This window comes from Elaeis guineensis, chromosome 1, assembly GCF_000442705.2.
Source record: "Elaeis guineensis isolate ETL-2024a chromosome 1, EG11, whole genome shotgun sequence".
In the NCBI taxonomy this organism is placed as follows: Eukaryota; Viridiplantae; Streptophyta; class Magnoliopsida; order Arecales; family Arecaceae; genus Elaeis; species Elaeis guineensis.
The window spans coordinates 156,360,450-156,414,406 of NC_025993.2; the positions used below are offsets into that span (position 1 = coordinate 156,360,450).

The 53,957-nt window shown below is 36.7% G+C and overlaps 3 protein-coding genes and 2 non-coding genes across 13 annotated transcripts; 3 read left to right on the forward strand and 2 right to left on the reverse strand.

Moving 5' to 3' along the window:
* Window positions 1-3,562: 3,562 nt before the first annotated feature.
* LOC105039206 (RNA-binding motif protein 25) lies at window positions 3,563-16,567 on the reverse strand. 9 transcript variants are annotated; one of them, XR_012135113.1, is made up of 9 exons: window positions 15,884-16,567; window positions 14,373-14,629; window positions 14,121-14,273; window positions 6,416-6,842; window positions 5,639-6,322; window positions 4,975-5,555; window positions 4,331-4,589; window positions 3,980-4,087; window positions 3,563-3,870 (listed from the first exon to the last, which is right to left on the reverse strand). XR_012135113.1 is itself a non-coding variant. In XM_073245102.1 (8 exons), the coding sequence occupies exons 1-7, from the start codon at window positions 16,443-16,445 to the stop codon at window positions 4,338-4,340; spliced, it is 2,916 nt and encodes a 971-aa protein (XP_073101203.1). In that variant the 5' UTR covers window positions 16,446-16,566; the 3' UTR covers window positions 3,563-4,087; window positions 4,331-4,337. The 9 variants fall into 9 exon arrangements, 3 of the variants coding, with proteins under 3 accessions (XP_073101203.1, XP_073101198.1, XP_010913584.1); XR_012135112.1 differs by having other exon boundaries at window positions 3,563-3,858; window positions 15,884-16,566; XR_012135109.1 differs by having other exon boundaries at window positions 3,563-3,887; window positions 15,884-16,566.
* A 19,396-nt stretch (window positions 16,568-35,963) lies between these two features.
* LOC140855104 (small nucleolar RNA SNORD14) lies at window positions 35,964-36,085 on the forward strand. Its single transcript, XR_012138135.1, has one exon. It is a non-coding gene; the product is annotated as a small nucleolar RNA SNORD14 (small nucleolar RNA).
* A 116-nt stretch (window positions 36,086-36,201) lies between these two features.
* LOC114913935 (small nucleolar RNA SNORD14) lies at window positions 36,202-36,328 on the forward strand. Its single transcript, XR_003800063.1, has one exon. It is a non-coding gene; the product is annotated as a small nucleolar RNA SNORD14 (small nucleolar RNA).
* Window positions 36,329-39,733: 3,405 nt separating this feature from the next.
* LOC105039207 (F-box protein At3g07870-like) lies at window positions 39,734-41,014 on the forward strand. Its single transcript, XM_010915283.4, has one exon. The coding sequence runs from the start codon at window positions 39,749-39,751 to the stop codon at window positions 40,874-40,876; it is 1,128 nt and encodes a 375-aa protein (XP_010913585.1). The 5' UTR covers window positions 39,734-39,748; the 3' UTR covers window positions 40,877-41,014.
* Window positions 41,015-41,773: 759 nt separating this feature from the next.
* Window positions 41,774-45,175, reverse strand: LOC105039208 (calcium sensing receptor, chloroplastic). Its single transcript, XM_010915284.3, has 6 exons — window positions 44,925-45,175; window positions 44,576-44,821; window positions 44,071-44,263; window positions 42,481-42,622; window positions 42,266-42,397; window positions 41,774-42,158 (listed from the first exon to the last, which is right to left on the reverse strand). Exons 1-6 carry the CDS (start codon window positions 45,132-45,134, stop codon window positions 41,900-41,902), a joined length of 1,182 nt encoding a protein of 393 aa, XP_010913586.1. The 5' UTR covers window positions 45,135-45,175; the 3' UTR covers window positions 41,774-41,899.
* Window positions 45,176-53,957: the final 8,782 nt, after the last annotated feature.

Below are 53,957 nucleotides of genomic sequence, written 5' to 3' on the forward strand. Positions count from 1 at the left end.
GCTGCTTGATGGATAGAATGATATTTCGCAGATAAGCTTCTTTCGGCACTCAAAGACGGTTGAATATCAATGTCAATTTCAGACCGTCCACATCCTTGCACAAGGTAGCGATTACCTCTTCACATCCTCGATCGAATGGCAAGGTGATCGGTTTTCAAGACCCACAAATCTCCGACGAGGTCACCATCGATGCTTTTGTACTTGAAATCCTTCGATATGTATCCCCCTTAAGGAGGCGGCAAGGAGGAGCAGATCACCATCGCCGTACCACCCACTCTTCTAAATCGAAGGGCTCCGGTAAACGGAGGGGAGAGAGGGAGAGAAGACTACCCTCATTTCTTTGACAGTTTTCAAATACAGCATGAAATACATATACTGACGTTTAGTGTTACCAATAATTGTTGCAACATTTCTCAAGACAAGTCTCGTGAAGTAGTTGTGTAAATTTTATTATCAGGGTGTTTTTTTTTTTTTCAATTAGAGCCTTCAAATGATAATATATGTATGTGTGCGTGTGTGTGTGTGTGAGAATCCAGCTCTCAACTATTTCATGAGAATGATTGGTAATGTGATTCATCTAGTGATGTTCATCTTTACTTGGATGGAAATGACTAGTTAGTTTTCGATATTATCTTGTTATAGCATGGATTTCAATTAAACTTTGAATTAATGAACATTCACCACTTGCATGGAAAGTTCCAAATAGTGACTAGCGACGGTGGCGACCTTTCTGAAGAAGAAACAAGTGAAGGTTATGAACCCTCTACTGAGGAAGTGGTCAAAGTAGTTTGGGATCGGGATTGGGATTAGAATCCCTAGGTGCATTGAGTGGCAGTCGACGACAAAAAGTGTTGATTCACTGCAAAGTAACCACCCAAGGTTCCCCATATTCCAATCTGATAGATGTCAAGGAAAGCGAGGGAGGGGGAGCTCGATTGGAATCGACTAACAAAGTGGAGAAGCTAAGGAGGTGAAAGACCATCACGATCATAAGTGTAGCCAAACACCTCCTCAATCAACAAAGGAGAAAGGATTGAGGTCATTGAAGCAGAATGGAACAAAGAGGATGAAAGTTGGAGTAGAGAATGGTCTTTGGGATGGAGGTTGGAGCCTGGAAGACCTATAGCCATAGATGCTAGAGACTTTGGTTTGACCAAGTCCAACCAAGATTGGCGAGGGGCTCAAAGGTTGATTGCCATCGATGGTGGGCTTCAATTCTGAAAGGCACTCAGAGGGAATAAAGAAATGGGGATATCAGAATCCCTAGGATCCATCTCTAATGAATGATAAAAAGAAAAGGATTTTAGAACGGGATTGAATTTAGGGCATATATGGAGACACTTTTTGGATTTAGAGATCTGGTTTGGAGGACTGGAAGACTTTTAATTCCATTTTATTTTGTTTTTTGGAGTACTAAGGCAGTCACAAGATCCATGTTGGCAAAAGCCAAGGTGAGGTCTGCACCAGAGGTGAAAGGTGGAAGAGAAATATGCTGGAGTAATAGAACAAACATCACAAGAAGTTTGGCTCTAATACCAAATTGGATGCAAACAAGCTGCACAAGTTTATATAACCCCAAGGAAGCAAATCACGCCAATTCGTTGAAAGTCTTCGACCTCATACCTCCAATCTAGTCATCAGGGAAAGCTCAAAGTTTCCAGCCTTGTTCTGGTCACCTCTCACATAATCATGATCTCGAGCCACAACATGTAAGGAATCACTCCAAGCAACAAATTAAAAGACATCAAAAACTTTATTAATTACTACTTAATGTTAAAATAGTACAACTAGAATCTATTTATAGGTTATAAGTCAACCTTCAGGAATTCTAATAAAAGAAGAACAGTTCTAAAGTAATTATAACAATGCCCTTCTTTTATAAGGTATAAGTCAGCCATTAACACTAATTCTAATCAGAAAAGAAAAAACAACCTTGAAAGAAAAAAGAGTCATTAAGAAGGCCAGTTTATAAGTTTCCAGTTCAATTTGGATTCTTTCTTCTTCTAATTTCATGCTTCATCAGATAAAAACCTCACATATCATGAAAAGTAGAACAACAAAAATAACAATAATTCTTGTTAAATGATTGGGAAGAAGATTAAATAATTTGTAACTATTGATTTTCCACATTCCCAACTCTTTTACCCAATTGGATTTTCATGATGAAAACGAACTACAAGAAAATTGTTTGATTGATAGCATGCAACGTGTTACTTTGAGCATAATCATGGGCATGATTATTTAAATCGCACATTGGAATTGTTGAAAGAAATGTCACATTTTATTCAAAACTACATAAACATATAACTAAAAACAATTGGTATGATGCGAAATTTTCTCTCTAACTATGTTCACGTATTCTCAGGATCTATTTCCTTTCGGCATTAGCTAAGAGGGTGACCATCAGTTCATGCTGATTGATAGCATGTTTTGTATTCAAAAATCCTGCGAGTAAAGATCAAAGCTTTTTCCTTTTTTTTTTTTTTTTTTGGTACGAAAAGATCAAAGCATATTGCTGGATATACTGAAGCTAATTTTCTAGCCAACCTTTTTGCGGACGTGCTCGTTCCTTGGCGCACCTCAAGTCAACGTGGTTTGAGTAGATTTGCCTCTACATACTGTTCGATTCCATTTGCGGTGCATCAATAATTACTCTTTCGGACCTGAAAGACTTCAGCACCAATTTGCACCAGATAATTTCAAGTATTTAGCTAGTTCACAGATACAGAAATCATGCAAACCGCTCGAGAATAGGCTGCATGATAATGACAACCACTCATAACACCAATGAAAAACCATTATAAGCTTCCAGCATTAACTGCCATTCAGCCTATGCTAAATCTTTCTTTCCTTCTTTCCGTTCCCTTCCAGGTCAGTAGCTTTTCGCGTTATGTTACGTTGAATTTCGTTCTCCTTAATAGTTCCAAGACATTTGCATGCTGTAAGTTCTGATGCAACAATAAACAGTGAAACCAAGTTTGATGAATTTGTAAATATGCACAATTTTGAAGGACTAAATGTGTTCACAGGTGGAGAAGCAGCAGAACATGTCTTTATTGGTGTACTATCCACACGCATCGTCTTTCCATGCCAGCAAGGATAGCAAATTACCAATAAACGAGAAATACAAGCGCAGTGCATGATACACGAAAGATTGATTCTCAACGACCAAAAAAATCTCACATTGAGGTCAACATTTTAACAACTGAATTGTGAAAATAAAGCTGCTGATCCCTTTTTTTCCTTCTAAATTGTTGCTCATATACCACAAACATAAAAAAGAAATGACATCGGGGGAAAACAATGGAATGACCTTATCTTGTTTAGCTTACAGCAAGTGGTGATGTCTTTCTACTCAACTAATAACAATGGAGCAACGAGAATGAAAAATCATCTACAACTTGGATGTGCTGAATTGTGTTTTCTCATGATCAACTGTATATTTTTGCATCAAGTAATGAATGAAACGGTTGGACTTGCAAATATCCATGCAATAACTGATGGACTAGCAAGTGCTCAAACTGCAATTACAAATAGGCATACATAGAATATAATACCAGAGTTGATCAGCAAGTCCTCTACGTGCAAGGAATATGTCCATATAACACTGTTTGATCATTTGAGCAAAACAATAAATTACAACAGAAACAATCTAGTTCTATTTAGGAAACAGATCAGAAGCATTATGATTCATCTCCCCCCAAGATTACCTAGATATGGGCAGCTGTACAATCTGTAATATTATCTGTGTGACTGTGAATAAGGCTTCTCACTCCATATCACAGAATAGATAATACACAATTTGGTCAATATGACCCTAAACAAACCTATTGGATTCGGACTTCAGAAGTTTGCCATCTGCATGACAACCTTGAAATAAATAAGGCCTGGATAACATACCGTCAAACTGTTTGATGGTGCTACTGAGTACATAATATATTGGAAGAATTGAATGAAGCAAGCGCAGTTGATGGAATACCTATCAGTATCGCTTAGATTTGTCCTGTCACAAGAGAGCGCTCTTCTTATTCACAAACACCGCAAAAATTGAACTTCAAATGTACTAAAAGTCCCTCCATGATCATCTCTGAGGCAATAAGGAGAATTGCAGGTCAAAGGAACTAGAGAACCAATGCGAATCCTTCACCAATCAGGCAAAAATGCTGGGATACGATAGCTAGAGATTGATCAGTACCACATACACAAGCACTTGGTAAAAAAAATGGCTGTTTACAGTTCCTGTTCTCTCCAATACTATAACAGTAACTTCGACAAAGTAAAACAATGCATCAAACAGATAAGGACTTAAAGACAAGAAAGGAAATGTAACCTTGCAGTCAGGCCCTTGGTTTCACCTGTAGACCTGTCTCAACTTTCTTGATCTCAAAAATTAACATCCTCCACATCTTGAGGACAAACATTTCAGCCTCGTCATCCAAGATAGATGAAAGCAGTTCTAGCAATTTTGAAGCCCGCATGTGATCTTTGGTACAGGATACAATGTAGTCCACCAATGTTGCTTCCTCCTCTCCAAGAAATTCAGTTATTTTCTTTGAAATCCATGGTCTCATTCTCTCATGCAACTCGTGCTGTTAAAATTAACACATGATACAACAAGACAAACATAAATGAACGCAAGATAAATAAATAAACAGTAAGCAGCTGAACCGAAATGTATAAATTGTATGATAGGAATTTCCAGCTTAGATATTTGATGAATTATTTTTCATGAAGCTACCATTCTGCACCTCTAAGTTTTTGAAGATAATAGTGGATGGAACCTACAAAATACGAACAATAGCAAACTAGACAAACAAATTAGCATTGTTTATTTATAATCATGCAAGAAGGTACCTCAAGCACATAAAATATCCAATAACATGCACTATCTGTTCTGATTTCATATGTAGCATATGCTAATAGAAGGAAAAGGAAGATAATCACACAGCTAAAAAAGGAAAAAAATTTCCTCACCTTGTCATATATATCCCAATTAATTTCATAAATAAAGAGTTCTTCTTTAGTCTTTGGGATCATGTCAATCAATTGTTTTGCATCCAAAAGCTTCTTGTTTTCTGTTCTCAACTTATCATCTCGATCCCTTTCCTGATCATGCATCTTCTTGCTCTCATCCCTGCCACGGATACTCTCCTCGTCATTTCTATCTCGCTCTCTCTGACTAAATCTGTCATTAGATTTTCTACTTCTATCCTTTTCCATCTCAGCTCTCTCTTCTTTAGGATTAGTGGTAGAGATGCGCTTGGCAAATTCAGCAGCAGCCACCAGATTTGCTGGTGCCCCAGAAGCATTATTCTGGACAGCCTGCAGTTCCTCCGTAGAATAATCGATAGGCACAAGTGGTCTCATCTTTTTATCATCCACATCTTCATCATCCTCTTCATGAAAAACAGAAGGTACAGTTGTTCGTTTTCCTGAACCTATAAGACCAAACCCTAGCTTCCTAGTTGGAGCATTGTTATTCTGCTTCACTTCAGCTGTTGCAGCCGGTCCCATGGTAAGTTCATCACTACTGCCATTTCTGCAGATTCCATCACCTGTAATAATGAAAATCCATATGACGTAAGAAAAGAAGCCAGGCAGAGCAATCTATGTCATAATAAATGCCCAGTAAACTTACCAGGGGTGTCACCATTACCAGAAACACTTTCATAAGCCAGCTCTGGAGCAATTTGTGTACCTTCAACAGTTTTTCCTTCTTCTTGCATTACATGTTTTTCACTCTCAATAATCATATCACTAGGGGACTTTGAGTCATTTTTAGATGGCTGCTCTTCAATTGCCCTCCTCTTTGCTTCAGCGATTTCTTCTTCTTCTTTTAATCTATCAGCCAAGTCATCCTCCTTCTCCCTCTGTCTCTTTCTCCTCTTCTCCTCAAGCGCACTACTCCTACGCCTTCTTTTCCTTAAATCATCATCATCGCTGTCATCTTCCTGCTTCAGGATCTCTCTGCGGCGTTCCCGTTCTTTATCTTTCTCCCTTTCCTTCTCATGCTGCCGCTGGTACTCTTTCTCTCTTTCTCTACCTTCCCACTCCTTAAGACGTTCTTTATACAACCGCTCAGCCTCTCTCAATTTCAACTCTCTTTCCCTCTCCCTCCTAACTCTCTCGCGCTCTCGTTCACGCTCATATCTCTCCAGTTCCCTTTCCTTCTCCCGTTTCAAATCACGCTCCCTTTCTCGATCTTTGCTCTTACTGTCATGCTTCCTGCTCTTATCAGGTGAGCCAGCCTCGGGCTTTTCATGATCAGTTGCTGGCTTATTTTCACTACTTGTCTCATCATCATTCTTATCTTCAGCAGCATCTGCAACAATAGCATAAAATGTCATAAAAGGACAGATGCAATCAAAGTAGCATGCCAAATTATTTTTTAAAAAAATAATGGAAACTGACTTACCGCTTTTCATAATATCCACATCTGAATCCCCATCCCTAGATTTTGAATGAACTTCAGAGTTTGATTTAGCGGAACCATCAGCAGGGGTCTGTGCTGGTGGTGGTGGAGGAGGCAGAGGTTTAGTTTTTAATCTTTCCTCTATCATATTTGTCAGTTTCTCCAGAGCATCCCTATCAGCCTCACGATCTTCATCTGTAACAATACCAAATTTTTCAGTGTTCTCTTGATTTTCTTTGTCCATGGAATCTTCTGAATCCTTTTCCTTTTCTTCTACAACTGGCTTTGGAGGCTCTTGCTTTTCAACACCTCCTGCACTTTCACTGTCTTTATCAACAGCTCCATTTTCAGTTTCTTTGAGCTTTTCTCTTTCAGTTTTCTTTTCAACATAAAGTTCAAGGTATTTCCTGGTTGCTTCCGTAACTTTTAGCTGAAAGTGCATCAAATTTTATTCCTTGATCAAGCCATGATAAATGACAAACAGTATGAGCTGAATAACAAATATAGAGAGCAAGTCTAATCCGTCAATTTTGATGCACAAAAATTGCAAATTAAATGGAAAGTAGCAAGTCCAAATGTAACAAAGTTATAAATTCCTAGCCTTATATTTTGATCTTGTATGAGAATTACCGCACTAACTGGCCAACAATGCTTTTGTATGAGAAATTAAGCACTGTTCAACCACCCAATCACTTGTCCTTCATTGAATAGGAATTAATTGTGAACAATCACCCAAATGTGGAAAATATGTATATAACTTTTGTTAATGCATCAAAATGAAATTTCAATTAAAGATTTGCTCATCAAGGTACTAATCAAAGTAGCTCTTTCCAAATCATGAACTGTTGAAAGCTGTTTTGAAGGTGAGACAATGAGCTCAAGTTAATTCAAGCTATCAGAAGATTTATTCAACACTATAAGATCACAGCCAAGCACAATTGGAGGAAAAAAAGGAGATTCCAACACAAGGTGCCCACTGCCGAGCCTCAACTAAGCAATTTGACAACTTTGTAGGGAGATGTTAATAATTACATGTAGATGCATAAGTTTTAAGTCGTTCCATTCAATACTAATTTAATAGAATAGGATCTGGGAATGGTGAATGGTTGAGAATTTGATTCTATATTCCAAGTTTATTTCAAACTAGTCAATGGATTCTACTAATTATCTCCTTTCTTTTTCCTCTCCACTATAGGCTGGGCTATCTTCCTCTTGCAAGTTGAGCTTATGAAGAGGAGGCATAAAATATATAAAACACATTGAAAAAGACAAATCAACTAACCTTTTCACTGAACATTGTAAGTGCTTATTAAGTTATGATCTTATAACAAAGACCAAGTCCTACAATATATGACAGCAGGCAGAGATCATCCAATTACTCACTAATCGAATTTTTGAAAAAAAATAGAATTTTCTCATTGCTGGATATGGGTTCCATGCAGACCACTATAATTCAATTCAGCTTATATTTTTACACACTAAACACAAAAATAAAAAATAAATTATAGAAAATTAAATATATAATAAGTTTCAATATTGCTTATATTTTTACAAAACAAATACAAAAAAATAATAATAAAAATAATAATGAGAAACTTTATATGTATATATATGGATAATTGGCCAAAATGCTAATAAAAATGTTTCCTACTTATAAGTATTGAGTTGGAGAAAACTTTTGATAAAAGACGAAGATTAACCATATTAATTTTCAATAACACAGAATTTTGTTTGTAGGCCACATTTATCTCTTTTAGAACATTAATACAACATTATGATACACATCTTAGCTCAATGAATATTCTCCATCACAAGTTTACTCCATATCACCCAAAAAAAAAAAAAACATCTAGTTTCTTCTTCTCCAATTTATATGATGTACTTGCCTACCATATCAGGTGCAATTAGGCAATAGCTTCACATACGCCTTTCGGGTGTACTGCAAATGCCCCATTTTGCATGGCACCTTTTATAAGCATCAAGGCATTCCTTTAAGTGCCTCAAGATGCAAGGCAACTCCAAATCACATGCCTTATTTGTATTTGATAAGCATCTGGGTAAAGCTACTACAAAAATCAGATGCTTATTTAAAGTATGCCATTTTTTAACTTGTGTGAAGCTCCATATATTTGCCCAATATGCCAAGACACAGGAGGTTCTTTTTTTCTTTAATTGTTCCATGAATGATGAATAGTGAATTTAGACTTTGTGATGTTCATTAGATGGAATATAATCTATGGTCAATGGATTTGAATAATCAATAAATTAAGTTGCTGAGATTTGATGATATTGTATAGAGTAATGAATAAATTGAGTTGCAGGGTTTTCATGATATCCTTAGAGTATGGACAATGTACTACGATAATCTACTATTGTTATGGATTTCCAGCATGTAAAAAAAATACATATGTATTTATGGTTGTGTCCCGACTGTAACTTATACTGTATTTTCAAGACTCTTCATGCCAGCATATCTGTATCATCTTGTACCCGTATGTCATATCTATGTCCATGTTTCATTGACCTAATAACAAATTCATGATATCAGGCATGACTCAGATGACAATCAAAACAATACATATGCATACAATACGATGACCAGAATTTTTTTAATCTTAGTTCAATAAATCCATAGTTTTTATTTGTGGTGTTGAAATCATATTTGTGTAACTAAGTTGTAGCTACTAAGACTAAGTAGCAGTCACTTGCTATTATTGTCTTAAACTAATATTCCAAGGTGTATGTATTGATGTTTTTAGACCTAGGGGACCATATCAACCCATCACTGTAGAATAATGTGGACAGGGTTACTTCTCAACCCAAAATCTGGGTAACTCATTAAAACTTCTAGCCCAAGTGGTTCACCATTCAACTCCTTTGCATGGTACTCCATCAAACTTGCATCATGCTCCTACATGAAAACATACTCCAGGGTTACCAACTTGTCCTCACTTCTACTTTGACAGGGGAAAAAAAAATGTTCTGAGCTAGCAATACAGCCCAAGCTAGGTGGGCTTCAAGAAGAATTTTTTTCTCAATGTTTCCAAAGGTGGCTGCAATATGCAGGTGGTCAAGGGATCACATAGTGCATATACAGCAAATGGGCTGCATATACAAGTGCAGACGGGATTACCTGTTCAGCAAGCGGACTATTCCAACCCTGCCTTGGGGCCTACTTCCCATGCCCAAATGGCGGGTACTTACTCGAGCTTCAGGTTCAGGCTGAATCTTAAGCTTCCTTAACTTTTTTTTTTTCAATTTAAAAAAATGAAAACAAGTAGGGCCTTCCAAGAGATTGTCTCGCTACGGAATTTCAGTGAACACTTTGCAAGTGTCTGCAAGGCCATTGCATGTCGACTAAGATGTAAGGACATTGTCCCTGAAGTATGTGTTGGTGGTGGCTTTGGATTTTATCGAGTGGGCATGGGTTTTTGCCATGGAGCATAGAGCCAGAGTTTGGAGGTCTGAAGATGAGCTACGTCATGGGATACATGCCGATCCATGAAGTCTTTTCTTCTCCATCATAAATTCCTAACCAATGCCCACACAAAGAGATTACTACAGCACTTTGAGTTGTCTCTTAAGTGGACGTTGGTTCGAGCAAATCTTGTTCTCTTCCCGGCTTGCCATACCACTACCCTGGGCCATCCAACTATGGCTGAGACAATTGCGATGCAAGAAGAAAAGGAGAGGAGTGGCTGTCGGAGGCAATTAGAGAAGAAAGAAGAGGATGATCTTCTCAAAGAGAAGAAAAGCACTCCTCTCAATTCGGGACTAAGAGGCAATGAACTAGTAAGCCGGCCTCAAACCCTCCTCTTTGAACCAGCCCTAAAGTTACCCATTTAACATATTATTTATAATTTGGACCAGGTTGGGCTCGGGCCAGACTTCAACACCCAAAAACCTGAGTTTGGCTGTTAAACAGGCTCATGTTTTCAGGCCCGCCCCAACCTGCCAAGCTTAAAATCCAGGCCCAAGCCCACCCAAAAGACTTCAGACTTAAGTGGACCGATCGGGCAGCCTAGCCCATGAACAGGTCTACACAGGATTCCTATTTTTTAATTATTAAAAAGCAAATATGATATATTAAATAGAATAATAACAATTCTAACAATAATTTTTTGAATGTATAATTGCAATAACAATAACTGACAATTGGTGCTTACTACTTATTAGTTAGTACCTAATAAAGCTACAATAATAATATAATCAGTATCTTACCATTATCAGTACCTAAAACCCACATCAAGCCTAATCACCGGCCTAAACCCGCATCAACTGCACAAAACTTTGTAAAAGTAAGCTATATGTCTAGCTCCAAAATGCTAAGTGGGCTCACATATGCAGTCATACAGTATTAAGCAAGCTATATATGCAGCCACAAAATACTTAGTGGACCGCCTTTACAATCCATATGCAGTACCATACACTGCATTTTAAAAACTATTTTTCATCTTCTTGCTATTGTTATTATTATTCTGACTTTTATCATCTTCTTTAACATTGTTACAATTATTATTGTCACCTCCTTCTTCTTGCCACTCTAAATTGATTACCTTTGTTGAAGAAGTCAACTAGCTACAACCAGCCACCAATTGACAATCAGGGATGATCTGAGAAGAGGTGCCCACAATCTCTTGTATTTCAAATATTCAATATTTGTTTTTGCTTTTCCTTGTGTACATCATAGAAGTCATAAAGCAGAATCTATAAGTCTCTTATAAGCACAATATTTGGATGGAGTTTCCTAGCATGTTCTGCTACATTTTTCTCAGGTTTCTGCATGTTTCTTATTCTTGCACCCACTCCTTTGTCATAAGTGTTTCCCAAGAAACATGAAATTGAGTGGTTTTATGCATTCCTAACTACCATGCTTTATAGTGTAAATCATGCACAGCCCTTGGTTTCAAGATAATGTCAAAGGGCACTGGACAAATGGAGATGGTACAACATCATGACCAAGGTGACAATCTTTTTGTTTCAAAGTTTTTTAATATGATACTCACTTTAATAGGAAAAGGCCTAATTAGGTAGAGATCATATTCACTACCGACATCGGTTTCTGCTATCAATTTTGAATGCCTCCCAGATTCTTCTCATATTTTGCAAGCTTTGGTTAGTTGCAACAAGTATGTTGATCCAATATATGAAAAAAATAGTTGAAGAGAAGCGTCTATCTTAAATTGTACAGAATCTCAAAACTTTGGTATAATTGCAGGTTTCTTATGAAAGTATATGAATCAACTATGCTAAAAAAGGGCATCCCAGTGCACAAAGCTCCTGCAATTGTGGGGTCCAAGGAGAGTTAGATGTATACAGCCTTACTCCCATGCAAAGAGCTTGTTTCCTTGTCTTGAATCCATGACACCTAGGTCAAAATGGAGCAACCTGACCGTTGCGCCAAGACCTACCCTCTATATGAACCAACTGTACTCCAACTTATTAGTTCTGTAGAAAAACCTGCAACAGGTTTTTTTAATACCACTCCACAACTAAAGTAGAGGAAGCATCACTAATTCGCAACTAGATTAGTATTTAGATAGGAATGTTTATAATGAGGCATTGGTTGAACCCAATATATGACATGATTTGACAATGTACTCACCAAGAAATCAAGAAATCACATCCATGACTCTTATCATGATTTCCTATCATGGATGTAATGGAAAAACCTATCAATAGAAGTAATGTATGGGATCTTTTAGGGAGTCATGGCTCAATAGCTTGATGAGTTCTTTGCTTCCAAGTAAGATATCAAGTAAAAGGATTGCTTTTTATGGATTTCATTTAAATATTTTAAGTGTTTATACTTCTTTGGTTGGACAATTTTCCAAAACAGATCAATTGGAAAAGCAACATCATTCTAGAACTTTATTGCTCAGAAAACACATGATTCTAGAACTCCACAATCTGAAGAAGATAGATTGAGTCCTTGGATAAACATGTGGCTCATCCATGTGCAAACACAATCAATCATTTGAACAGTTATATACCAAGAATTGAAATATATGAAGCATAAAAAAGCTCAACGATCTAATCTTCATTGACTGAGACTTGCATCTAAAGGAAAGGTAGACCTCAATCTTATAGTCATATCAATAATTATATACAACTAGGTTCATTTATTAGACTACAAATTAGATGATTTATTGTATGCTCTACATCTAAATAAAATCGAGGCAAGCTAAAGATGAACAGATTAAAATGCTTGATAATTGGATTGTAAGGGGGGGGGGGGAGATAACTCCATGATACTTGATATGGCTGTGATGGAGCACATTATCTTAGGAGAGTTTAAATTGCCAAGGACACCGTCCCACTGTCATAAGAGGACAGAAACTGAACAAGTTAATTGTAATAAACTATGGTTCTTGAAACCATAGCATAAACTAAAGTTGAACAATTTATGATATCCTAGTGAATGAATCTATTAGTTTATGGATGTTATATGGGCTGTCATGATAATCTTTTTTCTTTCATGGGATCTGAAGATAATATTTTGATGAATTTCTACATTTCTAGACAATTGTAGCCATCTTTTTTTATTCTCTTCTATAGGCTGCAAAAAGTCTGAATTTTGAATTTGTGCAATCAGCCTTAAGGAATTAAATATACTTTAACATGAGCATATAAGCTTTGTCATTCTTTGTCCTTCATTGTCCCTTTTCCTGATTCTGAAATTTATAGGCATGACTTCAATCTGGCTGTTTGTATCAAACGGTGTTCAAGAAAGTAGTCGACTAAGTATCAGAGCTTCTAAGTTTAGCATAGATATACATTAAATAAAAAAAAAAATTAACCAAAAACAAAACAAGCATATAAGTTTGAAAACATGAACATGATAAAACTTGTCTTCCCTATGAGTATGAGAATCCAGGATATGCCCCATGTTAGAACACAAATCAAGTGGTTAAATAAAATGGATTCAACTTATTATGACAAATGCATAATCAATTCTAAGATATTACAAGGGAAACAACCATTTGAAAGAAACAAATAAACAAGAATATGAGCCAAACCTAAATAAACAAGAATATGCAAATTTAAAAACTAAAGCATTTCAGATAATATATCATAACTTGTAATTAAATTGCATTGGTAAGGAGTTAGGTCATGCAAATCCAATGAGCATGTTCAAGGAAAACAGTTTTTGGTCTTTATTCAGCTAAAGTTGAAATTCAAAAGAACAGCTAAAAAAAAAAAAGAATAACTGTATTCGCATTACCAACAAAAAAAAAAATAGACTACTAAAAGACTCATCGTACCTCCTCACCATTTATGTTAAGTGCATACGAGGAAATCCTTGTTTGAAAAATGACAAGGGCAACTGTACTAAATCGATTGAACAAACTAAATAACTAATAACAAAAGCACATGTATTTGGTTCATTTTAGCCAAATTACACTGATAAGGATCAACATCTTGTGGTCAAATTGCTTCTGGGTAGAGAGAGAGGGAGGAAAAGAGTTAGCTGACATTGCATCTAAATTAGATTAATTGTACCAAGAATAGAACCATGCATTTACTGCATATAGAGGAAGGAACAAATGAAATGAATTCCTAGTGACATTTTTTTCTCTAGGTATCAAACAAGCTTTTCTTGAAAATGGATTTTCAGACATGTCATCATCAATGAATAATTGAAAAGACAATTTCCCATGCTATCCGCATGGTAATATCTAAAAATATGATAACAGGGCAAACATACCATCAACTCCTGTCCATCAATGTTCAGTTTACTCAGCAAGCGCAATGCTCGAAGAACCCCTTCAGCAGACTCAAATTCACAAAACCCAAAGCCCTTAGGAGTCCCATCAGAGGGATCTTGAGCACGTTTCAAATTCTTCACTGGCCCACAAAGCTTGAAAAACAAAATAAACCAAAATGACAGATCAAATAAGTTGAAAATTATATGATGCGTTTATTTCTACAACATATAGTAGCAAGACAATAAACTCACCCGAAGAACAGACAGCAGAAACTCATTGTCTACTGTAGGTGCAATCTTGCCAATATAAACTGTGGTTTGTGGCTTTTCTGTTGGTGGAACAATTGGGACAACTGGCCTAACCATGGGGGTAACAATAGGAGGAACACCACGAATTCCCGGAACAGGAGGCCGTGGAAGTTGGGGTAACACACCAACTGGTGGAATTGGGCGGGGAGGAAAGCCAGGATGAATCATAGCCGTGTATGGCGCAGGATAACGGGGCACCCCTGCAGAAACACAAAAAACATCTATGCAAACTTGTCAGACAGAATCCATAGGCTTACCAAACTGTAAGTAAAAACATTCATAGAAGATTTGTTACTTTTCCAAATGAAAAATGGAACTGTAGAGAAGAACAATTAAAACACTGTTACCAACAACACAAGCATAAAAGAGATGCGCAGCACAGGTATGGCAACTATCGCCGGCTGAAAAGATAACCTGAGGGGACATGCACAAAAATAGCATCTGTTTCATAAAACTAGAGATATGTAAATTTGGGCTTACCTTGTCTACATCTTGAACACAATCTTCAGAAGTTATCCCAGGTACTAAAGAGTGAGTTTGAACATTTGTGAGATTTGTGAAGCTCACATCATGGCAATACATTATTCAATTGTGACAGCACTAGAAAGGTATCACTATTTCTAAGCTTCTTATAAAATGAAAATAGCACAAAATTACAAACAGGAAGAATGATAGAGAAAGGAAGATACAGAGTTGTATATAATATGTAATCAAAGAAGACTATTGTACCTCAGAACATTATTGCAACGAGCAGTCAGATGCTAACATGATCCACTCTTGAAAAAATTATGCATCCATGAAAGCCGTGAGCAAAAAGGTGTCCTTTGGACTCATTAACTGGTAGCATACTATATTAGTAAAAGTAGCAATCTACCAGAGTCAGATTTTCTTTCCACATGCAAAACCTGACTAGTAGTTCACAAGACAAAGGTGCGATAAATTCAATGTAACCAGGAGAATTAAAGCATACCAAACATATAGTGGAAGTGACCTTTTAAGAACTGCAAGAGGAAGCCTGCCGATCTTTCTCACCATGAACCATGGGACGATGCTGTAGGAGAAAATATCCAATCATCGATATCAAAAGCATCCCTTAATCTAACCAACCAATAGGTTTTCTTGTTTTTCCCATGCTCCTCCATACCCCATCACCCATTTCAACTAAATCCAAATAACCCATTCGCTATAGCACAATCACCAATTAACACCCAAAGGATGTACTTATAGAATCCTACCGTAGCGATCATTCTATACCACCAATACAATGTTCTCTTGCTAATACGAATAAAAAAATATACCACAATAAGCCCAAGAGACTGAACTACAGAAGATGAAAGGTAGTTATAATCATAAGTTGTAAAGACTAAAGCTAAAACACATGTAATAAGCCGTCATCTACTTTAAAGGAGAACTGATAAAGATGCTTAATTAAAAATAAATTCAAGAAAACCCACCAGGTGGAGGAATCGCTGCCGGAGCCTGTGGAGAAGGAGCGGGAACTCCCATATATCCATTGTGAACCTGCCCATAAGGCATCGGAGCAGATTGGAGGGGCTGGCCGTGGGGGACCGAGTACGCGCCGCCAGGCTGCACCGGCGAAACGGAGACTGTCACAGCTCCGGCGCCGCTCGCCGCCCCGGGAAGCACGATCGATACCGGCCCCGAGACCCCCGGAGGTTGGATGCCCGGATTTTGGGCCATCGGGCCGTGGTAGCTGGGATTCGGGATGGAGTACGGGGGGGCCGGGGGGGCGCCCAGGGGCCGGAACGACGGGGCCAAGACCGGAACGGATGGAGGCGGCGGTGTCACGACGGCGGGGTTCGGATTGAGGTTGGGGTTGTGATTCGGATTCGGAGGTGGATTGGGGTTAGGGTTTTCGGCGGTGGCGGATGCCACAGTGGTGGACGGAGGGGGAACAGAGAAAGGATCTTGGGGAGCGGATTGGGGGTTTTTGGGCTCGGATTTGTCGGATTTTGGTTCCAGGTTTTCGGGGGAGGAAGGGGGGACGACCGCCATGAGAGCAGCTCGAGAGAAAGGACCAGAGGGGAACGGAGAGAGTAGGTTCGGTGACGGTTTTGGGTAATGGTAAATTACTTGTGATGCTTTAGTTCGTGTAAGCCCTAGCGGATGGCCGTATCTGATTGACGAGATCTAACGCGATGCGGAAGGAGCCCGAGTAATGAACACTCGGGATCCGATTTGGCCTAAATACAACGCAATTGGTACTGTAACCCTGTATGGGCACCAAACGAGCAACAAAATTGCGGTTACGCCATTCATAAAATAAAAAAAAAAAAAAAAAAAAAAAAAAAAAAAAAAAAACATTTATGGTTATGCCTTGATATTGATTTGGAATATTTTTATTTTCCAATAATTTCTAAAACAAATAATAATATTGTTCAAAAAAAATGCCTCTACAAGGAAAAAAAAAAAAGCCACAGATCTTTTACTTTACGAAGTTTCAAGTTTTTTTTGTAAAAGTTTGTAGTTTCCGATGCTTCTATCACTTTACCCCAATGAACTCATTTGGTTCAAAAAAAATTTTACCTCACTGAGATGTATCATTTAGAAAATTGATATTTAGATGTATTATACCTTAGAATATAGTTTTAACATATTTGATTGATCATAAAAAAATAATATAAAAAATATATTTTTTGAATGACATATGTTTAGTTAAACATCTACCTTTTAGAAAGAATGTGTAAAATATTTTTTTATATCCTTAACAAATTGATTATAGAAATAAAAAAATGCACCAAAAATATTTTTTGAAAAAAATGATTTTATTTTAATCCACAACTCATGGAAAAGTAGGTTTCTATGTCTCACATGAATTTTTATTTTTTATTGAATATGAGAAACTTATTCCTATGAAAATACTATTTTTTCTATCTCTCTCAATTGAAACCTCCAACCAAATATAAATTATTTTATCATTTTTTTTGGTTGACCACACTTTCTCCCCTCCTTTTCCCATGAACTAAATGAGTCTTATGAGATTACCATGATAACAATTGATTAGATGCATTTTCAATGACAAGACAATTTTGAAGTCGAGATTTGAATATGTGTTTTAAAATTTGAGTTTGATCGTAGAGTGCGGCAAGGGGTGTTGAAGTTATTTCCTCTCCTCTCAAATGCTCTCATTAACTTTCTCTCTTGACTTAGTGATATATAGGGTTGTTGCTCCTTCTTTTTCTTGGAAAAAGAGAAGCCAGAAAACTTAGCTCGGGCTTCTTTGCCCTTATCTTCTTGAAAACTGAAGGCAACATCAAACATACCATGGAAGCCTTTTTCTTTTTTGGCAAGAAAAGTAAATGCACCATGGAAGCTTCACTATCCATTTGATGCTAGTTGAACCATTTGATGGTGGTTTGATGCAACACAAGCTCTTAAATCAAGCATTGAGATGTTTAAAGAAGTGATCAACAAAAGTAGAATACTAAAAACTACATGTTCAAATACTTACACATTGCACTTGCCATGCACACGAAGAATCCTTCGATCCTTACGTCCTGAAAAAATAATCACTCATGAGGTGTCTAAAGTACATTGGAATCCAATATGGCAAAGGGGACTTTTTTTCTTTAATAGAGCTTCAACAAACCAATTGAAGATTCTAAAAGAACCAAAAGAGGGCCTTTATGTAAACAGAAGTAGAAGAAAAGGAGACTATAACTAAAGAGGGATTAGGGGAAGAGGTGTTTTGGGTTGGGGGGTTGTAATTGGGGATGTGAGATGTTAGGTTTTTTTGATCTCTTCAAAATGCGAACATGCGGATGGTCCATGGATCTATTAAAGTAAAGAAGGTATTAAAAAAAAAAAGATATCAACACCTCATAAACGAGGATATGTTTCAAAATAATAAAGATATAATATAATTCACAACCAAAATATTATATTTTTATATGTGAACTTAATTGATTAATTAATATGTCAATGAATAAAAGGATGATTCGGATAATCCTACAAGGACAACCAAAATCCGAGGATGACTAAAATCCAAATTATTTATTTTGCGAATATTATCAATTTGATGCATGATCCAAAGACCTATATTACATTAGAAAATCAAATAGTGCAATGAGTATCTAATATATATATATATATATATTTTTTTTTTGTAACATTCAGACACTCACATCAAATCATGAATCCCAACGCCAACCCAAAACTATATTGTCCGGAGTAAATCATGAGGGCGCACAGTCCCTCCCAAATTATTGTTAAAGTTGCCACTAGCCAACTTTGCAAGGACTCCCTACTATATTTGCCAATGATTATGTTCTATCTTTTTCCTCAAAATATCTCACAAGTTATTTTCAAATAGATTTTCCTACCAAACAAAACAAGAAGAATATTAACGACATACATTTTCAATAGACTACAAGCTATGAATGAATTAAAAATGCATAACAAAGGATATAGACCAAGCATGCATGGTATTGCATAAGACATCTGATAAGTTTCAAAGAAAAAGCACAGTAATTAAAAGTTTGGTAATTTCACATGAGAAGTGCTTAGATTGATAAGCAGTAAAGATTCGAGAAAATTATTTTGGAAGAAGTTAGAAAACTTAGTCTCTTGAGTTTCTCACAAACTTGTCACTTGTTTTCATACATGGTAAGTCCATCTATTTTTAAGAAAATCCTAAAATATATAATTGTTGCATGCCCTATATATATACATATACATGTATATGTATATGTATGTGTGTGCACGTGCGCGTGCACGCATCCATACACGAGTATTTTCTTTTAAAGAATTAAATACATATTTATTGGGAAATAATATATAACAGCAATAAACACATATTTAACATTTCATGGTTTGATATTTCTAATGATGTGGCTAGGCTAGTGAGGTATTAAAGCTTAATTATTTGATAAAAATATAAAATTATTTAATTTTTTGGATTTGTATATTCACCGAATTGATCTATAAACAGTAAAAGTCAGTGCATAGAACTTATACGAATTATGTTAATTCATTTATTGAGTGATCATAATTATTTTAAGCTAAACCCATGCCGGGAGAGGAATATATATATATATATATATATATATATATATATATGGCAGTAGGGAATTGATTGTTTTATAAAATGTGACTTTAAAGCATTTTTATCATTTATTTTATAAAAATGCTTTAAAGTCACATTTTATAAAACAATCAATTCCCTACAGCCATTTTTTCATATTGACCATGGTTACATGGTTAGCCGTAAGTGTCATTTTTGCTGTTTTTAAATTTATTTTTTTACTAAATTTTAGAATTCAATTTCATTTATGCAACTTATGAAAAAGTATATGAAAAATCTAATTGAAAATATGTGAAAAAAAAAAGCTCATGCACCAAGTAGCAACTCAGAGCCCCTTTCCAAAAAAAAAAAAGAAAAAAAAGGGGGAAAAAAAGAAAAACATTAGAAGCAACTTCAGTTAGACTTATTTAAACTAATTACCTGCAGATCTTCCCTCAAATAGGAAAAATCTTTTTCATCATTATTATAATCTTGATCTGTATGTGAAGCCATGCTTCCCCGTTCTCCAAAGGAAAGTGATTTTTTTTATTATTCTTTTAAAATTTAATTACAAATATATTTTCAAATCCAACTTATTTCCCAATCTACAGCATTTTTGCTGACTGGATGGTCAAGTGGAGAAACTGCATGTTGGACATGCGGTTTTAATTCTGAAACCGCATGTCCAACATGTGATTTCTTCTCCATGTGGCCTACCAATTTTAAAAAAATATTAAATTCGAAAATGAAAACCACATGTAGAAGATGCGGTTTTAGCTTCAAACCACATCTTCCACATGCGGTTTCATGTCTCCCCCCCACAACAATCTCCTCCTACCCCGCAAATGGTCCTCCCCACCTATGGTCCCTTCCCCACCATACAAATTTATCCTCCCTGTGGTCCTCCAACTATGATCAGTCTCCTCCCCACCTGACAGCCTTGGGTCTCCCTCCTCACGATCGGCATCCGCCTCCTCGATCGACCTTCACCCCGTCTTGCGATCGACATCTACCTCCTCGACCAAGCTCTTTTCTGTCGCATGATCGGCCTCCACTCTTCTCCGGTCGGCATCCTTCCCCTCTTATGATTGGCCCTGTTCTCCTCTGATGCATGTCGTAGCATATTAAAATTAACTCTACTCACTACTATGTAGATATGGTGAGTCAGGATCATATCCATAGGGATCTTAGTTGATTGTTTCAAAAATATAAAAGAAAAGAATAATAGATTGTAAGAAACTAAGAAAGAAGCATGAAAATTATAATAAAATTATTTTTCATTAATCAAATAAAGAAGCATACATAAAGAAAAGAAATAAAATTGTAATACAAGATAACTAAACTAAGTTGATCTTCTTGCTGCGTCCGATGGTGGATGTGTCTCCTTGAATCCTTCATCTTCCTCCATGCAGACAGCGGCAGGATGACTGGAAGACTTGGTCTGAAAATTTTAAAGAAGAAAGATTGATGGAAGCAGGTATGTAGAAGGAAAAGGGTAGCGGCATTAGGATTAGGACCTCTTTCAGATTTGATGGAATGTAAAAAAGGGATCTGTAGAGGAATATGGTATCGTGCTAGGGTTAGTACCTCTCCTAGACTTATGGAGAAGAAAAAGAGGGAGAGAAAAAAAGAGAAGTTTGAAGAGAACTTAGGATTGGCTTGATTGAAGAAGATGGAGGCCTTGGGGTTCTATTTATAGAGTGGAGAGGCTAGGATTTCATGAAAAGAGAGGTGGAAGCATAAATAAGAATCTTTGGATCTTCATATTGATTCTTCTCCATTGATCTTTAAGTCGTGTTCACATTAAAATAGGAGCTGGTTGCCTGATTCACTCAAATCTGATCTAATTTGAGTCTAATTTGAGTTATATGAACTCAAACTCTCAATTACTTGCAAAATAGATTAGAAAGGATCAAATTTCAATAAATAATATCAATTATTATAATATTTAGTACCTCTAGCGATTTAAATTAAGTATTCATCATACCTCCCAATTTGAACTTTTACTCGTCCTCGAGTAAAATAGATATATTAGCATTGTGCACCAAATTATCTTTGAATCGAAAATTATCCTAGACATTCCTAACTATAGTGGATATCTGGCTAGACCATTAATGAGGTACTTCATTGAATTATCAATTCAACCCAATTAGTGGTTGAGTATTAGCCATAAAAATTTTTAAAGATCTTCTTTCACCAATTTTTCACTCTACTCTTTAAGTCCTCTAACTCGATATGAGCAAGATTTATTATCTTCTTACAATTTAGTCTCCTTATTTTTTTTTCTTTTTTTTTATAAAAATATTTATATGTACAGTGCAATATCCTAACTCCTTAAGTTTTCTAATTGACTCTTGTAGCGAGCTTTAGGCCAATGACTTCCAAATCAGTTGGATTTAGGGCCTTAGGTGTAAAACATCCTTCAGACTTACTGACTCGAGTCAAAAAGACTATAAGTTAAAAACTGACTATACAAGAGGTTTCTTCATATTCTCACTTTTTGACACGAACAACAACGCTTACTTAGGCGAAAAGGTCCGATTACTTAGTGAGAAATGCTAATTTTTTTTTTATTTTATCTTTTTTTATAATAATTTTTTTTTTGTATACCTAGATTTTTCCACCCATACCTCCATTGAGATGGTGGGAAGAGGGTTCTAGAATCACTTTAAAATTTAGTTTAATTTAAATTCTCTGATTAATTATGCATCCTTAATAATTTTTTTCTCAATATCTCTAAAATTATCTAGATCGTTAATCACTTATTGATTAGGGTGCCTAGTTAACTTTAAATCGAGATAAAATTCAGATACACAAAACTAATTATTTCTGACCATACTCGAGGACTTAATTAAATTAGTTATTCTCCTTCCAACTTAATTTTTATTGTCCCCAATGGAAGAAGAGAATCATAATAAAATATAACAAGGAAGGATACCACCTGAGTTTAATATGCTTCATTGTTGAGAGATCCTTCATTGCTGGGTGTGGTGTGTTCTTGATTTCAACTGGTATGAACGTGGCTCTCCCCCGAACTTGACTATTAGCATCACTTATCCACTTCACTATAAAGATTCAACTTGGCTAATTATTTTTTTTCGAGATTCCTACAAAATAAAAAAAAAACTAAAAATATTGCATAAGCTGGGTTGCCTCTAAAAAAGTGTTAAATTTAACGTCTTCAGCCGGACACTATGAGAGAGTCCCTCTTATAACTAATTTGGGTACGTCCCTCAAAGAGTCAAAAGAACAGGGCCAATCAGGAGGCCTTGTTATCATGGCAGAAAAATATCTGTATAGTGTTTTATGATGATTAGTCCGAACCAATAGAATGTACTGGGCAAGCATGCAATTTCAGGGACTAACAATATTCTCATAATTTTTCTAATGATTGAAAAGAGATTGTGTTTGTTGAACCGAGATTAGGGTTAGTAGTTTAAGAGTTTCTTCAATTATAACCTGATCTACTCTAATCCCTATCGCGGATATGATATGTTTTGTCATCATCTCTTTCCAATCTATAGCATGGTATTTTTTTTAAATTAACACTAAATCTATCTCCATATATCATTTTAACACCACAAAAAGATTTTGGAGATAGTCTTTGAAAGCAATGCCAAAGATTTTAGAGAAATCAGTTATAAAAAATTCAATATTATTTTCCCTCATTTCAAAGATATCCTATCCAATAGCTTTTTTATGTACTTTTAGAATACCTATAAGTTAGACTTTCTGATTAGGGATCACTAGAAGGATGTTAGTAGGTGCATCAATAGGTGGTGATTCTAATAAGAAAGTTATTGAGAGGTTAGGTGATGGCCCATATTTTTTGATCTAAAGTAAAATGGTTTTAGGATAGGGCATATCGACTGGATCATTTATTTTTGTGATATATCCATTGACATCAAAATCGTCCACCTCAAAGTGAGCTAAACAGGGATCTAAAGAATCTTGAGAGTAAATTATGGGTGCAACTTTCTTTATTATATTATTCATTTATAGTCCTTGAAAAGTCTCAATTAATTTCATTTCATCAATTTGTCTATCCTTCCCACAAAAAGAAATGGGTGATTCTAGGGCATTTGGAAAGGGGGCGATAGGTACATAGGATAATGATGGAATTGGTTTGTCCCACTATTTGAATTTTTCTCTAGATATTTTTGTCTTAGTCAAATTATTTATATTGATCATTTTGGTTGTACAAGATTGTTTTAGGGTCATTTCATTTCAGAGAGTCATAATTGATTGTTTAGAAAAAATTATAGAGATATTAAAATTCTTAGTCCGGTATTATCTCTCAGGATCACTCTCAAGTTGACTAAGCAGCTCTTCTTCCTCCTCTTTACTGATTGTAATTACTGATTGATCGACTTGAATTTTTATTTCGACTGAAAATTGTATAGAGAAGTGAAGGAGCTGATTAGTGCTTTCAATCCTATCTAGTGCTTGCAGAACTTTCTCTTCAAATGATGGGCTATAGATAGTTGGAGAAAGTTGATATTATGAATAGGACAAGTCGTAATAGGATGCTTCTACAAACATAGTTTCTTGTGTTGCTGGGATACTCACTGGGTGTGGTTTTCATGAAAAATTTGGTTGAACCCCCCAATCTGAATTGTAGTCGTTCAAAAATAAGTTATATCTTGGTTCGTAGGCTATTTGACTTTGATCTTGATGAACTTACTCATATCTAAACTCAAAAAATTGATGCACAGTTGGGCATTCAACTTGTTGTGTAGGAAGAAAAGATATATAGAGAGAGTGTCTAATAGCTAGTAGGTAATCTAATTTATGAGACAGCTCATCATCTCTACTATAAAAATCCATATTCCTAGCACAGATCTAATTTATCGGATTGTTCTTGATTGATTTCAAAAGATCTATGTCTAGATTAGAACAATCCCCTTCTAATTTTCTTTTTTTAAGAAAGAAGGAGAGAAAATGAAGAAGAAAAGAGGAAGAAAGAGAGAAGTTCTAAAGATGAGAACCCTAAAAGAGTTCTAAACCTAGAAATGATAGATGTGAAGATTATTTTTAATTATTTTTATTTTTTTTTAATTTTTCAGATAAGTGATGCAATCAAATCAACTCTATCCCAGGGTTAACCTAGATTTAGACAGCTCCTAACTATCAAGGTCACTTTTGAGCACTCCAAGTAAAAGGCTAGCCACTCAATTGGTCAGATAAGTGTAAGATTGGTAGGGGTCCCCCCGTTGCTTTTCTTAAATATTAACTGCGTTGGTCAGGTAAGCAAATAAAACCAATTAATGAACCATCTTCCTTCGAAATGTAATTTCTGAACCACTTTTCTAGACACCAGTTAAACTGACTAATCTGAATCTGATCCAACTTTTATGATTTTTTATCCTACTGAGCTCGAGGATCCTTAGGGGTCAACGTCTAATCGATTTTAAATTAGAGGTTTAGGTCAATAAAATTGTAAGATGGTGGTTTGTGGGCCAAGGAAGGATTATGAAATCTCCACCTCATGTTGATTAGGGTTTTGTCTTTAAGATTTTTTATGAAAATATACAACATAAAAAGAAAAAATATCCAAACATGTTAATTAGCTTTTAAGATTTAATTGGTTTATTTATATTAGTCAAGTGTTATGTGGTGTCTTTGTATTCTTTTTATATTATGTTATTTTTAAGCAAGAAGGAATAAGAGGTAAGTTTTAAATTAGGTTAATTAGGTATGAGAAGATCTAGTAAATCTAATTAAATAAAAAATAAATAATGTTAAGATTAAAAAGCAAGTAGGTAGCCTATAAATAAAATAATAAATTAAATCTACTTTTAGGATAATAAATTATTCTAAGCTATGAAAAGTAATAAATCACTAGGAATAATGGACAATAATAAATAAGGTAACTACTCACTGTGCAAATAAAGTAATTTCACAGTTAAGAATAAAAAATAACTACGTAATTTAAATAAAAAATAAAAAATTTAATCTACTTAGAAAGTAAAAAATTACTAATTATATAAAGCAGTAAATTATTCTAACCTATAAAAAGCAGTAGATCACCAAGCTATAGAAAGTAAAAAATTTTTCTATACATGCAAATAAAAAAATTTAGATATAAAATAGTAAATCTACTATATACAAAAAGTAATATAAGATAATTTTTTTTTAAAAGAATAAATAGAAGATAATTAAGTAATTAAAATAAATTAACTAACAATAAAATACAAACTACTAATCAGCAAAGTAAAGTATGGAAAGCAAGAGTATAAGAGAAGAAAATAATCAACTAAAAATATAAAGCAGTAAAGTATATAAGATAGTCAAATAATCTAAAGTAAGAAATAAAAATTTAAAAAGTAGTAAAATATTTTTTTATTATTTTATATATTTTTTTAATTTTTTTCAAAATAATCATGCTAAGATCTTTAGCAACGGCATCAAAATTTGATGCGTGTCGTAGTACACCAAAATTAATCATACTCACTACTATATAGATAGGATGAGTTGGAATCGTATCTGCAGAGATCTTAGTTGATTGTTTCAAAAATATAAAAAAAAAATAATAGATTGTAAGAAACTAAGAAAGAAGTATGAAAATTATAATAAAATTATTTTTCATTAATCAAATAAAGAAGCATACATAAAGAAAAGAAATAAAATTGTAATACAAGACAACTAAATCAAGTTGATCTTCTTGCTGCGTTTGATGGTGGATGTGTCTCCTTGAATCTTTCATCTTCTTCCATGCAGACAGCAGCAGGATGACTGGAAGGCTTGGTTTAGGAACTTCAAGGAAGAAAGGTTGATGGAAGCGGATATGTAGAAGGAAAAGGGTAGCGGCATTAGGATCAGGATCTCTCTTAGATTTGATGGGATATGACAAAAGAATCTGTGGAAGAATATAGTGTCGTGCTAGGATTAGTACCTCTCTTAAACTTATGAAGAAGAAGAAGAGGGAGAGAGAAAGAGAGAAGTTTGAAGAGAACTTAGGATTGGCTTGATTGAAGAAGATGAAGGTCTTGGGGTTCTATTTATAGAGTGGAGAGGCTAGAATTTCATAAAAAGAGAGATGGGAGCGTGAATAAGGATCTTTGAATCTTCATATTAATTCTTCTCTGTTGATCTTTAAGTCGCGTTCACACTGGAATAGGAGCTGGTTGCTTGATTCACTCAAGTCTAATCTATTTTGAGTCTAATTTGAGTCATATGAATCCAAACTCTCAATTACCTACAAAATAGATTAGAGAGCATCAAATTTTAATAAAATAACATCGATTATTATAATATTTAGTACCTCTAGCGACTTAAATTAAGTATTCATCACCCTTCCTCTTATCGTGGCCACCTCCTCCCATGGCCCCCCCACCCCCTTCCTCCGTTGAGCACGATCGGCCCCCCTCCTTGGTCATCCCCCTTCCCCCGTTGAGCACCACCTCTGATCGGCCCCCCGTCTCTGTTCCGATATTTTAACTGTAAGTAAGTTAATTATTTTTTTTAATCATGCTTTAATACTTGATCTATAAGAATGATTTTCTTTTTAAAATTGCATGTTACTTATTGGTTTAAATTCTAGTGTAACTTAAACTCAAATACATGTAGTTAATTAATATTCATACAGGAGTTCCTAAAAAAAAAATCTAGTGTAATGTTTCCATCTTAGCTCTTTGATGATGTCAATTTTAGGGCTCTTTGGTAATGTAGTTGGATTAAGGCTTAATTAAGTTGAATGCTCTATTTATGTCATTTTTTGTCAAAACTTTTTTTTTGATCATCAATACTACAATAATCCATGCAATGCTCATAATTAAAATATATTAGTAAGTTGTTTAAATTATCATTAGATATACCATACTTTATTAGAAATTAGGCTTTTTTAGCATATTGAAGTAAGTAATTTTTTTAGTTTTAGCAGATTAATAATGGATATATATATGCATGTATACATACATGTATGTTTGCATGTATATACATCTACATGCAAGTCTATTTATGTAAGTACATATATGTATGTACATATCTACATATGCAAATGTGAATGTATGCATGTCTGTAAACCCTTTAGAATGGGCATATACAAGTTTATTTATAATTTATATATATTTATTTGATAGCAAGCTAAATTTACTCTTTTTATTGTGTATGTAGTGAAATATGGTAGAAATTGTCATAGTTTTATGTTATATTAATGGTTCGATAGTTAATGGATCATATGGTATTGAGTACAATGGGCGACTACAAGAGGCTATTAGAATTAAAAATAGAATAAAATATGAGGAGTTGAAGGATAAATTTTATAAAATCTTTCATGTCGGTAGAAGATAAAATAAAATAATAATAATATATAAACATCCACAAGTTGTGCAACCATCAGTAATCAAGTATGAAGCTGTTCCGATTACCGACGATGATGATATGGAGATAATCTTTTCAACAGTAAATTTTTATTCATATTTATCTGATGCAGAGTTGTACCTAAATATGCAACTCTTAGAAGATGTCAAAGATATTCGTGATTGAGATAATTTTGAAATAGATGATCAAAATTTAAGAATGACAATGCAAGTTGGAGAATAGATTATTTGCTCTAATCTGTATATTATTGATAATGTCGTAGCAAACATGGGTTCGAGATATACGAAGGAGCAGTTTGGTATAATAGATGGTGATGTGACACATAATATCATCAAATAAACATCATTATATACAGTTGCCATTGATATGGTTCATGTAGATAATAGACTTTTTTAAGAAAATGATGTGCTAAATGAAGATGATGTGGAAGAGGATGCTTAGCAAGCTAGCATATCATATGACACAGAAAGCCCACATGATATTGGAAGCTCACGTGACGTAGAAAATTTAAATGACACAGGAGTCCCAAATTTTTCTATGCTTGAAGCTCCTTATGGAACATTTAGTCATTTTGATTGGACAGCTGCTATTGTATCAATATGTTCTGCATTGCAAGCATAATGTAATACATGAAAAAGGGGTGAAGAGTTATGTAAGGGGCTTCATTTTGTAGATAAGATAGAATTACAAACTACAGTAAAATAATATTCAATTGATATATATCGTGAATTCAAGGTTATTGAGTTGGAGCCAAAACTGTGAATTGTTAAATGTAAAAATAAAGAGTCGGGATGTTAATGGATGCTTTGAACAATTAAGCAATATGACAATTTTGAAATCACACGATATGCTGGTCCACATACATATTTATCTACTATGCTTTCTCAAGATCATTGTAGGCTAGACTCTAATTTTTTTGTTAGTGAAATATGGGATCTCATGAAAGAAGTGCCTACAATTTTTATTGTTGGCATTGGTGCAGTATTAAAAAATAGATTCAACTATATGCCTAGTTATAGAAGTTATGAGATGCCAAGCAAAAAGCAATGGCCATAGTATTTGGTGATTAAGATAGGTTGTATGAATTACTGTCGAAATGGTTGCATGCTGTAGAGGAATTCAATTCCGACTCTTGGATTAAATTTATCAGCACTCCTATACGTCACCCAGCATGCGCTACATTTGATCATATTTTTTGGGCATTTGCACCTTTCATTGAAGGGTTTAAATATTGTTGACCAGTGATTAGTATCGATGTTACATTCTTATATGGAAAGTATCTAGAGAAGATGATAATTGCAGCCGCTATGGATGGAAATAATCAAAATTTTTCACTTACATTTGCCATAGTAGATGAGGAGTCTACGGATACTTAGGATTGGTTCTTGCATGAGAACTTTTATTACTACACGTCAGAATATATATCTAATCTCAGATCAGCATACTGGTAATTTATCTGCAGTAGATAATTAGTTTCTTGGTTGGCAACCATCACATACATTCTGTGTATATTACTTGCGTCATGCAGCAAGTAATGTTAATTCATGATTTCGGGATTTAAAACTAAGAGATATGGTGAAGAAGGCTGGTATGCAGACATAGATAAGAAAGTTTGAGAAATATATGAAAAAGATTAAAAAACTTAAACCAAATGTGGTTCAGTGCTTAAATGAAATTCCTTTAGATAAATGGATTCAAGCACATAATGACAGCTGACGATACGGTACTATGACTACTAATTTGTGAGAGTGTTTCAATGAAGTACTTAAAAATGCTCGCTTTTTTTCAATAACTGCATTGGCACAATTGACATTCTTCCGTCTTGTATCATATTTTGATGGTCGCCGTACTCAAGTAGTTGATGTATTGGAAAGAGGTAAAAGATTTACTCCATTTGTTGCGGATCGTGTAATCACCAACCCATCCAAAGCTATATTACATAGTGTTACAAGCTTTGATAGGGCTAGCAGCATGTTCCAAATATGGATAGCATTGCGTGGGCCTTATATGAATAAAGACAACAACACCCAGATGATCAGTATTACTCATATTTATTAAATTCTAATTTAGTTGTATCTAACAACTTAGTTAATGTTTGTACGATGTATGATGCGGATAGTGAAACTTTCGGAGCACGCATGTACGTATCAGAAATGGCAATGCTATATTTGCCTTGTTCATATGTCATGGCTGCCTGTGCTCATGCTGCAATTGATTTTTGGAGATATGTTGATAGATGCTACACCCTAAATGATTACTATCATAGTTATACTCATCAATTTCATCCCATACCATATCAAGAATATTAGTCACAAAGCCACAGTGAGTGTATCATTATACCTGTATAAGAATGGTTATGACAAAAGGGTAGACCACGCTCCTCAAGACTATGAAATGAAATGGATTGGAGGAAATCTAGCAATCAGGCTGCATGTCGAGTCTGTGGAGAGGCAGGCCATGACAGACGAACATATCCAAGAACAAGAAATAGAGAATGATAGCTAACGTGAAACAGTGCAATTGTAATGTTGTATCAAGTAGAAGTATACTGAAATTATTTATTAAAATATTATATTAAGAACAAGAAATAGAGAATGTCAGACATACATATGTTATATTAAGTTGGATTGTGATGAAAGTTTTATTACAATGCAACCAATCGAAGTTATTAAAATAGATATATTTATAAAATATTTTTACTAACCATTGTTCAATGCTTGCAGCATATCGTATACATGGATCCAGGGCTTGCAGATGATTCTGTATTACATGACCAGACTGATCGTCAGTCATCGGTAGTATAGGATGGTGAGGTACGTATTTATATCATTAATTTTTTCTTTAAAAAGTTCATTATATTCAATTAATTTTTGTATTGGTATTTTTCACTTATTATTACAAGGAGTCACGATTTCTCACCTGTCTTTAGAGGGAGCTAGCATTGCATAGGTCGATGCGACTGAATGGATGCATTGTGCCATATCTATGCCAGGTCAGATTCTATGGATTAAGTCATATTGGATCTGTACAGCTTGACTGGCATTTGATCACAGCATTCGTAGAGTGGTGGCGGTTAGAGACTCATACATTTCATCTACCTCAGAGGGAGTGCATCATCATATTGCAGGATGTCGCTATCCAGCTTGGATTGCCCATTGATGGACTGCTAGTGATAGGCAGTACACAACAAGCTTGGCATCAGATTTGTCTGAATCTATTAGGCATTATCCCATCTCCAGGTAGACTCAAGAGTCATGGCTTAGTACGATATGGTTGGAAGAGCAATTTACTGCGTTATCCCCTGATGCCGATGACTTTGCGATATAGTATTGTGCTATGGCATACATTCTACAACTCATGGGTGGATGTCTGTTTTATGAGAAATCTAAAAATATGGTGCATATTATGTTTTTGAGACTGTGGGACACTATTGTTGGGGCACTGCTAGCCTTGCATGGTTATATAGAGAGATGTATAGCGGAAGCCAAAAAGATGCACATGAAATAGCCAGACCCTTGACATTGTTGTAGTTGTGGGCATGGGGTAGGTTTCCCTTTATAGCACCACACATATTAGGTCGGCCTATTGCAGATCCTATTATGGATCTACCTGATAGTGGTGCATTGCCAGCTGGTCCGTTGGGTATGAGGTAAGCAATAAGATTGAACAATCTTTATAGGTATGTATAAATTTTGTCCATTAGACATTTGTTATTATATGTACAGATTGAGAGATTTTTTTCGATCAGAGATATATCAACCTATGTTCTCATTGCATATCGATACCATCTCGATCGATAAATTATGGATTAGGTAAGCATTACATCTGTATCTCATTTTTATTAGCATTTTTTTCCATAAGTTTATGTCAATTACTTATACTTTATCTTTTTCATACACAGATGATACATATACTTCCGATACCATTGCCGAGCTACCTGATTACTGCTTTGACGGACAAGATATATGGTGTAGCCGAGTGCCGCTCATTTGTTTCTATATTATAGAGTGATATTTTTCTAATAGAGTGTTGCGGCAATTTGGGATCCAGCAGTCTATTCCAGACGATTGTAATACGGATGCTAGACTACATAGGATCGACCTCAGAAGACATGTCGATTAGGATTGGGATATTTACTCATTAGCATTTTCTCCATTTATGGGAGAGCCGTTGAGACTATGTTATAGATGGGCCTTCAATTGATGATACCATGGACTTCAATGATATGTACATGCAGTGGTATCAGTGCATCACTTGGCGATTCATTGGTCGCAGTGATGCTACGTTTGATTATCTGATACGTTTATTAACTTAATTTTGATACAATTCATGGATCTTTATTATTTTTATTTATATCAAACACCAGTTGATTATTTGCTTTGTCAGAGTGACAGTTTGGCGAGGACACATCATCTTACTCATCCAGAGTCGATATCCACATCCCCGCATGCGATTCAGGATATTTGTACATTCATGCTGGATGCCGTTGACCAGCATAGTCGCATCTCCAACCGTGTCCATCCTCCTGATCTTTGGATAGGTTAGGAGACTCATTCAGCTTTTAGACATTCAGCATTAGATGGACCATGTCCTCCAGTCCAACACAGATGAGATAGTCAATGACATATTATCTCTCCAATCCTGATGGCAGAGTTTTCTTTATATACTCCGTATATATCATCGGCCGCATATATGCATGAGGATGTGAGTCAGTTCCCCTATGTTTCAGAGGCAGCTGTGCGTTTTGATTATACAACAGAAATGATCGACGAGAGACCTTCATATCATGTTGACTATATAGGTGAAGGAGTTGTACATAGCTATCATTATATAGAGAAGAATGTGGGACCAAGTGAACCAGAACCAATGCATCGTCGAAAACAACCTATATGGATGAGAGACGGCCTCTATGTGGGACATGACTTATATGTATTACTGTCACATATATATATTACTATTTTTTATGTTACTGTCACATTCCAGATTGTACCGAACTTATTTGTATTGATCTGATTTAAGATATTTGTAAGCATTTTCAAGTGAGTAATGGATCACATGGATTTGTGCATTTGTATTCCAACGTTGTATTGTATGTCTAAACCTAATTTACTAACCCTGACTTCTAAGCCTGAAGTATGTTAATCCTAAAATCTAAACAATTGTAAAGTACAAAACCTCAATTCTTACCGTAAATCATAAATTCTAAGTTCAAATTTGAAACAATAAATCCAAGTCCTTAAATAAAAAATACTGAACCTTCTTACCAAAAAAAAGATCAAAACCCCCAAACATTCGTATCAAAAGAAAGAAAGAAAGCAAAAAAAAAAAGACCTGCGGTCCGGTCGATCGAGCCCTATGATCCGATTGATCGATGTAGCATGACACGCCACCCCTAAAAGATCGATCGATCGAAAAGAATGATTGGGATCGATCAGTCCGCTCGGTCCACAGCGGTCGATCGAATCACAGGGGCTGATCAATCAGATCAAGACCTACCGATAAATCGGTGTGTCTTGGTCAAGATCGATCGACGTGCTCGATCTTCTAAGGTCGATCAAACAGCAGGCACTAGTCGACCAGTTTGCAGGAGCCGATTTAATTTTTATTTTAATTAATTATATATATCTTTTATACATAACCCTAAATATTAAATTTGTAAATCCAAAACTCTTAAACCCAAAAGCCTGAAACCATAAATCGGGAACTTGAATCCTAAAACTGTAAAAACATAAAACCCTAAAACCACATAAACCAAATTCCAAATATAATCGATACATAAGTGATGATTCCAAATACAAACGATACATAAGTCATAATTCCAAGTACCATCGACACATAAGTCATCACTCATAACAAATGATATATAAATCATATTTCTAAATACAAAAAAATAGATCAAACATCATCAACTGAAGCATCATGTACTACAATCGGAAGCCAGGGCCTAAGCATCCGCTGGAGGATCCTGTGGTGGCAGAAGAAACTGACAATAAATGTACTATACAAACTATTGAAAATGTGTAAATTCCACATCCATATGTCTCATCAAAGATATCTTGGGTGCATCTATTTGAGCAGATAATGCTCGTAGATCGGATGATTGCTGATCAAACTGTGTAGATTAGCCAGCTTGAGCGACAAGGATAGGCTGTGTAGTTTGAGCAGGGTGCGTAGGCTAGTCTCTGTTAGCAGCCTCACTTTCTTCTGCACTTTCTTCTTCATCCATAGCACTTACACGCTTTTATACCCCATCAGAAAAAATATATCCCATTCATCTCAAAGATGAGTAGTTATAGATATCAGTGGGTTTAAACTTCATAATTTCATCATCATTACTGATAGGAACATCAAATACCTCGACGATAGCAGTTATGATAGCTCTATTGGGTAAACAAGATTTTGCACTTTGAAAGCACTCATTCATATAATACATCATCATATATAGCAAATTAATCCTACCATCCGAAAGTATTATTTGTAAGAGATAAATATCTAGGAATGATACATTATCTCTATGACCCTCTTTAGGTAGGAAATTAAATATAAAAATATGATGAATGAGATGATTCAACACAGGCAATGCATGTGCACTAGGTCTGGTGGTACCAACTAAACTATTGTCCTCATAAATATTTATGGCATAGGGAAGATATTTTAAAACTTGATGATTCCAATAAGTGAACTAAAATACTCATCACCATCTGATGGAATGCCGAATATTTGAGCAAGCATACTAGAGTCAAACTCAATAATCTTTCTTTTGATATAAGATGAAATACAACAATTTGGTTTGTCAAAACTAAAATTACGATAAAAACACTTCATTAGAGTATGATAGATTGGCTTGTTAAGAGTAATCATTGATGACTAACCCATTCTTTCAAATAAAAATCTAATTTGAAAATTATCAAATTGATCTAGGTCTACTATCCTCCCTCCCACAACTTTTTTACCATAATAATTAGATCTAAACTTTTCTCCACATTCATTATTAAAAAATAAATCTTCTTCGTACCTATGTGTCGGCTGTACCTACGTGTTGGCTATTTTTCTTTTTTCTATGAGCTTTTTTTGCTTTCGATATGCTATCTTTTTTTGAAGCCATTGGGTCGATTTGCTAATGGGGATCGATAAGAGGAGAATAGATGTCGTTCGGAGCGGGAAGAGACCACGGTAAGAGAGAAAAAAGTCGATCAGGAGGGGCGACAGCAAGAGAAAGGAGAAAGAGGTCGGTCATAGAAGATGGAGGCCAATCGGGAAGGAGTAGACGCTGGTGGCAAGAGGAGAAGGAGATCGGTTGCGGGATGAGGAGGAGCTTGTCAGGTAGGGAGGAGGCTAATCGTGGAGGAGAAGACTGAAGGAAGAAGTGGCCGTGGGGTGAATTGAAACCAGTTTGATGGTGGATAAAGGGAAGAAACTGCATGTTCAAGATGCGGTTTCAATTTGAATTGAAACCGCATGTTCAAGATGCGGTGTTAATTCAAATTGAAACCGCATCTTGAACATACAATTTTAATTTGACATAGGCCGAGCCATTTATAAGTTGTGAGGTGGTAGAAAACATATAAAATCGCATGTTGAAGATGCGGTTTCAATTTTGAAATTGCATCTTCAATATGCGGTTTTTATTTTCAAATTTTTATATTATTTTAAAGGTCGGAGGTTATGTGGAGGAGAAACGCATGTTGGATATGCGATTTCAGAATAGTTTCTCTACCTGGCCATTCAGCTAATCAAAATGTCGTGGTTTGAGAAATAAGTTGGGTTTGAAAGTATATTTATAATTAAGATTTAAAAAAATAATAAAAAAAATTTATAGGAAGGCAACCAGTCAGTCTATATGGAAGTACAGTGCACAGAGGTTGAGATTTCAAGCCCAGGAAAAAAACCGGCCCACCGAAAGCCCAGACGAAGTCCGCTGAGGCACGCCTCTGCGCTAACATTGGAAGCTTCTGGAGCCGCACCAAGAAGCACCATACGGCGCCCATCACACTTGTCCGACCGTCCATGTTGTGCTTTAATTTTCTCTTCAAATCCTCTGAAACCCTAAATACCTTACACGCCGTCCATCGCCATAGCAGCTCGAAACCCTTGGCTTCGTTCAATCTCCTCCACTGCTGGTCCGTTTACCTGTTTCTTTCTTCATCCCAGGGTTCTTTATGGATTGTGAGATGGGTATTCTCCGGGGCCGTCGAGGATGACAAATCCTAAGGCTTGTTTCTCAAAACATTCGCAGTGGCCGCCTGAGGGCTTTCGCCTCGCCGGGCTTGAGAGCATTTGCTGCACGATTTTTCCTTGGATGTCTGAGATCGCCCCCCCAAAGTTGGAATACTTTTCTCATGATTCCGTGTCCATTTTAGATTTTTTCTATTTCTTAGTTCCCTCGTTACCACAGATTGCGTTTAGTTTTGTATTTTTTTAATTGTTTGCTGATGATGATATATCCAAAGGCTTGTTTCTCAAAACATTCGCAGTGGCCGCCTGAGAGCTTTCGCCTCGCCGGGGCTCGAGAGCTTGTGCTGCTTAGTTTTTTCTTCCTTGGATGTCTGAGGCTAATCTTCTTTCATCTTATAGGTTTTATTTTCTTTCATCTGCTAATCTTCTTTCATCTTGGTAGGATTTATTTTCTTTCATCTTGGTAGGATTGGTATAGATCGTGCTACTTGTATGGTGCTGCGGCTTATGTATGCGTTGAGGTTTATGATTCTGTTTTTTATTTTTTATTTTTTGATACACCAACATTTTTGCTCTGTATGATTATTTTTTTTTTCGTGATGAGTTATCTTCTATCTTCTATCTAATATATCATAAACATATACAGGCCAAGGGTATGATTGGTATTGCACAAGTCCTCATATAAGTTTTGAAAGAAAAATAATGCCTTCTAATTCAAAAGTTTCAAATATCACATGAAAAGTGCTTTGGAATGTTATAATGGAATGTTACTCGAAAGGGAGTTTGGAGGGTGGTGCAAAGGGTGTACAAAACAGTCGGCCGTACTAGGAAGTGGACCCAAGGTGATCTTCTTGGTTTGGTTTATATTTTTCTAAAAAATATCTAGTTCCATATCAACTTGAATTGAAAAAAATTGGTTTGTTTTGATTTGAATTTCAAAATATTGATTCAAATCAAACCAATCCGATCTCTCTCTCTTTCTCTATATATATATATTGCTATTGATCTTTGAGCTAAGATTAAGATCAGATCATGTGTGTACGTTGCAGCTGATCTTCGAGCTAAGATTAAGGTTGGTCTGATTGAAATGGGCTAAAATTTGCCTAGGGAAGACTTTAAAGGATAGAAATTCAATTTGTAAAAAAAAAAAAAATGCCCCTTATCGGAAATATCTTCAAGGAAGATTTTTTGATGTTTCAATCAGTCGTCGATTGGTGATCGGTGAAAGAAAGTGGGGAGAATAAGAGAGAGGGGCTTGATAGCCTTGAGACTTACTTAAAGTCTTTTGTTTCCTTTTATTTATTTATAGGGAGAGAGGTCATGGGCGACAAGCAATGGCAGAACCATATGAATCCTATATTGATGGTTGGTGGTCGCATCTTGTGCATTGCATGTGGTAAAATTGAGATGTCATTTAGCTATAGTGATGAGTTGTCATTGGAGGATTCAAGTGACATATGTTTTGCCATAATCAAACGGGTATAATTGCTTTCTATAATTATGGTATGGTGAAATTGCTCATTCACCTAATGTTGGATAGAGGTGATCATGTTGATAATCTTTCAAGGCCAACCTCTTGGCTCTTATAAGATCAAAAGGAATGCCGGACGTCATATATATTTTAATATGTAAAATAAGATTTTTATGCTTAGACTTAGCTTAGTCATTTATGTGATCCATTGGACGTCCATTTTATAAAGTAAAGTTATGTTTGGACTTAGCTCAGCTGATTCAATCTAAATAATTGAACATTAATTTGATTGACTTAATAGGCCAAGTTGAATTTTTTGGATTGATTTCAAGCCTTTTTTCTAGATTACTGGTTCATATTCAACTTCAATTTTTTTTAAAAAAATTATTAAAATTAGTTTATTTTCATATACATACACACACATAGAGGCTGATTTGGATAAGGTCGGTCAAAATTGGATAATTGAAGTTTTATATTGATGATTCAAATTGTTGGATGTGATTTACTACCTTAAGATTGTTTGCATATAAAAAATCATATGATTTGAAGTTCTTTAGCTTATGCATCAAGTGATCAAAAAATATATTTAATTAAATTTTATTCAGACTATTCAATTTTTTGACTATTAAGATGCATAAGTTAAGAGTCTTTAAATCATATTATTTTTTATATGCAAGTAGTTTTGAGAAGTAGATTACATTCAATGATTTCGATAATTGATGTAGGATTTCTATTATAGAGTCTTGATTTAATTAGATTTAAATCTAAATTCGATCCATCTAACTCTAATTTGAGTATATATATATATATATATATATATATATATATATATATATATATATATATATATATATATATATATATATATATATATATATATATATATATATATATAATTAATTTGATCGGATTTATGTACTTCTGTAGTGATGCCACTGTTGGAATCTCAATAATTTATCTATACAATGTTCTCGGGTCAATTGACATCATGCCCGATCGATTTCTCAGCACCTTATAAGTAGGATGTTTTTTTACTGGACTGTGAAAATGGAGTATTGGTGAAGGGGTATAGCATCAACTATAAGTTGCATGTCCAATTTGGAGCTTCCGTTAGCGACAAAATAATCTCCACGTCTGATATCCGATTGATGCGGTATCACCTTTGGGATCAAGGTTTTGTTGATATTGGAGTTGTCAAGAATTATTATAATGCGACCGTATCCGTGGAAAACCTCTTGGCCTTGGAAGTTTCTTAATGTGCAGTAATGAGTCGCTATGATCTTCAGTCATCGTGACTGTACACATGCTCATCAGCTCATGTTTAGCAGAGTTTGCTTTTTAAAGGTGAGATGGCCTGCTCCATCTACTTTGAATACAATCAATCATATCAGGAACTAAACAATACCAAAAAAGAAGAGATGTAGAAGCTTAATTTGTCAATAATGTTCGATCAGAATGATCTGCAACATAAAACGTCATCTAGTCCATTATAAATATATGAAGCATTGAATGATACAAATATTCTGGAAAGAAGCCATACATCTTTAAGCAATGGATCTCTCTCTATAATTTAACTCTCTCTTGAGATCCCTTCCGCTACGATCGCCGAGTCATCTTTTAAAATAATATTGGTTGCCCCCAAAATCAACCATACATGCATGAGGCCTTTCCATACTCCTCTCAATGATACCTCTAGAATTGTGATGTCAAATAACCATGTGCCATCTGTAGCCAATAAATTAGGAAATTTTCAAGAGCATTGTTCTTCTTTTCTCATAAAATATATATATATATATATATATATATATATATATATATATATATATATATATATATATATATATATATATATATATATATTTGCTGATGCATAATTTATTGTCATATTGGCATCATCAAACAAAGTCACTTTTGGTCATACAGCTATCAATGACCATTATAATAGTGATTGCTTTATTTATTCACGAAAGACATGCGCAACTATGGTGCGTATATATGGCATCTCTTGGAGCGTATTACTCCAGAGGTTAGCCGTGCGTAGATACTCTTAACCAAAGTTTATCTGACGTGATCCATCCACTAAAAACTATTACACTTCTTTTACGCTTCGTTCTTTTTTTTTTGATAAATTATTACACCTGTCGGATTCTCCCGTGCCGTATTCTCCACGGAGAGTCGGAGAGCTCCAGGGCCGGCCGGCAAAAAGGACCTTTCATCTCTAAATTTCCCTATCAACTTTATTTGCAAGCAAGCCCATGTCCTGTTTTATAAAGGTATGGCGAGCGCTCGAGCGGCTCGCAACAAACCAAAGAAAGCAAAGCTCGTGCCATGGCCAGGCGGGGCCTCACTCTCGACCTCATCAACGAGATACTCCTCAGGCTCCCGGCCAGTTCCCTCGCCAGATTCCGATGCGTATCCAAACCATGGTCCTCTTTGATCTCTAATCCTCTCTTCCTCCGAGACCATCACGATCGATCCCGACACAAAGCTCTCCTTCTCGTCGCCGAGACCCACCGTGCTAACCCCAACACCCTTCGCCTCTCCACGCTAAGCAGTGAAGGAGGTATTTCCAAGTATTCCTCCATAACCGTGCCGGAGTACGTCAAAATGGAGCACTCCTCCGGTGACGTTATCTGCTTGACGAGAAACAGCAGCGTATTCTTGTGCAATCCCGCCACCGGAGAGCTGGTGGCCCTGCCGGCTCCCATAGGGTCGAACGGCTACCATCGCTTCGGTTTCGGATATGTGGCTTCCCTTGGGCAATTCAAAGTGGCGAGGTTTGGTTACATGTTGAGCTACGAGGTCTTCACTGTCGGCACCGACCGCAGCTGGAGGGAGATTGGACGTCCGCCCTGTCGTGTCGACGAAAGCAGAGGCATACCTTTTCTCAACGGCGCTCTCCATCTCCTGCCCTCTTCGATGAAGACGAGACAGCTCCGTGTTTCTCCCCCTTTCGATGAGAACGGGACAGATCAGTATGAAGATGAATGCAGACGAGATGAACTCTTCGTCGGCAACGGGATTGCAGCATTTGATCTGGAGCTGGAGACGTGGAGCATGGTCCCGCTGCCGAGTTTTGACTGCGATGAGAAGAGAGAGCTACGCCTAGATCGGGCGATGCTCCAGATCAGCGAGCTCAAAGGCTTGCTATGCCTGGGAGTAGGCTTTCCTCATATGTTGCACCTGAGGTTATTGATGGACTATGACAGCGGACGGTGGGTGAAAGAATACAGCATCAGCTTCTTTTCGTTGCGGCACGCTTGCCACCGGCCGCAAGTCACTCCGGTAGCGATTATGGATGATGGAAGAATACTGCTGGATAGTTCTGAGCTTGGATTGCTGTTTTACGATCGTCGAGACGAACGTCTTACGGAGATTGAAGGTAGCAGAGGGTGGAGGGCGAGGGTGTACGTGGAAAATATCTTCTTGTCCTTGAGAGAACCTTTTACTATATGATTCTAACGTGCTATTTATCGACCTTACCTTCTTCTTCCCTGCAATTAGGATATGGACCACTATGACTACTTTCTGAGGTAGAAGTATACATCTCCCTTTTTCTGTAGATCCATGGAATGTGAAGTTTGCCTTTGATTACATCCTTCTTATGACTGAAAATTTCATGAGGAATTCTCTTAGTTTTGCTCTCTTTTGATATGCAATTTGAACGCAAAAGAATAAGAAGAAGAAGAAGAAGAAAAGAAAAGAAAGAAATGTAGTTTATCACGGGCAACCAGAATAGGAAATTAAACATGTAATAGAAAAAGTCATGGACAAGTACATCCCACACCTTGCACTTATTGAGAAGGAAGAAGGCCGGTCCCTGTGATCTATATTATTGTACGCTATTCCATATATACCTAACCACCTGAGAGAAGGTAATAATGAGAGAACAAGAGGATGGCGGATTTCAAGGACTGATGAACTTGTTGACAACTGAAAACGGGATGATAGGCATAAAACACAAAGCAGAGCATCTGATATTGCTCTCCAGAACAAGCTGCTAATCAAAGCAGGTCACTCATATCCAATAGCCAGTGACTTTATCAATTCAACCATTTCACACGCCCCACCTATTTTGACCACTGAATATAAATATTTTAGTCATAAACTTGGCATTAATGGTGAATGAATGATCAGAATGTCTTCAACAAGTGATGCCATGGCAAGTTAGGGCCAATGGATCTAGTACTAGGGAATCGCTAAATGTTTAAATAATCAGCATCAATGTAACAAGGGCCAAAAATTCCAAAAATGCCATTTGCTTGCATGTGATTCTTGCAAGGGTCCTGCTAGTGCAGAGATTGGGATGAGGCTAAATCCATGGTTGCTTTGCTGAAAATGATGAAATGGATGTAGGAAACATGACTAATTTAAACATAACATAAATGAGCCAACAGATTCAGATATCAAAAAGATACAACTAGATTATAAACAAATTGGTTATAAAGCATATTTAGAGAATTTTCAGCAATGAAACTTCTAATTATCGATACTTCCTGGAAGGAACTTTCTTGAAGGTCGGACAGCAGTTGAGCTGGTGGGACCAAAACGAGTTGCAGCTGCTGGGATGATCCGCGAAGGAGATATAACCTCTGGAAATGACACATTATACGAGTCTGTCCCTAAACGGCTCTGCACCCACCCTTTTCCCCCAGAGAAGCCATCCGACATGATCCAACAGTTCTTAAAGCCTAGACTCGTGAGTGCCCTTGCGACAATCTTTGCATTATCAGAATACCTGTATATTCCAATTGGACGCTGAAAGTTAATAATGAGAAAAACCTGACTCAAGGATAAACTGAAAGTTCGCAAGATATAATAAAGTTGTGTGCCAAAGGAACCCACGAGTCCATTATTATGACGTTGGAGCCTTTATTAAGTCTCTTGAGGTATGAAATCTTCAATGCAACTATCTCTGCTTCTGCTTTCTTTACATTCCTCACAAGACCTTTTATCTTGCTCGGGAGTTCTTCTAAACTACAAGAAAACAGAGCTGTCTGCTGTAGTTTTTTGCTAATTACGTTATGGTAGACAGCCATAGCAAGAATAAAAAATCTTACGGCACTGAGATCATCTTGTTCTTAGCACTGGAGGGCAGACGAGGAACTCCTGCTTTATTCTTGTCCTTCTCCGATCTTATATCAATCATTAGATAATTTTGCGAGGAAAGCAGGTCAAGAGTCTGAGCAGGGCTGAGATTGCCTAGCAAATAACTAAAGTTAATAAACTGAAGTTGCATCAATATGAAATAAGCTACCATCAATTCTAAACAATAGTATATGCTTCTCCAACAACATATGAAATCTGAAATATGAAAATCTCAAAACCTTGCAAGTTATTTATAAATTAGTAATCCAGGCAACCAATTGAATTCAAAAAGGTATTTATGTGTGACTGTGGTGTTATCTAAGCCAAACATAGCGACTTGAAATCCACCAAATAAACTCAAACAATTTAATTTATTTAAATTGATAAAATCAAGCCCCCAAAATGGCCAAACAGATTTAAACAAAATGAACAACAGAAGCATCAAATGTGATTATTATTAAGGAGGCACTTGAACATTAAATTTCTCATACAGATATTACCTTTAGCATATATCATATTATTTACTTTTGTTTCAACTTGCACAATCACAAACATCTATACGAACACAAACTTTGTATACAATTTGAAAAGGTATATGAGTTCATCAAGTTATGCAATAAAAATTAAACAGATTACTGAGACTTCATGCACTGCCCAGGTTTCTACAGCATATCAGTGATGCAGCCACTTTTGCCCAGGCTTTCTGTCCAAGTGATCAAACATGCAATCAGGGTTCTTAGTGTATATATATATATGAATATTTTGCAAATGCCTAGAAATCAAACAAATGCAGAAGCTTGCAGAAATCTATAGACATACAAACCCAGGTTTTTACAGATACTCTGGATTAAGTGTTCAAAAATTTGTATATCAAAATCTTATGGATATACTGTTTAAGTTTTTTTCCCTATATTAATTCAGTTTAAATTAGCACCAAAGTGTGGCTTAATTATAAAGAGAAACTAATTGGTTGCGTTAAATTATGCAAAGGAAAATGGACTTCTGCATAACTAAGAGCTACTTTTTCCAGGTCATGTCAATGTCAATATATGTGCTGTAAAATTTTTCAGATGTAGATTGAAAATCAAAGCTATGCCATTGAAATAATTTAGTGTGGAAGGCTTCAATTTGATGCTTTGATTGGAACACATCTTCTATGACTTTCAGAAAATTAGCATATGCCATTTCTCGTAATCAGTTTAATAAGATATACTAGTGTTCTCACTATCTGAGTTGGTATGATCTCTTGTGTTGATACAAGAGACCTGGGATCAATCCTGCCCTCACTCCATTCCATCCATCCTAGTATTGGTACCACATTCACTTTCTTTTTCCTCTCTTTTCCATATACCCAATTTGAGTCAACAAGATACAACATGATTCAATTGCAATAACCATCTGGATAAGGGCTCAAACCCTTATAAGCATTCTGAGGTTAACTGGTAAGGTTTTTGTTGTCATAGCGCTGCTTTAAGTTGGACAGACATTTTAAAACTTCTCTGAGTCAGCATAACTCGCCATGCAAAAACAAATTTAGACTGTCTGTGAACCACTTGACTTACCTTTATAACCACGAAAGTTGAAAGAAATGGCCGACCAAATTGGTGGAAGAAGAAGGTATGCAAGGAATAATGCTCCAGCTGAGACAACAATCACTGAAGGATCTGAAGATGTAATTGTTTCCACTGTTGCTGAAGCAAGGGGTTTTGCCCCTTCTATAACTTTTGCTGTCTGCTGTGCTGCATCTGCAACTGTCTATTGAGATAAAACACAGTCATTCTTAGGGCACCAATTCTTCTATTTACAACTATGGCACTGAAAGAAACACGGCTCTTCAAAATTACGCAAATTAAAATATTCAAGACTATGAAGTACTTAGCATCATAATCTCATAGTCTGAAAAGTTCAGAATTGCCCTATTTTTTCTTGAATTATTCAGAATGTATTAATATAAAAAATTTTAGCAAAAAAAAAATATTGGTTATAGAAAACTTATTTTGGACAGTATGAAAGAGCGGCCCAAAAAAAGAAGAAGAAGAAGAAGAAGAAAGAGTGTAAAGAAAAAACCTTAGCCGCAGATAAGACAGGGCTGGGATCGACTCCGGCAGTCTGGAGAGCCTCTTTGGCCTGCTTGGAAGCGTCGGAAACCACCGGCGAAGCAACCTTCAGCGCTTCCTGGCCAGCACTTCGTAGGACAGGAAGCGCCGCATCTACTCCGGGCTTCAGAGCATCAACCAAGACCTTAATTACGTTCTGGGAGAAGTCCAAAACCCTGGATCCCACATCCTCTACTTGATCAATCGCGTTTTCTACCTTCACCAAGAATGAATGAAAAAAGTCACAAAAATCTTCAGAAAATCTGCAATGAATTGAAAAAATGAGTTTTTGTTGGGAAAAGAGGAGAGAGGAGTGGTACTTTTTCGAGGGAATTGATGATGCCATCTTTAGAGAAGGCGAAGGCCTTGGCTTCGCAGTGGGAGCTCGGGGTGGAGAAGAGGGCGAGAAGGGAGAGCGCCGTCGGTGTCGGGGAGAGCAGTGGAGGCGAAGGACCGGGCTGGGACTTGGACGCGGGTTTGCGTGGTGGAGGTGGTCTGGTCACCACCGCCGCTCGGAAGGCCATCGCCATCTCTTCTCGCCCCCTACGTCGCTGGTCACTCGTGAACCATCTTAACGGCAGAGTTTTTATGGCTCGAATGATTTTTTCGTTTATTACATATTTTGTGTGATGGACATCGAAGTAGGACCAGATGGAAGAATATTTTATCCGAATTAGGAAATGCCTAAGACACCGTTGCGATCAAAGCCTGTTGATTTCGCACCCGAGCTGAGATCCGTGATTGGCACAAAGGAAGTGTTCATCCTCGCAAAGGTAACTATAAGCCAAGAACAGCCTTAACGCCCCTAACCCTCCAATGCCCAAACTTATTGATGGTGAGATTTGAGTATAAGCTTCAGTTTTAACAACAAAGTACAGATGGTATGAGAAATGATTAAGGTAGACTCATTCTACCATAGGTAAAATCTTTTGTTAGTTTTGATTGACTCGTTTCCACCCCACAGCCAATCATGATCAATTATAATTAGCAATCAATGAAAAAATCAATTGATGTGTGAACTTTTTATTGGCTTTGCGAATAAGTCTACTTAATAATTTCTCTTGTGATACGTATTATATGGACGTCATTGTGCACCTGAGACCCAATGCCATCGTGCTCCAATTATGATTTTCAATGAAACCCACCTAACAAAATAGCTCTACTCTTTACCAACTCTATGATGTCTTAATCGGCCCCTCACTTAGCTACAAGACTTAGGTTGTATTTGATGCATCACCAGGCAATTTTGGAAGGTAATGTGGATTGACTTCAAGATAGATCACCATCAATAAATTATCAGTAATGTTGATTACTATGTTTGGTATATGCTGCAGTAAAATTACTGAAAATCTTGATTGATATATTTGATATGATAATCAGATTATCGATAATGTGAAATTAAAATTTCAAAATATCCTAAGTAATTTTGTCTTAGTGCTCTTTTTTTTTTTTTTTCTGATGAGAAGTGGCGGAAATGGTGTGGGTGTGATGGTAGCGCAGAGAAGTAACGAGCTGGAGGGTATGGAGAACCGCAGGCATTGGAAGGTGTGGGAAGGGGCTGGCACGTGCAGAGTCGTGGGGGTAGTGGGGATGAGCGCGGAGGAGCCACAGGGGGGAGGGAGTGGTGGGGGACGAGGGCGAAGAAGCCGCAGGCAGGCAAAGGGCAATGGAGGAGTTGCGAGTGGGGGGTGCGTGCAGAGAAGGTGGGGGGAGGAGGGGGGAGGGTCGATGATGGATTTTATGTGATTTTTTTGAGGGATAATTTTGTCTAAAATTTTTATTGCAACATTACCAAAGAAGTAGTAATTAGAATAGCCATCCCTCCCTAAGGCAATCTAAATTACCTCATGAGAGGCAATATAGATTACCACCTAAAAAGTATATCAAACGCAGTAATTTAATAGGTCCACTTTAAATTATCAATAATCTGGATAGATTGCCAACTACCGAATGCAACTTTAGTGCAAAGATAGAATGACTTGCTTGTTATGAATATATATTAAAGTTCTATGATGTTATTAATAGAGATGGTAGGATTATAAATAATGACAGCAACAATAGGAACTTTAAATGTTGTCAAATTAGATTATAGTTGTAATAACTTAAAGCCTTACCCAAAAAAATTAATTGGAAAGTGTTATTTGGATTTTTTAATCCTATATAAATATCCATAGTCTATCTACTGCATATCCAATATGTTTAAACATACATTCACATGGATCCTTATATGCTCTCCCCATCAAATCCTAGCGTCTTCGTCAAGCTACGGATACAAATCTATTCAAATCTAATCATAAATACCATAATTAGCTGGCAGTTAGTACAAATAGGTCTATACTTCAATATCTCTTGATCCGCATGGGCCATGAGTCGAATCTACTCTAATACCATTGGAAACAATTTAGAATTTTATTCAAAAAAAAATAGTCAAAATATATTATTTGAGCTTTTTAATCTTGTATAAATATCCAAAATCTACCTAATGTAGGGCTGATGAGTGACCAAATATATGCTTGCATAAGTTTTTATAATAGTTATATTTTTGTTACTATCAATTCTTCTAAATTTTTGGATTGAATTTTGGATCCTAAGTTGCCATGATAGCCTATCTAAGTGAGCACAATTTTGCCAAACATTCTTTTTCTTTTCAGATTTGTATTTGCCTCCATGTCCCCCAAATTGATTTGAACTATTGGAAATTGAAATTGATTGAAAAATGCAAGAAACATTAAATTAATTTGGTAGAATGCATCATACCCTTCCTCAATATCAAAGGAAAAATGTTTTTTCTTGATGGTGTACAATTATATAACTAACATGATTGGAGGTCTACTCTTGTTTGAGGACCTATGCCAAGCCAAAATTTTAAACTTTGGCTATAGGTAAAGCAAGAAATGAGCCAGGTTGGACCGAGCCATATCTCTATTTGAGCCTAGCATGTAACTTCTACTCGGGCTTTTGACTGGGCACAGGTTCAAAAAATTTTAGAAAATCGAGGGTCAAAGCCCCATCTAAGTCCAAAATTGAGCCTGATTGAAGCCTGGTCAAGCTGACCCAGCCTTCCACTTGCTCTCTCACCTCTTCGACTCCATCCATCGCTACCTCCCCAACTGCTGGTCCTTGTTGAAATTCATCTACCAAGCCACCCTCTCCTGATTGGACTCCCTGGTGGCATCACTTCCTGCATCTACAAGAACCTTTGCTACTTCCATGTCAACTTTCTTGCCCTGTTCACCACCTTCTTTATCCTCTCCCTTATCTCCCACCCCTTCTCCCTCATCCTCCTATCCCTCCTTTCCGCCTGATAGTTCCTCTATCTCTTCTATCAATGCCAATCCTCTGCTCATCTTCCTTGGTTGCACTTTTCTGACTATGAGATGCTTGGTGCCCTTGTCCTCCTCATCATCTTCATCATTTTTCTCATCTTTGTTGGATCTCTACTCATCTCCATTCCTATGGTTAGTGCCACTATTGTCATTCCTATGGGGTTTTTCACGTGCTTGAGGAACTCTTCCTCAACAATCAAGATGCAATGCCATCTATAGGTTCGATTCCTTAGCAAAGTTGCTACCATGAGGCTAGCTTTGGACTTAACATCGGGTTTGGTTCGAGCTCATGCTCAAGCTGGGCTAAATATATACTCAAGCTCAATATAAAATGTCTATGTATCCTAAATTTAAGTGTTAGGAGTAATTTGGAATGGGTCGATAATGTGTGAAAATTCAAGCCCATTATGACCATCGGGTCCATATCAGTGCCTCTCAAGTGGCCTAATTATTGCGGCTCACCCGACCCTTAGTCAGTGTGTGCCTGGTCCGACCTCTAGTCGGCCAATCTTTGATCAACCTCTAGTCGGCCAGTCTTTGATCAACCCCTAGTTGGATAGCTCTTTATCCGAATTTTGAATGGAAAAAATTTGGTCCGACCCTTGGTCAGAAAGTTTGCTGGTTGATCTTTAGTCCCATCCGATCCCTATACGGCTTGCATATCAGAACAATCTCTAGTCAGCATAACAATTGCGAGTCGGTTAGTCTTTCAGATCAATCCATCTAACTAAGCTTTGATCAAAAAACTATCAGTCCTAACTTCTAGTCGGCATGTCACACTCTCTGATCTCTCCTCAGAAGTAGATTGATCAGCCTCAAATTCAAAAGGTAGGTGCCAACTGACCGTAGCTGTCGATACTATCTGAGCATAACCGTCAGATCCTAAAAATCTTTTAAGTGTAACTGTCTGATCCTGAAAATTACAACCAAATAACCGTATCAGATTCGACCAGCCTATCTTCTAAAAATGATTACACAGCCGTCTCCTCTATAAATATTCAAATCCTGAGGATCCAGATAAGTAATCCATCTCATAGAGCTAAAACTCTACTTCTTTACTGGTACGTTCTAACTTGAGTATCGGATGATCCTCGTCAGAGCACAATCCTCCGACTCGAATTTTTTTGCAGGTTGCTCCAGTGCTATGCCTTCTTGTCTCCCAGTGTCAATCAGAAATTAGCCGCAACAGATAGAAGAAGGGGGCAAAAAGCATAAGCATTCAATCTCTGACTTTCTCTTGGGGAGTTGTATCCGAAGGAGGCTCGGAGGGACCTGCATCAGCAGTTGAAGAGGAAGGCGGCTCAGCAACATTCTCCTTCTCGAAAATAGGGAGCTTGGAGGCAGTGTAAACTTTCTCGCCATCTTCATCTTCATTTTCACAATCCAAGAAGATGAGATCAAGCTCCGAATGCTCCTCCTCTATCGACTTCTGGCAGTCGACTTAGCCTTCTTTATGAGTCTAATAAAAAATCTTTTTACTGAAGGCCACATGGCTATTGCGGTATTCTTCAGATGCCTTGAATACCTCAACCACTCGAGCCATCTCCTCAGTGAAGGTAGATGATGCCTTAAATTTCTCGATGGAAGAGCGCTTGGTATCTTGAATATGCTTCTCAGTCCTTCTCTCCACCTCTTTCTCCCTCTCCAAGGTGAGGGCGAGATGGGATCCCACCTATCCAAGGGCCCTCTGAAGATTCTTGATCTCAGCCTCTAATTTTTTAATTTTTGTTCGAGCCATTTGGATGTTCATCTCGACTTTTTTCTCGACCTCTCATGCCTGTGCCTCTCTGGCCAAGTGATCTGATAGATTGATGAGAACATGGAGCAGTTGTATTTCAAATCGACTAAGTTAGAGGAAGTATGATGATTAAAAAAAGAAAAGAAGGGTGACAGGATAAATGCTATACGTGGTGATCTATGGTCAAAGATAGTTTCCTTAGACTAGAAATGCTCATTCTGTCCATCTACTCCAATTCTGTTGGAATTATGGAGTTTTCGACAGTTTCTCAGACTGCCTTCCAGTCTTGAAAAAATAGATCCTCCAGAATATCATCAGAAAGGGCCTCATCATCGTCAGCCTCCTTAGAAGATCCAGCCCGAGCAGAGATCTTAGAAGGCCGAGGTCGCTCGACAATCCTTTCTTGAGAGTCGGCAGTCAGGGTCGGAGTAGGTGCAGGTGTCGCCAAAACTACTCCGACCTCGAAAGAGACTGCTAGATCGATAGCGGTAGGCTCTTGACTGAGTTCAGTAGATTTTAGCTTTTTCTTCCTGTCGGTCCTAGTGGCCCGAGTCTTCCTTTTCTGTAGAAGAGAGGGCTTCAATTTTGCAATATCCTTTGTCGAAGATTCTGTTTCTACAATTATTCAACAAACGTCAGGTTAGAGAGCTATACATACATACATACATACATACATACATACATACATATATATATATATATGAGCGACCCCACTCACTCCTAGGTTTGCTAGAGGAAAATCCTGTCGAGAAGAGAGATTTATCGGATAAAAGTTCATCCAGATGAGGAGTGTTGTGATCCAGGAGATCTCTAAATCCTCTCTTTTTCTCGACACTCAACTCTATGGGCTTCAAGGATGAAGCTTCGATCTGACTCTAGTTTGGAAGCCCACAGTCGTCTATCAAAGCACAAAAAACAAAAATGAAATGACTCTTTCAGCTATGAATAGATGAGGGAGCACCAGAAATTAGGGAAGTGGCACCCATCTCGGAGGAAACATACAGTCAGCCGACGTATGGGTATCTCTTTAATATGAAGAGAGCTTGAAAGAGAGGAATCGAAGGTCGAATCCTGTTCAAGAGTAGAGAACAAAAAACCCTATGATATATCTAAAGAAATTTGGGGACACGAAATAGAAAGTAATCCTATAGAACCTAAAAAGCTCAAAAATGAAGGAAAAGATAGAAAATCTAAATTATGCTCGAAGATTTTTCTTATACACCGCTAATCGGTCTAGAGGTGGACCGTGAACTCGAGCAACAAAATCAGAAAGTTCAAGATAGAATCCGTTTGGAATAGAGTATTGGGCTCAGAGCAACTCTAGGTCACTTAAGGTCAACTCGGACTGGATCTCACTAGGTTCGACCAAAGGGTTGGTTTTGGATTTAGGGTTTTTTTGATTCTTTACTTTCTCTCGCACAGGTCTCTCACTCACCAAGGTATCAGAATCTGCCATGGAGACAAATCTAAGGAGAAACGAAAGGAAGAAAAAATCAAGAAGAAAGTAAGAGGGACTTACCTTCGAGTAAGAAATCAAAAGAAAGCAATTATCTTCTGAGAGCTCTTCACATGGTGGAGAAAGAACAAAATCTATCTGTGGGAGCTTTGAAGTGAGAAAAATGACAAAAGGAGAAAAGATTTCATTAGAATCAGCAGACTAAGGAGAAATAAAACAAAGAAAGCCGTCCCTTTAAATAGAAAGATGTACGTCTCTCGAAGGACATCAAATCGATATGAATTTTTAAAATGGACCACGTGTTAAGCCTTCATTAGCTCAAAGTTAGCCTATGGTCTCCACATTTAATGCATCTTAGCAGAGAAAAGTGGTGTCTATGCAGATTTTGAAAATTTCATCATTAGTTCGATAACTTTTTCATTTGAAAAATTGCATGCAGACATTTAGTTTAAAAAGTGCTCTTCAAATCTTCGGCCATTCAGAATGCCAAGATAAATACTCTTATAGTCTGATCAGAGCTCGGACTAGGGAGTAGGGGGTATTTGTTAGGAGTAATTTGAAATGGACCGATGACGTATGAAAATTCAAGCCCATTATGACCATCGGGTCTATATCAGCACCTCTCAAGTAGCCTAATTATTGTAGCTCATCCGACCCTTAGTCGGCGTATGCTTGGTTCGACCCATAGTCGGTCAGTCTTTGATTCGACCCCTAATCAGATAGTTTTTTATCTGAATTTTGGACGAAAAAAATTTGGTCTGATCCTTAGTTCGAGAGTTTGCTGGTCGATCTCCAGTCGCATCCGATCCCACATGGCTTGTATATCGGAATAATCTCTGCTTAGTATAACAACTGTAAGTCGGTTAGTCTTCCGAATCAATCTATCTAATCAAGCTTTGATCGAAAAACTATCAATTCCAATTCCTAGTCGGCACGCCACACTCTCTAATCTTTCCTCAGAAGAAGATTGATCAAGTTCAGATTCAAAAGGCAGGTGCCAACTGGCCATAGCTGTTAATACTATCTGGGCGTAACCGTCAGATCCTAAGAATCTTTCAGGTGTAACCTCATGATCCTAAAAATCACAACCAAATATCCACATCAGATTTAGCCAGCCTGTCTTCTAAAAATGGTTACACAACCATCTGCTCTATAAATACTCAAATTTTGAGGACCAAGATAAGTAATCCATTTCAGAGAGCTAAAACTCTGCTTCTTTGTTTGCGTGTTCTGACTTGAGTGTCGAAGAGTCCTCATCGAAACACAATCCTCCGGTTTAGACTTTTTTTGTAGATTACTCCAGCACTGTGCCTCTTTGTCTCCCGACGTCAACTAGAAGCAAGCCGCAACATCAAGTTTAAATCCAATCTGAGTATATTTGAATCTAGCTTATGGCATGACCTAAAGTCAGTCTACCTTGAGAGGCCTCAAGTTGGCCCGACCTATTACCTATTATAGGCCTATCTAGCTATACATCCGAACAAAAATCATATGGGCAGGTGCTAAAGAAAAAAAATATAGGGTGACTTTCTATTTTGCCACGTGTCTTTCAATGCTATCTTAAAGTAGAAGCTCAAAAATCAAAAATTTCTATTAATAGAGTCATCAATATCATGATTAAAATATAGTATTCTTTTTTTTTTATTTTTAAAATATGCTTTTCTATCGATATATACAATACGACTATATAACACATAAAACAAATCAATCATTAAAAAGTTAATACAAATCTTTAGATAAATTGATACTCGATTTCCAAAATACATAAGTTACTAATATACATACATGATTACATGATACATATTATGGTCATGGGTCAAAGGGTCGAATGACTCAGATGGTTGGCTTATGCCTCCACTTTTGCATACGTAAGGTATTATCCATTTTGACTCATGATCAGCGTTAAGCTTCAGTGGGCTATAGACTTCAATAGGCCTTGATCATTCAGAGCCTCACAGTTTTGTCCTTTAAAAAGTACCTCACGTTGGGAGAGAATATTCCAATCCATATAAGTCATATTCTCTCTTGACTCATAACCGATGTGGGATTAAAGAATGGCTCAGATGGTTAGCTTATGCATCCACCTCCGCATACGTGAGGTATTGTCCACTTTGACTCATGACCATCTTTAAGCTTCAGTGGGCCTTAGGCTTCAATGGGCCTTGATCATTTAGAACCTCACAGTTTTGTCCTTTAAAAGATGCCTCACGTTGGGAAAGAAGGTTCTAATCCATATAAGCCATATTTTTTCTTGACTCATAACCGATGTGGGACTAAAGAAGTCCTCTCTACACCACAGCACAACGTGAGGAGCCTTTTAAAAGACAAAACCGTGAGGCTCTAAATGATCAAGACCCATTAAAGCCTAAGGCCCACTGAAGCCTTCGACCCCTTGATCCATGACCACAACATTGGTGCCGCCTGTGGGAATGCCTCCTATCCACATATACTTCCTCTTGACTGGGGGACTGTATTGTGGTGTAGAGAGAGCTTCTTTAGTCCTACATTGATTATGAGTCAAGAGAAAATATAGCTTATATGGATTGAAACCTTCTCTCCCAACGTAAGGCATCTTTTAAAGGACAAAACCGTGAGGCTCTAAATGATCAAGGCCTATTGAAGCCTAAAGCCCACTGAAGCTTAAAGATGGTCATGAGTCAAAGCGGACAATACCTCACGTATGCGGAGACGGATGCATAAACCAACCATCTGAGCCATTCGACTCCTTGACCCATGACCACAACAATACATATTTTACAAATTAGTTATTTAGCAAGTCAAGACATATTATCAAGTAAACTGATACATAGTTTACGTAATATTGTATTCACCA

Coding starts and splice junctions, on each gene's coding strand:
- LOC105039206 (XM_073245102.1), bottom strand. CDS start 16,445: ATGGCGGTCGTCCCCCCTTCCTCCCCCGAAAACCTGGAACCAAAATCC. Junction 6,843..14,120: donor TTGATGGACAGGAGTTGATG/GTATGTTTGCCC, acceptor ATGCACTTTCAG/CTAAAAGTTACGGAAGCAAC. Junction 6,323..6,415: donor TGTGGATATTATGAAAAGCG/GTAAGTCAGTTT, acceptor CTATTGTTGCAG/ATGCTGCTGAAGATAAGAAT.
- LOC105039207 (XM_010915283.4), top strand. CDS start 39,749: ATGGCCAGGCGGGGCCTCACTCTCGACCTCATCAACGAGATACTCCTC.
- LOC105039208 (XM_010915284.3), bottom strand. CDS start 45,134: ATGGCGATGGCCTTCCGAGCGGCGGTGGTGACCAGACCACCTCCACCA. Junction 44,822..44,924: donor TCATCAATTCCCTCGAAAAA/GTACCACTCCTC, acceptor TTCTTGGTGAAG/GTAGAAAACGCGATTGATCA. Junction 44,264..44,575: donor CTGTCTTATCTGCGGCTAAG/GTTTTTTCTTTA, acceptor TTATCTCAATAG/ACAGTTGCAGATGCAGCACA.